General features: G+C 50.1%; 3 protein-coding genes and 1 long non-coding RNA gene across 7 annotated transcripts; 3 read left to right on the forward strand and 1 right to left on the reverse strand.

The window, feature by feature from the left end:
• Nucleotides 1-470: 470 nt before the first annotated feature.
• On the forward strand, nucleotides 471-12064 carry KANK3 (KN motif and ankyrin repeat domains 3). Of its 3 annotated transcripts, XM_004454678.4 has the most exons (11): nucleotides 471-545; nucleotides 4760-4821; nucleotides 5670-6983; nucleotides 7063-7165; nucleotides 7353-7544; nucleotides 7647-7731; nucleotides 8057-8273; nucleotides 10422-10564; nucleotides 10682-10882; nucleotides 10959-11057; nucleotides 11751-12064. In XM_004454678.4, the coding sequence occupies exons 2-11, from the start codon at nucleotides 4788-4790 to the stop codon at nucleotides 11820-11822; spliced, it is 2460 nt and encodes an 819-aa protein (XP_004454735.3). In that variant the 5' UTR covers nucleotides 471-545; nucleotides 4760-4787; the 3' UTR covers nucleotides 11823-12064. The 3 variants fall into 3 exon arrangements, with proteins under 3 accessions (XP_004454735.3, XP_058137881.1, XP_058137882.1); XM_058281898.1 differs by having other exon boundaries at nucleotides 10422-10882; XM_058281899.1 differs by lacking the exon at nucleotides 10959-11057 and having other exon boundaries at nucleotides 10422-10882.
• A 582-nt stretch (nucleotides 12065-12646) lies between these two features.
• On the reverse strand, nucleotides 12647-13769 carry LOC139436994 (uncharacterized). Its single transcript, XR_011646552.1, has 2 exons — nucleotides 13713-13769; nucleotides 12647-12694 (listed from the first exon to the last, which is right to left on the reverse strand). It is a non-coding gene; the product is annotated as an uncharacterized lncRNA (long non-coding RNA).
• A 60-nt stretch (nucleotides 13770-13829) lies between these two features.
• Nucleotides 13830-19818, forward strand: NDUFA7 (NADH:ubiquinone oxidoreductase subunit A7). Its single transcript, XM_004454677.4, has 4 exons — nucleotides 13830-13959; nucleotides 14404-14453; nucleotides 16437-16586; nucleotides 19605-19818. The coding sequence occupies exons 1-4, from the start codon at nucleotides 13909-13911 to the stop codon at nucleotides 19699-19701; spliced, it is 348 nt and encodes a 115-aa protein (XP_004454734.2). The 5' UTR covers nucleotides 13830-13908; the 3' UTR covers nucleotides 19702-19818.
• Nucleotides 19819-30396: 10578 nt separating this feature from the next.
• Nucleotides 30397-34660, forward strand: CD320 (CD320 molecule). Of its 2 annotated transcripts, none has more exons than XM_004454676.5 (5): nucleotides 30397-30719; nucleotides 33038-33163; nucleotides 33451-33666; nucleotides 33922-34071; nucleotides 34171-34660. In XM_004454676.5, the coding sequence occupies exons 1-5, from the start codon at nucleotides 30398-30400 to the stop codon at nucleotides 34200-34202; spliced, it is 846 nt and encodes a 281-aa protein (XP_004454733.2). In that variant the 5' UTR covers nucleotide 30397; the 3' UTR covers nucleotides 34203-34660. The 2 variants fall into 2 exon arrangements, with proteins under 2 accessions (XP_004454733.2, XP_004454732.2); XM_004454675.5 differs by having other exon boundaries at nucleotides 34194-34660.
• The last annotated feature ends 19605 nt before the right edge of the window (nucleotides 34661-54265 follow it).

Consider the following 54265-nt stretch of genomic DNA (forward strand, 5'->3'; position numbering starts at 1 on the left):
GGGGCCTCCGAAGACTTTTTGAACCGGTAAGGGTAGGTGGAGAGGGCCACGTGAATTTTTGCAGGGAAGAACGATTCAGGAAGGTGGAACAGCATGTACAAAAGGTCTTGCAGAGGGAAAGATCCCGGTTCCCGGTACCTGGTCCGGGACGCGGGGGAACAAGCGCCAGCCCTTCCAGCTCCCACCCAGGGGGTCTTCCAAACACTAATCCCACCGGATCACTCTCTCGCTCCCTAGCTCCCTGTGGCTCAGATGCAAGCCTCCTAGCCTCGCGCTAAGCAGGACTGGCTACTGACGGCGAGACTCTACTCCTCTCCAGCTGCCCGGGAGACCCCGGCGGAGACTCAGGCCCGCCCCCCCGCCGCGCCCACATCCCGGGCTGGGGAGCAGCGCGGCCCGCCCCGCCGCACCATTGGACAGCTCGGAGAGCCCCTGGCGCTGGCTGGCTGGCGCGGCAGTCCGTTAGGGCCAGGGCCTTGATAATCCGTCCCCGCGCTTCGAGGGGGCGGTCTCCGGCGCGGGCGCGGCGGGGGCTGCGGCTTCAGGTAAAGCGCTGCCTGGAGGGACTCGGACCGGGGAGCTGGGGGTTCAGGGGGCCCAGCGGGACGAGGCGCTGCGCCCCCAGGCCCTCTGCGGGCCCGGCGCGCTGCGACGGGGCGGGAGCCGTGTCCTGCGGCGGCGACCCCTCCCGCGCAGCGAGCGCCAAGGTGGCTAGCGGAGCCTTGGATTCGGGAGATCGCCCCCCTACCCCGCCCTACCGATGGGGAGGGGGCTAGTTCGCCCCCTAAGTGCCTCGCACCGACTCCAAGACCCTTCCCCAGTGTTGCTCACGGGCGGTTCGGGGACCTGGGTCCAGCCCCTTCGCGCTGGACTTGATGGAAGGAGGTGACGCGGAAACGGTGTTGGGGGTGGGGGGGGGGAGGTACGGACGGCCCCCGGGCCGGCAGACAATGGACAGCGGATGGAACCGCCCGGCGATGTTTCCTGTAGGAAACGGTTCTGTCCCTGCGAGGCCGTCCTGGGGGTGGGAGGTGCGGGAGGGGGGGGCTTATCTGAGCACCTCCCCCTCCTGCTCACATCAGCCTCTCCCCCCGACCTCCGGGGTGTGAGAGCCCCGCCCCAATAAACATCAGGGGATGCCACCAACGGGGTCGCAAGCTGGGAAGGCGCCGCTTCCCCAGGACGGGAACCGCACTGGCCGCCGCGCGCCCCACTCTCGGGCTTAGTGATCACAGTTCCGAGTCCCGAAATAGGCCCTGGCGCGGGAGTGGGGGCGTATGGCGTCAGCTCTGACGGCCTAATAAGGGGGTCTCAGGCAGAGCAGAGGAATCTAGCCTTGACAGGCCGGGCAGGCAGAGGAGAGGGGAAGGCAGCTCCGCGCCTCCCCTTGGGTGAAGCTGCACCCCTGGAGCCATGGAGCTTCAGGCCAGCCCTCGCGCCACTCAGAGACGCGCGCAGGGACAGACATTGATGAAGGCTGGCAAGGTTGACCCCCCCCCCCCCCCTTGGACTCTTTGCTCACCCCAGGAGGACTATTTCTAGAAGGCAGTCAAATGTAGTGGTCAAGGGCAGGGATGCTGGTCAGAGGCTGGGTTCAAATCCTGCCTCCGCCAATGTGTAACCTGGGGTAGGTCACTTAATCTCTCTGTGTACTTTTCTCCATTAGTGCAGAGATGGGATTATAACAATAAGAAAACCTACCTCGGAGGGTTTTGCTAGGATTAAATGTTAATACCAATGAATTATTTGGGATAGAAGCTGGCCCACAGTAAATGTCAAAAGCGTTAACTACTTCCCATTCCTGGGCATCTACCCATTTTCTAGGCAGGGCTTCTTTTTTTTTTTTTTTTTTAAGATTTATTTATTTATTTATTTCTCTCCCCTCCGCCCCCCCCCCCTTGTCTGTTCTCTGTGTCTATTTGCTGCGTCTTCTTTGTTGGCTTCTGTTGTTGTCAGCAGCACGGGAATGTGTGTTTCTTTTTGTTGCGTTACCTTGTGTGTCAGCTCTCCGTGTGTGCGGTACAATTCCTGGGCAGGTTGCGCTTTCTTTCGCGCTGGGCGGCTCTCCTTATGGGGCGCACTCCTTGCGTGTGGGGCTCCCCTATGCGGGGCACACCCCTGCGTGGGGTGGCACTCCTTGTGCGCATCAGCACTGTGCATGGGCCAGCTCCATACAGGTCAAGGAGTCCCGGGGTTTGAACCGCGGACCTCCCATGTGGTAGACGGACGCCCTAACCACTGGGCCAAGTCCACCACCTAGGGTAGGGGTTCTTAACCTCTTTTGTTCCACGGACTCCTTTGCCAGTCAGGTGAAAACTGCGGACCTCTTACTAAGTCCACACTATACTGTGTGTTATTTAATAAATGTATGGCACCTGCACCAAAGTGTCCCCACAAGAATGATTTTTTGAATTTCAGTTCAAGCTCATGGACCCCTTGTTAAGAATCCCTGCTCTAGCGGCTGTCTGCCTCAACCAGTTTGGATCTCAGGATGGCCCCCAGCTCTTTCCTGGGACTCCAGAGCTTGGGATTCGGGTGTGACCAGGTCACTGGAGGAGGGGGCTGACCCTGCTGACTCACACAGCCAGCTGTGTGAGAGGCAGGTCAGGACTCCTGTGTCCCAGCCCAGGCTTTTTCCACGGTCCGTTTCTTCCTTGGCAGTTTCCTGAAAACAAGCCTCAGAGGTGCAGGCTTTCCTCCGTGATTATCCTCTGCCCTGCTGCCCTGCCCCTCCCAGAGGGTGAGAGGAAAGAAACAGCTGCTTGAGGGCTGGAAGGAGTCCCATCTGGTCTTGGGGTTGGGGGGTATATCGGGGACCCAGGCTGGACAGAGGTGTGTGTGTGGGGAGTTGAAGGGTGCCCCCAGCAGCGGGGCAGGGCCATAAATCAGATAGGTTAGTAGGTGCAGGTGGGTGTCAGGCACATAGGCAGTCACCAGGATGGCAGGGGGCTGGAAGGGTGCCTGAGAGGCCCTGGGCTGGGTTACCAGATGGTTAGTACAGTTGGGCAGTGAGTTGGAGAGCCTGCCAGTGGAAGGCTGGGTAAAGGGGGGGGGCCGTAGGGATCTGTGGCTGGGCTCTGGGGGCCAGGGGTCCCTGAAAGGTAGGCAGAGTCCAATCCGAAGGTGTTTCCCACAGGCTCTGTGCCTCAATTTCCCCATCTGGGAAAAATGTGAAGGGCAGTATCTACCTCGTACGATTGTAATCAGGCACGTAGGCAGCAGGCACTTGCTCTAAACTGCCTTACCTCCCCTGAAGCTTTTTCCCATGGGATCTTCAAAACCCCATCTTTCCTTGGAAGGTTCGTGTTTTCAAGAGTGAAGGAATGATGTTTAATCACAAATTTTTTTTTTTTCATTCCCACAACAAACGTCTTCCCCAATCTGTGCTTTTGGAATCAAAGTTCTGGACTATTTGTTCTTATTAAATATCAGCTTTTTAGTTGTAGCCCAAACTCCCTCAGTCTCTTTGAGCCCCCATCATGTCACCCAAAGAGTCACATTCCCCCGCCAACCCCAAGGATAACCACAGCTCTGACAACCTGGATGCCTGTGTCTCCATTATAAGTGCTCACAAGTTCTGTGGCGCTCCCCTAGAGACCTCTCAGTGGAAGTCCAAATGACATCCATTATTTTATATCCTTGGTGTTTCCAGCCCACACTCTCCATCATTCTGACAAGAGTTCATGAGAGATGTAGGTAAAAATGAAGATGTACAATCAAGATGCACAATTCTACCTTGTTCGTATTTTTCTTTTCTTTTTTCCCCCAGATTTTCCTAAGGAGGGGGGAAATCAAGAGAGTCTATGTTTTTAAAAATATTTTTTAATTTTTATAAGTGACATCTGAACAGATGAGTTTTCTTAAAGTATTTATTGAGCTCTCTAAGTGCTTTACATATATTATTTCATTAAAAAAATTTTTTTTATTTGTCTCCCCTTCCCTGGCCCCCCTCATTTCCTGCTCTCTGAGTCCATTTGCTGCTGTGTGTTCTGTGTATGCTTGCACCCTCGGTGGCACTGGGAAGCTGCATCTCTTTTTTTGTTGTTGTGTCATCTTGCTGCATCAGCTCTCCATGTGTGCGGCACCACTCCTGGGTGGGCTGTGTTTTTTTTCACGCAAGGCAGCTCTCCTTGCAGGGCACACTCCTTGCGTGTGGGGCACCCCCACACGGGGGCGCCCCTGGGTGGCACAGCACTCCTTGCCCACGGCAGCACTACATGCGGGCCAGCTCACTACACAGGTCAGGAGGCCCTGAGTTTGAACCCTGGCTCTCCATATGGTAGGTGGACGCTCTACCAGATGAGCCACATCCGCTTCCCCAGATGAGTTTTTAATGAGCCCAAGAAGGGCTCCGACTCTTGCCTTCCTTTTCCAAAGACTTACACCCCACCCCTTTAAGCATGTTTCTAAATTCCCTCAGGGATTGATGGCAAAAGCCAGCAAGGTTTGGGATGCCAGCTCCTCTTGATCTCTTGATTATCACCTTCCCATCTCTTGGTGAACATCTTGCCTCTTCCTCTCCTCAAGGCCTTGCAGGCTGAGGTCTGGCACCTGGGGTTCCTGCATTCATTCAACCCTAAGTTGCAGGGTCTCTTGAAAGAAGAGGCAAGGGAGGGGGGAGAAGCTCTTGGATCTGTTTACCCACACGGATTCCCCAGCTGACCCCAGGGGCCTTCCCAAGTAGGACAGAGCCTGCTTGACATGTTGTAAGGGTGGGGCAGGGTGGCCCACTCTCACCCCCTTTGGGAACCTTTTACAGGGTCTACCTGGTGGCTCTTCCAGGAAATATGGCCAAGTTTGTCCTGAATCAGAACCTGCCTGGTGAGTGTGTAAGATGGATGCATGTGTGTGCACAGATTCACACTTGGTGCTCACATGTGGGGACATAGCCCTGCCATCTCCAACACTAGTCAGAGGGAATGTTATAAACGTCCATCAGGTAAATGCCCATCACGGTCCTATTTAAAACCCACCTATGGCACTCCAATCACGTTTGGAATAAAATCCCAGTTCCTCATGGTGGCTCACAGGCCCCAGTCTAGCTCCTGCCCACTTCCACGACTGGTTTCCCTCTTACTTTGCTTCTCTCTGTCCCACATGCTGGCCTCCTCTCAGCTGTTACTTCAGCTCAGCCCACCTAGCTCACTGCTACCCCAGGGACTTTGCACAGGCTGTTTTCTTCTGAAACCTCCCACCTGGGCTTGCTTCCTCTCCATCCATTCAGGGCTAAGTTTGTAAATCCCCTCCTCAGGAAACCTTTCCTGACATGCAGAGCCAAAGTCGAGCCTCCTCCAATTCTTCTATTTCATTGTGCTACTGTTATAATTGCCCCTAGTGCCATCTGAAATGATCCTGTTTATCTAGCTTAACCCTGTCCCCTACCACAGCAGTGCAGGAATGTTTGTCTTGCTCACTACTGTGTCCCCAGCTCTTAGAAATGTGCTTGGCACATAATATGCGCTCAATGGATGCGTGATTACGTGAATATTTGGGTGCAGCTAGGTGTACGAGCTTCTGGCACCGATATGTGCAGTGGCACGTGTGCAGGGTTGGATGTGGATGGAGGAGAGCAGGTGCATCTTGGGGCGGTGGGAGACGCACTCTGGTTTGTACAGTCTCTCCGGGGTCACCTCGGCCTGACGCTCCCCACCCTCACATCCTGCCCGCAGACCTGGGGGGCCCCCGCCTGTGCCCTGGCACTGCCGGGGGTGCCCGCAGCCCCAGCTCGCCCTACTCCGTGGAGACTCCCTATGGCTTCCACCTGGACCTGGACTTCCTTAAGTACGTGGAGGAGCTGGAGCATGGCTCCAGGGCCCGCCGCATCCCGGGGCCCCAGCCCGCACGCCGTCCCCGAGCCTCACGGCCCGGCCTTGCGGGAGCGCGCAGCCCGGGCGCTTGGACGTCCAGCGAGTCTCTAGCCAGTGATGACGGCGGTGTGCCCGGCGCGCTTTCCCCAGGAGCGCCCCCGGGATCCCTGCTGCCGCCACCGTCACCGTGCGCACTCGCGCGCAACCCGCGGGTCGAGCACACGCTCCTGGAGACAAGCCGGCGGCTGGAGTTGGCGCAGGCGCACGCGCACGCGCATGAGCGCGTGTCCAGTCCAGCCCGCGTGGCCCCGCGCAGTCCGCGCGGGTCCCGCGGTAGCAGCCCTGCTCCCAGCCCCGCCCCCCAGCCCGCCCCCTCCTCTCCCGGTCCCGCGCAACTTCAACTGGTGCGCGAGCAGATGGCCGCAGCGCTGCGGCGCCTACGGGAGCTCGAGGACCAGGCACGCGCGTTGCCGGAGCTGCAGGAGCAAGTGCGCGCGCTGCGCGCCGAGAAGGCGCTCTTGCTTGCCGGGCGCACGCAGCCCGACCCCGACGGCGAGGCCGAGGCGCGCGCGGACAAACTCGCGCAACTGCGGCGGCTCACCGAGCGCCTGGCTGCCTCCGAGCGCGGCGGTCGCGCCAGGGCCAGTCCCCGGGCTGAGGTCCCTTACGGGTCAGCCGCGAGGGACCTCGAGGGCGCGCCCCAGACCCTCGAGGGGGCGGCCGCGATCCCCGACAGGGCTCCCCAGACCCGGGAGGCCGGTGCGGAGGCCGTGCCGGAGACCCGGGAGGCCAGTGTGGAGGCCGTGCCCGAGACCCGGGAGGCGAGCGTGGAGGCGGCCCCCGAGACCGTCGAGGCGGATGCGTGGGTGACAGAGGCGCTTCTGGGACTGCCCGCGGCCGCCGAGCGCGAGCTGGAGCTGCTGCGCGCCAGCCTGGAGCATCAGCGCGGGGTGAGCGAGCTCCTGCGGGGCCGGCTGCGGGAGCTGGAGGAGGCCCGCGAGGCCGCCGAGGAGGAGGCGGCGGCGGCCCAGCCCGAGGCGTGCGAGGCTGCCACCCAGACCCTGTGGGGTTGCGCCGAGAAGGCCACACAGACAGAGCCTTTCGCGGAGTCCCCCTCCCTGACGCAGGAGAAGCAGCCCGGACCCGTGGAAGGGGACAGGGCCGTGGCCCCCGCAGGTGAGTCCCGACCCTTTGCTGCGTCCTGGCCTGTTGGCCTCCGGACTCAAACTCAGTGTCTTCATCTGCCTCCCTCCAGGCATCCTCAAATCCATCATGAAGAGAAGAGATGGGGAACCTAGCCCCACCCAGCCCCACCCGGGACCCAAGAGCCTGAAGTTTGTTGGAGTCCTCAACGGAGAGTGAGCATCCACACTCCTTTCCCGGTGGCAGCGCCTGCCGCTCTGTCCCCCTCTAATCCCGGCCCCGCCCCTCGTTGCAGTGCCTTGGCAAGCCTCAGTTTCCTCATTGTAAAATGCGGACAAACCACCCCTGCCTCGCAGGACTCCAGAAAGAGCCTTCAGCAGACACCCCTCACCCTGCCCCCAGGTATGAGAGCTCGTCCAGCGAGGACGACAGCGACAGCGACAGCGACGACGCAACTGCCGAACCTCCGCGGAGCAGCTCCTCGGGCTCAGGGGAGGACAGCGGCGGTGGATCGGACTCCGGCACGCTTGGCTCCCCCAGCGGCGGGGACGCCCCGGAGCCAGAACCCGAGGCTCAGCAGGGTGCACAGGGGAGGTGAGCGGCGCCAGGCGCCCAGAGTGGGGTCTGTTGTCTCCTTCCCGCCCCACGTCATCCCCGCCCCCGCGCACCCTCCTGAGCTTCTCCACGCCTCCACAGGTGTGAACTGAGCCCGCGCATGAGGGAGGCATGCACGGCGCTGCACCGGCAGCTGAGCGGTCCCCGCGGTGTCGCGCGCGACGGCGTGAGTGCTGGGAGCAGTGAGGGCCCTTCCCAGAGGAAGCTGCGGGTTCCACCAGGGACCTCCCCTGACTTCCTCTTGGCGATAGGCGCGCTAGGTTGCATAGAGGGTGGTCCCAAGTACGGTCACCTTTTGCTGGTGACTTCCGCTGGTCTCCAAAAGGTACCGCTCCCCAGGTTACCCGACTGATCTGTTCCTTAAAGGGCCTTTCCCCAGCCCCAAACACTGACTCACTCCCCATCGCCAAAGAGGTCTCCCCAGCCCTGCCCGACAGACACCTCACCCTGGACCACCGCTGACGCGCTTTCCCCCCACCATCCTCTCGCAGGGCGCGGCGCGCCTGGTGGCCCAGGAGTGGTTCCGCGTGTCGAGCCAGCGGCGCTCTCGGGCGGCACCCGTGGCTGCGGTGTTGGGCGCGGTGACAGGCCTGGGGCCCGAGCTGCTGGCGCACGTGGTGAACCTGGCAGACGGCAACGGCAACACGGCCCTGCACTACAGCGTGTCCCACGGGAACCTGGCCATTTCCTGCCTGCTGCTGGATACGGGTCAGCGCCCAGGAGGGGAGGGCCTGGGTGGTTCCGGGCTGCGTGAACCGGAGGGCAGAGAAAGGCAGGGCAGGCAGAGGTGGGCCTCGTGCTGCCATCCGGTTGCGCCATTACAGGATTCAGTGGCTGGATGGGTAGGTAGCCCAGGACCTTCCAGTCCCAGCTCTGCCCTGGCCCTCCTCCCACTTTTCAGGACAGGGAATAACGGGGCTTTGGAATCTGGTGTACCGCAGTTAATTTCCAAATTCTCAGCTTCCTCATTGCTGAAATAGTAATGGCAACGCCTCAGTGGCCGGGCACTTGGGGGAAGGGTGGAGGTCAGTAAAGGGCCACCAGTGGGCGTGTTCAGGGCCCTTCCCCGTCATGGCGCTGAGTCTCCCGTCCTTGCGCTGCTTCATTCCTGAGCCTCAGTGTGTGGCCACCACTTCCTTTCCAGCCTCACTGATCAGGATCGATTCCCTCCGGCCCGGGATGGCGCCCTGGGCCTGGTGGTCCTCTGCCCCCAGGTCCTGTACAGGCTACATTTCACCCATCTACCACCCGTCTCCTGCTTCCCATCCTTTGCATCCCTCCACTAGAAATGCCCACCCCCAGATGTGGCTGAGACCACAGGTATTGATGGAGAACCTACTGTGGGTGGCACAAGCGTAGGTGGGCCGATACAGCTGCCTTCCCCATGGGATTCCCAGCCCAGGGGGATGCCAGACCGTGAGCAACTCATTGCCCTCCAGGGACCTCCAGGAGCCCCCCTGGGTACCCGCCTTCAAGTCCAGTAAGCTGGGGGGGAGAGGAGTCTGTTCTAGGAGGCCTCTCTTGCCCCATATTGCAGGCTGGGATGGGTCTCCCCCAAATTCCTCCCATCTCTGCAGGTCTTGGTGAACTGGGGAAGGGCACGATGAATTACTTGGCAAGGAGACAATGAATGAGCTCAAAAGATTATTTCCTGGAAATCTCCTGCCTTCCAGGGGTGGGCGCTGCAGAAGTGGCAAGGCAGGCGCAGGGACCTTAGTCACCACAAAGGCCCCAGGCTCCTTGACCTCCCCCACAGGGTATGCAATTTTAGTATTAGCATAGTGGAACCTTCCAGGGAGAGCAGAGCAGCATGAGCAGGTCTCATGGCAAGAAGTGAAAGGGGGCTGGGGTTTTGGCTTTTTCCATTTTTATTGATAACATATACAAAGTAACATTTCCCATTTTAGCCACTTTCAAGTATACAATTCAGTTCTGTTCATTATGTTTATGTTGTGACATCCTCACCACCAGACATGACCAAAACTTTTCCATCACCCCAAAGAGAACACCATCGGTTACCCATGAAGCATTCCCCATTCCCCATTCCCTATTCCCCATCCAGCCCTGGGTACAGTTATCCTGTCTCTGTGAATATGCATACTCCTCACCCCATTTTAAATCACTCGATTTAACCCTTTTATCCATGACCTTGATCTAGCTCCTTTCTCCCAAACCTCTTATCCCCACACGTCCCCAAACTGTCCCTATCCTGGTGAGCTTTCAGAGTGGTGGGGTAGACAAGCATTGTAACAATTATTCCAAGGGAGCAAGTGTAGCTCAGTGGCTGAACATTTGCTCCCATGTATATGGTCCTGGGTTCAACCTCTGCTAACTCCTACAAAGAAAAAAAAAAAAAAAAAAAAAGACAAGAAGCATTAGCCAAACTTGGCAGGGAGAGTGTTTCCAAAGGAAAGGACACTGTACATTTTCCAATGGCTGCTTCTGGCTGCCGCATAAACGAGTGGACTCATAGACCAGAGTGGAGGTTGGCAGTTATCCAGGGAATGGTGGCTTGGAAGAGGGTGGTAGCCGTGAAAATAAGAATATCCACCCATTCACTCAACAAATGTTTATTGAGCACTTACTAGTGCCAGATAGTGCTCTAAGTGCCAGGACATACCACAGAGAACCAAACCAAGTCCCTGCCCAATAGGGCCAGGGAAGGCTTCACTGAGCCCAGATGGTGGAGCCATGTGGCTACTGGGGAAGTGTTAAGCAAAGGGACCAGTAGACGTGTGTTCAGCCAAGATGGATTGTCATGCCGATGATGAACTCAAGGTTTGGTGGGAGCCAAGCTGTCCAGAGATGGACCTGGGATTCCCATCTCTTAGTGACTGGCCCCTTCCTCCCACCCAGGGGTCTGTGAGGTTAACCGCCAGAATCGAGCTGGCTACTCAGCCCTCATGCTGGCTGCACTTACCTCTGTGGGGCAGGAGGAGGATATGGCTGTGATCCAGAGACTCTTCCGCATGGGTGATGTCAATGCCAAGGCCAGCCAGGTGCGTGCACACCTCCTCTTGAGATATCAATTCACCCAGGGAACCACCGTAGTCCCAGACCTCCCTTCTCCCAAAGACCAAGCCAGCCCTGTCCCCTTTTTTTCCTCCCCCCACCAGACAAAGCAGACGGCCCTCATGCTAGCCATCAGCCATGGCCGCCAGGATATGGTGGCAGCCCTGCTGGCATGTGGGGCTGATGTGAACGCACAGGACGCAGATGGAGCCACAGCGTTGATGTGTGCCAGCGAGTATGGGCGCCTGGACACTGTCCGGTTGTTGCTGGCCCAGCCTGGCTGTGACCCGGCCATCCTGGACAACGTAAGCCACCACGGGGCTGGTGTGGGGGGTGCCCATGCGTTGGCTCAGGGACCTGACCACCCCTAATGTCCCTCAGGAAGGTACCAGTGCCCTGGCCATTGCCCTGGAGGCAGAGCAGGATGAGGTGGCTGCCCTGTTACATGCCCACCTAAGCTCCAGCCAGGTTGGTCTCCTGGTGAGTACAGCCCCAGCCTGCAGGGGAGCACCAGGGGTATCTGGATGCTCCTACAAGGCCAGGATTTGATGTTTCCTCTGCAAAATGCCCATGAGGTAGACGAGGCCCACTTTACATGTTATCAAACTAAGGCCTTAAGGGAAAGATTCACACAGGGTGGGACTAGGGAAGACTTAGATCTGTCATGTCATGTCCCTGAGAGACTAGTTTCAAAGGAAAAGGCAGACCTATGGCATTAGGCAGGGTGGGGGAAGCCAATGCAGGTCCCTAGCAGGTCAGCTTCAGGATTGGAGGCCAGAGAATTTGGCAGCAGGAAGGAAGGGCAGGCCTGAGGGAACACACATGGGTTTGACCCCAACGGGGGTAAAGCCTTTACATTTAAACGCCAAGTGCCAGGCTCTGTTCTAAACACTTTCATAAACCAGACTCATTCTATCAGGATATACTGGGCTGTACGAGGCTCAGTTTAGAGATGCAGAAACTGAAAGTGACTTGGCTGAGTCAGTGGCAGTGAGAGGATTCAAACCCAGGCAGCCTGGCTCCACCATAAAAAAGGAAGGTTCCTCCTTAGAAGGACTGAGGTGGAAAAGAGCAAGCCCTCCAATATCAGAGGGGCTAGCCACTCTGAACCCCACCCCCCACCTCCTGCAGGAGTAAGACTAACAGGATCCCCTTCCATCTCTCCTGAACCAGCCGCCCCTTGACTCCAAGGCTATGCCCGAAGGAGAACGTGATGACAACCGAGAGGACCCCCAGCCCCAGTGAGCAGCCTGGCACGCTGGAATGGGGAAAGCCCTCACCCTCTCACCCTCAACCCAAGGAACAGGAACGGCCTGGCTCCTCCACCCAGATGCTAGTCTTGGCCCACGAGGAAGACTATTTTGCCTTAGATAGTTCAGTGCCCAGGAGAGACTCACCCTGGACTCACCAGAATGAAGCAGGGAGTAAGGAGTGACTGACCCTGGTTTACCTCTCCCCACCTTCCCTAAATAAAACATTCCTACTAAGCCTATGTCTTGTTTGGGGTACACAAACACAGGAATGCTCCTCCTCAGAAAGAAAACACCCTGTTGGAAAGACCCACCCCCAATGTTTTCTGATTACAGACCACCTGGGGGTGATACAACAAAGGGTCCAAATAGACCTCACAGGAAGCCTAGCTGTAACCCCAGCCAGATTACACATATAGGAACTGGGGTTTACATACAATTTAAATGGTTTATTTAACAGTCGCAAATCATCTCCACAGGCCAGGTGGTCCACCCGGACATCCAGGACCCTGAAACAAACCCAAGCATGAGATGCTAATAGATCACTGCCCCTCAGACCTCACTCTGGCCCCAGGGAAAACCCTGGTACCTGACAACCTCCCTCTCCTGTATTGCCAATCTAAGCAGACCTTTGCCTCCTCCCAAGATCTTCCCAACCATAGGCTTATTATAGAAGCCTCCCTAACACCAGCCAGGGGTCTAACAGCCCCCTACACCCCTCCAGTTCTGCACTCACCAGCAGGCTCAGCGCAGCCTCCGAGCCTCTCGTTCAGACTCCAATAGAGTCAGGACATCGCCCTCGCGCACAGGGCCTTTCACGTTGCGGATGATGGAGCGGCTTGTGTCGTCCATGAATTCCACACGAACCTAGAGACCAGCAGGAGGTGGGGGAAAAAGTCAGGGTGGGCACTACGAGTTGGAAAGCAGATGTGGACTTAAAAGGATGTGTGTTGGCGGCCATTCTAGGGTCCACAGGATGGAGGAATAGAGAATGGATGAGACTGGACTTACTGATATTCTATTCATGAACTATTGTGATCAGTAATCGAAAATGTGGCATTGGTGTGGAGAAAGTGGCCATGGTGGCTGCTGGGGGTAGGGAGTGGGAGGAAGAGATGAGATGTGGGGGAATTTTTGGGACTTGGCGTTGTCCCGGGTGGTGCTGCAGGCACAGTTACCGGACATTGTATGTTCCCCCATGGCCCAATGGGTAGACTGTGGGAGAGTGTGGGCTATGGTGTGGACCACTGACCATGAGGTCTAGCGGTGCTCAGAGATGGATTCACCAAATGCAATGAATGTCTCATGATGATGGAAGAGATTGTTGTTATGGGGGGAGGAGTGGGGTGATGGGGGTGGGGGGTATATGGGGACCTCATATTTTTTGAATGTAACATTAAAAAAAAAAATAGAAAAAAAAGGATGTGTGTGGGGGGCCAGGTCAAAGGGAGAACAAAGCTTCCGATACTCCCGAAGACAAAGTCCCCAGAGGAACAAACTGCAACTCTAGGATGGGGGGGCCCAGATCGGCAGAGACAAAGCAGTCGTGGGGGCAGGCTGCGCCTAGCTCAAGGGAACTCCGACCCCAAACCCCAGCTGGCAGGGCCTTGATAAGGGCTCGGACGCTCCCAGAGATTCGGGGCAAAGGAAGACTCCGTTCTCAGATTCCGGCTGGCCTGGGGCCTGGAAGGGATCATCAGAGTTCAGATCCCGGGGAGTCGTCGGGGCTCCCACCCGCTCACCTGCGTGCACTGTCCCTGCGAGCCAGTCCTGCCCAACACCTTGGTGACCTGGCGGAAAGAAACTGGTCAGATCTAACCCGTACGGCTCCCCTACATTCTCCTCCCGCCTCATTCCGACCCCCAGATTCGGATCCCCGACTCACCCGGGCCAGCTTGATAGGTTGCACGCGACTAGTATCCATGATGGCGGCAGTCAGCGGAAAGGAGTCACGTGCTCCGGGAAGAGCTTTTATATGCTTTCCAGGCTCCGCCCAGTCTCGCTCTCGCGAGACAGGCCGCGGCCCTCCCAGCAGGCCTCGCGGGAGGAACGTCACTGGTGCCCTTCAGCTGTTAAGAAAGATGGCGTCCGCCACCCGTTTCATCCAGCGGCTGCGGAACTGGGCGTCCGGGGTGCGCAGGGCGGACAGGGTCGCACTGGGGGGACTGTGGGATCCGTGCGCCCCGGACCGGGCCCGGCCATTCACCTTCATCCTCAAAGATGCTTGAGGTCTTTAAGGCCAGCGCCCCCCTCTGGTCCTGGACGTTTCCTGTGCCATGACCGTCGCTCATCCCGGGATCTCCCCGGGAGCCTCCAACTTGTGACCCCTTCACCTCCGGACACACTAGCCCACACTCTTAGCTCTTGATTCTCCCTTGGCCGGAGAATCACTCGGAGATGGCACCTTCCCAGTCCCGGACCGCTTTAGCTCTGGATCTCGTGGGCCCGGCCCCCTTGCTTTTCTTTTCACCTTTAGGGCACATATCCGTGTCCTCTTTTCAATCACCGGAACTTCTCTGCACCCTCTCCTTCCCAGGGGTGGCCTGCAGGCTGACCTTCCCTCTCTTCTCCCACAGCAAGATCTGCAGGCGAAGCTGCAGCTGCGCTACCATGAGATCTCCAAGCGGTGAGCATTCCCTGCTCCCTGCCTTGGGCCCTGTCTGGTCTTCCCTGGACCACATACAGAATCCATGTTTTTTTTTTGTTTTTTTTTTTTTAGCCCCTGGACCACTGGGCGGAGATTGCCTCTAGCCCCCTGGCAAGCTGTGGAGGCTGAAAAGATTTGCCTTTATCCTTGTTTGACTTTCTGTGGTGGAACAGCCAGGCTAGGATTGCATTCCGTGTGGAAATCATGATTAGTGGGACCCTTACCGTTAGTGTTATCATCTCCAAGGTACAGATGAAAAAAAGTTGAGAGTAGGAGGGACTAAGTCATTTGCCTAAAATCACCCAGAAACTAGAAAGTGGCAAAGCTGGGACTTAAACTTAGAAGTGTCTTGATTTCAAATTCATTTCTGTCCCAAATTACTTAACAATTATTAGGCCCTGGCCATGTCCTCGGCCTTGGCAATCATGGTGAATATGAAAAGTTAGCCTGCATTCCTTTCATGGAGCTCACATCCAAGGGAGAGAAAAACAGTGAAATAAACATATAGGCTAACATTGTTCTGGAATGCTTTGAAGAAAAAAAAAAATGAATGCCTAAACTGGAGGGTGGCTACCTGAGGTCTGGTGGTCATGAAAGTTTCTTCAGGTATTGACTTTGGAGTTGAGGCCAGGATGCCACTGTGGCTGAAGTACCCCAAGGAAGGGAAATAGTGGCACTATACGAGGTCATAGCGCTACCAGGGCTTTGTCAGCAGAGGTGGTCACTGAGGATTATCACGAAAGCAAGAAAAATAGCATTAAAGTATTCAAATTGATGTGCTTGTTTATATGTTGTAACTAATTCCAAATATTGTAGTACTGAAGAATTGCTTTTCTACCAGGATAGTTTGATGCATAATTCTTGTGCCTGTTGGGGAAATGGCTTTGTAAACATTTAAACTTTTTTAGGGCAGTGGTGCCCCCTAGTGCCGATCATTTGGGCATTCCCATTGGCACTGGTTCTTTTTCCCTTTACTGTGCTAGGACTGTAGAAAACTAGGGTCTTGCTTGCAGTGTCATTTCTGCATTTTAGGGTTTTAGAAACTTTGTCACAGAACATATTGCTTTGAATATTAGATTTGTTAATTTATAAATACAGTGAGTATCACTTGTTTTAGGGGAAAAAAGCCTAAATTCTGGCAAAACAGTTACTAGACAAAAAAGTCCTTTAAAAACATTGTTTAAATGAAAACCTGGCCCCTTGATGATCTCTGCCCTTCTCTCTCTGCTGCATTTTCCACAGAAGGTCCTTTTTGCCAATATTTTGTTTTGAGGTTAGCGTTTCCTTTTAAGGCTCCAGACTTCTTTGTGAATCAGTCCAGCGTTTAGCCCAAGTCAGAGCAGAGCTCCATTTACCTCCTGTCCAGCCACAGTGAGTTTTGGAGTCTGATCACCTGGGAGCAGGGAAATGCAGAGGACCTGGGTCCCCATAGCTCCAAGGCCGAGGTGCCAGCAGCTCTTTGAATAGTAAGCCTTGATCCCAGCGATGCTCTTTTGAGATAACAGAAAATGCCATGGTTCTGTAGCCTGACCTTTGGGGGAGAAGCCCCTCACAGTGGGCTAAATCTGGGGCTGTTGCCAAAGCATTTATTTCCTGACACCTGCAGGTGGGGGTTAGGCAAGTGCCAAGCTCTGGGCCATGGAGGGCTGGAAACAGGTCCTGGGAGGCCTCACAAAGGGTCCTCTACCCATCACACCTGGGGCAGGTGGGGGACCTGTGGTGGGGCAGGCCCTTGCCTCCCAGTTCCTTTGCATCCAGAGCGGGGGCTTCCATTGGCTTCTGAGCCCTGGACCCCCTTCCTAGGCATATGTTCCTGATGCAGTGCACCAAGGGGATGTCCCGTCCCAGTGACTGCAGGCCCTGACTCCTGGGATTGCAGCTACTTTGGGTCCCTGCTCCAGCCTGATGGGGCAGTGAGGGAGACGGTGGGTTTGCTTCAACGCTGGTGTTCTTTCTCCTCAGGACTCAGCCTCCTCCCAAGCTCCCTGTGGGCCCCAGCCACAAGCTCTCCAACAACTACTACTGTACTCGCGATGGTCGCCGTGAAGCCGTTCCCCCTTCAGTCATCATGTCCTCACAGAAGGCACTAGGGTCAGGCAAGCCAGCAGAGAGGTGAGGGCCTCTGGCATGGCTCACCCAGAGCCCCCCAAGATACCCTCCATTCCCCCCACAGCTTGTCCTTTTTCCTGGACTTCGAAAGGGTGCTTTTCAAGATCTGGTTTTTTTTAAACTATGAACTATGTCAGAAACCCCGTGCTGAACACTTTTTGTCTGAGAGCTCTTTTTTTTTTTTTTAAAGATTTGTTTTATTTATTTCTCTCCCCTTCCTGTCCCCCCCATTGTCTCCTCTCTTGTATCCATTCACTGTGTGTTCCTCTGTGTCCGCTTGCATTCTCGGCAGCACCGGGAATCTGTGTCTCTTTTTTGTTGTGTCATCTTGCTGTGTCAGCTCTCCGTGTGTGCGGTGCCACTCCTGGGCAGGCTGTGCTTTTTTTGTGCAGGGTGGCTCTCCTTGTGGGGTGCACTCCTTGCACATGGGGCTCCCCTGCGTGGCATGGCACTCCTTGCGCGCAGCAGCACTGCACATGGGCTAGCTCATCACACGGGCCAGGAGGCCCTGGGTTCGAACCCTGGACCTCCTATATGGTAGGCGGATGCTCTATCAGCTTCCCTGAGAGCTCAATTTAATCCTGACCCAGTCCAGCCTGGAGCTGAGAGCAAGTGAAGCTTCAGGATCCCTTCAAGGCTTTGGGGGAATTCTAAGCATTATTATTATTATTATTATTATTATTATTATTTTGCAGGCAGGAAGTTTATTGAGAAGCTATCCCTATGGAAGGGGTCTGAAGAATAGACTTCAGCCTGCCCCTAGAAGGTGGTAGATATGACTTTATACAGTATATCAATAGGCGGGAAAACTAAGTACAGCCTGGGGCCAAAGGCTAGGGGGTAGTGGGCTAGGACATAGGGTATTCTTGTAATCTGGAGGGATTGGTGGGGCCTGGCCCGGGAGCTGGTGAAGGCCCTTACCTGCTTCACTGCTATATGGCTCCTTTGTTCATTCTCAGGAGGGGATGGGCTATGGAGGTCATGGCTGGACGCTGTTCAGGCATTCTTGTAGTGGTAATTTTATATTTTTCTTATGGAAAGAATTGTATAAATAAAGAATTGTATAAAGTGCTTCAAAACTTTTTTGGTCCCCAGCCTCAGGTGCCTTGTAAGACTTAAATGGGGTCAGTAATAGAATTACCCTCAGGGAGTCACTACAAGGATTAGTTCTCACAGTGAGTGTGTATAAGTTCCCAGAATGGATTCTGGCACAGAGTCAGTGCCAAGCCTCCCTCCTAGTAACTCCATGGGTTAAGTGGCAATGGCCTCTGTTGCCATCAAGGCCTAGCGAGGCTAAGTGACTTTTTTGCATCACACAGCCAGCAGGGGGCAGTAGCAGGATTTCACATGCACAGTGGTATCTTGGCTCTCTGGCTGATGCACCCTGTGGCCTTGGGCCAGGCCTTCCATGTACCTTGGTTGGTGCATCCTGTAAAAGGAGGGTGGGAAGAGTGCAGCATGATGAAGCTTGTCAGACAGGCCAGGGCCTGGTGTGCAGGTAGAAGTCGGTGAATGACTGCTGTAGTGGTCCTTGTTACCCTCCGATTCTTGCCCACCTTTCCCAGGGAGGCGGCCTGCTGCCTCTGACATGAGAGCCCACCTACCTGCCTCCTTTCTATTCTTTCTTGGGTATGTGTGAGCCTCTCCAGCTCTAGGCCCAGGGATTCAGATGGGCCTGGGGGGCAAGGGGAGAGAGGCTTGCCCTGGATTTGCTGGCAGTGAACTTCTTGGGGCTCACTGTTGGCCAGCCAGTGAACCAAAGGGCATATATATATGTTTTTTTAAAGATTTATTTATTTACTTTATTTATCCCCCTCTTCCCCAGATGGTTCTCTCGTCTGTCTGCTCATTGTTTGCTCTCCTTCTCCGGGAGGTACGGGAACCAAACCCGGGACCTGTCACATGAGAGGCGAGGGCCCAATGGCCTGAGCCACATCTGCTCCCCATAGGCTCCCACATCTGCTGGCTTGCAGTATCTGCTCATTGTAGCGGGGGCAGCGTTAGCTCATCTTCTTCTGGGAGGCACCAGGACATGAACCCGGCACTTCCCATGTGGTAGGCAGGCGCCCAATGGGTTGAGCCACAGCCATTTCCCCAAAGAGTATAATTTTATTTATTTATTTTTTTAAGATTTATTTTTTTAAATTTATTTTTCTCTTCTTCCCCCCCCGCCCCAGTTGTCTGCTTTCTGTGTCCATTTGCTGTTCTTCTTTGTCTGTTTGTATTCTTGTCAGTGGCACCAGAATCTGTGTTTCTTTTTGTTGCGTCATCTTACTATGTCAGCTCTCTGTGTGTGCGGTGCCATTCCTGGGCAAGCTGCACTTTTGTTTTTTTACGCTGGGCGGCTCTCCTTACAGGGTGCACTCCTTGTGCGTGGGGTTCCCCTATGCGAGGGACACCCCTGTGTGGCACGGCACTCCTTGCACACCTCAGCACTGTGCTTGGGCCAGCTCATCACATGGGTTAAGGAGGCCCAGGGTTTGAACACTGGACCTCCAATGTGGTAGGCGGATGCCCTATCCATTGGGTCAAATCCACTTCCCAGGGTGTACTTTTAAATTGCTCTCAGCCCCATTAGCCTAAATGCTTCATGAGGGTGGCCTCACTGTGTCCAGATATATCCAGTGCAAGGCACAGTATCTGGCTGCTGTGCAGTAAGCATGCAGCACATGAAGGAAGGAAGAACAGTTGGATGTGTGTCACCTGATACTTGACCCTACTGCCAGTATCTTATTCTGAGGCAGCAGGGGTTGCTTATCTACCCTGGAGGCTGCAAGTTGGAAGGGGAGCTGGAGGAGGAGCTCAGCCCTTGGCCCAGGAGCCAGGGCTGGCCGAATGGGGTTCCCACCAGCTTGGGCAGAAAGCAGGGTGGTGGCTGATCTGAATCAGGGACCCTGTTGGTGGGGCGCTGGGAGAGTTTAGATGTCTGAAACATCAGGGGGAAGATGCGGCCTTGCTCAGATCCTTCCACAGTGTTCTCTGGAGACCTGGCCCTCATCACAGTCTGTTTCCTTCCTCCAGCTCACACTCCCCTCTGGCCACCTCTGAGAAGAAGGCAGTGACTCCGGCCCCACCTGTAAAGAGGTGGGAACTGTCCAAGGACCAGCCTTACCTGTGACTCAGTGAACTGGAGCACCTGGCCGTGCCCTCAGGACACCTGAGCGCTTCACTTCCTTGGATTCCCTGTGGGAAAACGTGACCTAATTTATGACAAATACATCATGTTTGACTCTCACGTTGGCTTTTATTTTATATTTTTATTTTATTCTATTTTTTTAAGATTTATTTTTATTTCTCTCCCCCTCCCCCTTTCCCCCGTTGTCTCCTCTCTGTGTCCATTTGCTGTGTGTTCTGTGTCCACTTGTATTCTTGTCAGTGGCCCTGGAAATCTGTGTCTCTTTTTGATGCATCATCTTGCTGCATCAGCTCTCTGTGTGTGCGGCACCACTCCTAGGCAGGCTGCGCTTTTTTCGTGCAGGGTGTCTCTCCTTGCAGAGCGCACTCCTTGTGAGTGGGGCTTCTCTACGCGGGGGACACCCCTGCGTGGCAGGGTACTTCTTGTGCGAGTCATCACTGCGCATGGGCCACCTCACCACATGGGTCAGGAGGCCCTGGGTTTGAACCTGGACCTCCCATATGGTAGGCAGACGCTCTATCAATTGAGCCAAATCCGCTTCCCTGTTTCCATGGGAATCTTTCTTTTTTTTGCGTCATCTTGTTGTGTCAGCTCTCCTTGTGTTTGGCACCATTCCTGGGCAGGTGGCACTTTCTTTCGCGCTGGGCGGCTCTCCTTATGGGGTACAGCCTTGCACATGGGGCTCCCCTATGCGGGGGACACCCCTGCGTGGCAGGGCACTCCTTGTGTGCATCAGCACTGCACATGGGCCAGCTCCACACAGGTCGAGGAGGCCCGGGGTTTGAACCGCAGACCTCCCATGTGGTAGATGGACGCCCTAACTACTGGGCCAAGTCCACTGCTGACTGGGCCAAGTCCGCCACCTTCCCTATTTCTATTTATTTTTCTTTATTTATTCCCACCTCCCCCTAAGATGGTTCTCTCATCTGTCTGCTCATTGTTTGCTCGCCTTCTCTAGGAGGGACTGGGAACTGAACCTGGGACCTCCCACATGGGAAGCAAGTGCCCATTAGCCTGAGCCACATCTGGTCCCTGCAGGCTATGATGTCTGCTGGCTTGTGGCATCTGCTCATCTTTTAGGAGGCACCAGGACCTGAACATGGGCCCTCCCGTGTGGTAGGCGAGCACCCAACTGGTTGAGCCACATCTCCTTCCTGGCTTTTATTTTTTAATCTTCACATGAGTTTCTTGGATTTTGGGGTGAAGTTGGTGTGGTGTCTGCTAACTCTGTCAGTCTTCCAAAGGTGGGAGGGCGACAGTGATTCTCGAGCTCAGGGTGGCACGCTCTCCCTGGTGCAGAGAGAAGACCTGTGCAGAGATGTCACTATCCTTTCCCCAAGGAGAGGGTCGGAATGTATGACCTCTCCCAGGAGCTGGTTCGAAGACCTCTTGGTGTTTGAGGAACTTTGGCTGTAAGGCCAGGATGGGGCGGTGGTGGGGGTGGAGTGTTGAGGCAGTGGAGTGCAAGGCAGGCCGCTCACTTCCCTTGCTTTGATTGCTACCCTGGCCTTTGCTCAGATGCATCGACATTTGGCTCACATTTTAAGCACCTTAGCACCACAGGCCACACCACCTGGCTGCTTAGTAGGGGAGGCAGCCAGGTGGTAGGTGAGGACAGTGAGGGTGGCCCAGTGGTGAGGCTTACCTAGGGCAGGCAGGAAAGGCCTTTATGCTAGGGGCAAGGAGGAGGTAGCCAAGGGAAGGAAGGCAGCATGTCCTTGCAGAAGGAAGGTGAAAAGGGCTGGGTGCAGGAGCAGTGGGGAGCCATGCCTGGAGCTTACCTGAGGGAGCATTGTGGTTACCTCATGAAAGAACCCCTAACCCTTCAGCAGGGGAAGATCAGGGATGTACCAAGAGGTGGGTAAGGCCCTCTGGGGGATTAGAGTGTGAGACCACCCTGCGCTCTGAAAGCTTAGAGCAAGGCAGGAAAAGCGAGCCTTACAAATGCTAAAAGCCAGGTCATTGGGGAGAAGGCCCTGTGGGCTGAAACACCTTGAAGGTTTCCTGAAGGAGGTGGGATTCTGGTTGGGGCAGAAGCAGTGTCGGATTCAGGAAGAAGATGGGGGGGGGGGCGGTTCATGTTCTGGGGACAGGGTGTGCAGAGGCTAGGCTCAAGGAGAAGAGCAATTCCGGGGGACTTCCAGAGACCCCAGGCATTCGGGGTTTCAGCCCTTGCAAGGTGTGATGCCATGGAAGGTTTCTCAAGAGACTTATGACCCAGATATGAAAACTGCCATGAAGGAGCAGGAAGGGAGACTGAAACCTGCTGAGCAGGGCCCATGTGCCAGGTACTGCCCCGAACACTCTGTCCTTGATCTTATCTAATTCCTGGAGCAGTGCTGTGGGGTCACAGCTGTTGTGACACCCCTTGATGGAGGAAGAGCTGAGGAACAGAGAGACCAGCACTTGCTCTGCGCACCCAGAGCCGGACCTGACCCTGGGAGCTGATGGCTTTGCACCCAACCACTGCATGTCCACAAACCTCCTGCTTCAGCCTCCTCCCTTTCCTCCATCCCCAGCCTCAGAGGGGCCCCTCCCCTCCCCACCTCCCCTCCTATCTGTCACTCATTCCAATGCCCATGGAGACCTTTGCCTTTTACCTCCTTTCCCCTAGGAACGGGGAAGATTATTGTGGGAAAAATACCTATACTCCCAAAATAGCTGTAACCTCACACATTTTCAAATAGCGAAGCACACCCTCAATGTGCAAACTGAGCTCCTCCTGGGGAAATCTGGACACTTTAGAGCAGTTTCATGGGAAACTTGAAGAGTGGGAAGCCTTTGCACATGTGTCTCGGCTGGATGGAAGTGCCTGGTCTAGGGTCCCACCCTTGGGTCCAGCTGGCTATGTTCCTCCTAAGGCGGATCTGTAGAGGAGATACTTGTTTTCAAGGAAACACCGCCACCAGATTGGCTAGAAACGCTGCAGAAGGTGTGTATTTCATGAACCAAAACTGAGCAGCTGTGAAAAGAGAAAATCCAAGGGCTGCTACCATCCCCTGCCTTGTTCCTGAAAGAGGACGGTGGAGGACACGTGGGTAAGAATGGCATTCACCTCCCCGTTGGCCATGAGTGCTGAGACCAGCTCAGCAATAAGTTTGCACGAAGGGATGGCGATGCAGAACTGAAGAAATAAAAGGACAGAAAGAAAGGTACAAGAGAGAAATGAAAGATGGGACCAGGGGGCTCAACAGCTTCTGGAACTGAGAGCCTCAACCCTCGTTTCCACATAGTATTTATTAGAAATTACAAAGCAGTAGTCATCTATGTTTATTTTCAAGGCTGCTTGTTATTAAAGCTGTAGCACCTGCAATGCTAGGGAACAGGCCATAACAAAGTTCGAATGTCTCCACGTGCAAACAATTTTCGTGCTGACCAGACAGCGTTCTGTCTAGTCAAGGCTGGTGTTCCTAAGCCTACACTTCTTATCTGCGTTATGGAAATGTTTCAACTTCAAGCAAGGTTCCCACATTCAAATTCAAGCTATTTCCCCATATCCCCCCCTTTTTTGTTTTTGCAAAGCAGTGAAGGCAGCTTTGGCAATTTCCTTTTTTTTTTTTTTTTAGGATTTATTTATTTAATTCCGTCCCCTCCCCTGGTTGTCTGTTCTCTGTGTCCATTTGCTGCATCTTGATTCTTTGTCCGCTTCTGTTGTCAGCTGCACGGGAAGTGTGGGCAGCACCATTCCTGGGCAGGCTGCACTTTCCTTCACGCTGAGCGGCTCTCCTTATGGGTGCACTCCTTGCGCGTGGGGCTCCCCTATGCGGGGGACACCCCTGCGTGGCAGGGCACTCCTTGCGCGCATCAGCACTGCGCATGGGCCAGCTCCACACGGGACAAGGAGGCCCGAGGTTTGAACTGCGGACCTCCCATGTGGTAGACGGACGCCCTAACCACTGGGCCAAGTCCGTTTCCCAGATTTGGCAATTTCTTACTCTTCATGTAGTGTGCATCTGAGGACTGAATACTCACAAAACAGACAGGAACAGATAATTAAGGGCCTAGACGACCCTCTCCCCAACTCAATCCATATCAGGGTTCAGGGATCTTAATCCACCCACAATTCCTGTCATAGTTTGTGAGGCAGGAAGCAATTGCAAATGAGCACATTGAATTCTTGTTATTTGGGCTTGTAATTGAGAAATATCTAAGCTTAAATTGTTTTTATGACCATGCAAATGACGTTTCACTGATTTCTAAAGAATATCACTGCTATTATGTACATAAGGTGTCACACAAAAACCAGATACATTTCAATCACATTGTAGGCGTAAGCACATATTTACAGTTTGCAATTCTTCTCCCAAGATCAAAACTGCATTTTATACATAATCTATAACTGCAGATTATACAACAATGAACAATAAGACTTCCAACTAGCAGAGATTTAATGAAGAGATTTTCATTTTTCATGGGCTTAAGATTCCTAACCAGCAAAGGTATATAGGCCAGTACTCGATCAAAAATGACCTCGGTTTTCCCCATTTTGTATAGTTTGAGGCATAGGCAGCAATAGATTATTATTACTTCCCCATTTTGGGCTGTGCGGCACCAGGAACCTTAACTCATAATTTCAATGCCTTCGTTGGTCTCGCTGTTAGCATCTTTACTGGACCTGGTACTACAACTCAGTGGTGAATTTAAACTCAGTCCATTGTTGTGAGGATTCATTTTCTAGTCAGAAAATAGTAGAGTCCCAATGCAGTATCTGTAGCAGTGAAAGCATACCCCCCCAAGAGCAGGAGGGTTCCAATATCACAGTCATTGGAGTGAGCAGGAAGGACACTCATGGTGAAGCCCATGGAGCTGTTGGCGAGTAACAGGCAGCTGGAACTGCTGGGCTAGGCACCACAAGATTTGTTACTCAAGACGTTCACCTTTCTGGTGAAGCCACTCCGCTGCTTCTCAGGTCTCAATGGTATGGCTCTGGATGTTCACGAAGGCATCTGCCTCAACAGTCCTGAGAGAGATGTTAGAGGAGTGGGCAGGGACGTGATAGTTAACTTTCACTGCTGGCAGGCGTCCCAGATGTTCCACATCTCTCTCCACCAGAGGGCGAGTCACAACAGTCCATTGTTTCTGTCGCGTTTTTAGTATTTGCAATCCACCCCTAGATAGGGATGGCAGCCTTCAGAGTGACCAGATACTATTGGGTTTAGTCTTTCACTTTCAGCAGAGCTTCCTATGCTGCACCCAATTACTTTTTTATGATGTACTTTTGGCCCCTTCCCAGAATTGTGACTAAAACCCAAGGGGTACTTGTTTAGAATGCTGCCTTTGCCACAAACCCCACCCAAAGCCAGTATTGGGGCTGGCCACATCCAATTCACAGGCTAACTCAATGTCCACTTTCTTCCTCTTTTAAAATATTTTTTAAAGCAGCCTGCTGGAGGTCCTCCTACTCCCATGAAGGACCTATCCTAATTAACACATACAGTGGTTTTAATATAGGAGCTAAGTGAGGGATGTAAGATTTTTAGTATTCCAACAATATTACAAACTACATTAACATGAGAAAACATTGTACTTTATCAATTACAGCAGAGGGTATAGTTTGTCTTACCCAACCAAATAACATTTAAGAATTTGATAGAGCAGCAGGGACCCTGCAGCCTGTCCCAATTGTTTGCCTATTTTAGGCTCTTTTTTTTTTTTAATTGACTTTGTAATAATTATTTTAGGCTCTTAAGATGCTATTGTCTCTGATGTTTCTTTTAATTCTGAAAAAAGGATTACTGGTTAACGGAATGTCATCTACACAGCCAGATTCTTTGCACCAGGCTAGGGCAAGTGGTTGGTTGGGCTATGTACACAGCCTTGGGGAAGCTCTGCAAAAGTCCATTGTTGACTTTTCTACAGGTAGGAGAATGTAGGCTGTTTTTACTTGCCTAAGGAAATACTAAAGAAAGTCTTAGCAAGTTTTAAAACAAAGTGATAGTGACACAATTGGATATTAATTTCTTGCAACAAACTAGCAATATTTGGGACTGCTGCATACAGCAGTGGTATTACTTTAATTTACGATAAGAGGGTGTTTCTGTGACACATACTATTTTTAATAATAATTAAAACCATGATTAACCACATTGTACTTTTATCTAATATTATGCTGAAACATTGGTAAATTTCCAGGAATTTTATATACTCTTTTAAGTATTCATATGAATTTTTTTTACTCATACAACTTTAATTAACAGAGGGTTAAAGAATCCTTTTAATTTTGTAACACTTTAAACACTTTCCATTCAACTTATAACATATTAAAGGAACAACTATTTTATTTAATTTTTTCAAGGCAAAAGAACAAATCTTTTGCAATAGTTTGAAATAAAAAGATAGTTTTCAGGATTTGACTTTGAGAAAGTAGGTTTGAACATTATGTTCTTTAAAAAGTGATGAGACTTGCTTCTTAAAAAACCAAGAAAACCATAATGTTAAAGTACAAGAAGCTATTTTGATAAAACAGACTTTCTTTGTATATTATTCAGGAGAAAAACTCTTCATAAACTTTTACTGAAACAGACTAATAACTTGAGAAACTTTGAGAAAGAACAAAATTTTAACTTTGCGTCAATATATTATTTGATACTAAAGCTTTTAAAACTTTATAGATAGACCCATCAAATCTTACTCAACATTAACCATAAAAATTCCTTTTCCACGAACCTTCTGCACTTTCAGTATTCATTCAGGTTTTGCCCCACATTTTACTCTTTCTTAATAACCAATCATTGTATTTTAGGACAAAATTATTTTCTGTTTCTTTAATGATAAAAACACATTCTATATACCCTACATACATAAGTTACCAAAATGATTTTGCAAACTATCTCCAAGAGAACTTCTTACAGCATACAATTACCATCAACTCTAAACAAACTTGTTCAAATAATGATTCAGTTTGGTTATATGCAAATATAACTATTTTAAATACCTAGTGGCATGCAATACTAGAAGCAGTGTTTTAGAATGACTTACTGGAATTAGCCATTTAAACACTGTAATTCAAACAATGCTTCCATAAACTTCTTATAATTATTTATAACCATATCGACTATAATGATTTTATTTTAAGACAAATTTCACCTTCACAGAACACATTCCCTTACTTAATGTTACCACAGTACCTTTTACAACTTGCCACATGCATTCAAGTCCTGTCCTGCATATGTTTATTCTGATTTTATGAAAACCAGCCATTTTATTTTAGGACAAAACACACCTTTTTGAACAAACTTATTAAATTTCAGTCAGCACTCCCACAAACTTTTTACCTTCTTTAATATTCATTTAAGTTTTACATCCTTCATTTTTTCCTGTGAAGAAAAATAAACTATTCATTTCAATTTAGGCAAGAACTATTCTTTATGAAGAGACATAGTAATTTTGTTAATCAAGACTTAGAATTTTTATCATTGTAGAGATCTTATTAACATTTAAACTTATGTATTAATATAAGCACTTATTTAATTTCAGGCCATTTGAATAGAGCTCTTTTAGACATTTTTATTTATTAATTTATATCACCATCTGGAGATATCAAAATATACACTGACAATGAACAAACAGACAAACACAAAACAATTACAACACACCAACAGAAATATAAAGTTTACAATTTGACTCATAATTCTTACTTTTCTGGTATAGCTGTTTTTAAATTCTCCATTATTTCACATCTTAGATTTTACTGCTTTTAAGATTTCTTTTGGCATCCATGTTGCCTGTAACATGCAAACTCGTTCATGGAAACACTTTTATTAGTAATCAGCAACCAGTTAGGATAACTTGAGCAGAATAAATGCAGTTAAGCTTTTATTTAGCAATTTAGACAGTTAACACACATTTTTTGGGTTACTACTCTTTAAGACTACGCTAAGACTTGAAGTTCAGGAACATGCTATTGACTCAAAACCAAAAATTCCTTTTAACACCTTGATAAAAATTTTATACTAATTTTATTAATTTGGCTAAATAGACACATCAGAATTAGCATGGAAACAAAACAGAACACTAATGTTGCCATATTTTCCTCCTCTTCCAGAGGTTTAATTTCTATTAGCCCCCACTAGCCCACAGCCACATTATCATGTAGGCAGCGGGGGTTTGTACAGTTGCTGCCAGAATGTTTTCTTTATTTTAGTCAACACTGTAACAGAGAGTTTTCTTACAAAGGTGATTTTACTAATAAGGGTCTTATTTAGCACCCTTGCCTGCACAGGACATTTTATTTGTGACCTAACCTCTCCTTGCACAAGCAGCTCAACATGATTTCTCTCTGTTCAGGCCTTCAAGATGCCCTGTTATAAAGCTGACAACTTTGGCTGAGAATCTTCAGGTATGGGAGGAGGAGGAGGAGTCAGCAGAGGGGAAAGTGGTTTTCTAAAGTCAATTAATGAAGGAGCTGAAGGCAAAACTTTAGATTTAGTATCAAAACAGATTTAGTAATAGTCCAAGTGGGTCAAATTGTAAGAGGAAGCAAAACACCTTGTACATGTAATTTTTAAACTCTTTTTTTCTGCTCTTTCCTAATCTCCTAATTCTAAACTTCCTATTGCTGGGAACTATGAGCCATATTTTACTACAGTCTGTAAGAGTTCTAAAATATGAGACTCACTGGCCTCAGCTCCTCTTGCCTTGAGGAGTTGCTTCAGGAGATAGACATATGGGTGAACTGTCTCTGTTTCCCATCATAACCCTGCTAGAATACCCGAGAGTGTCCTTACTCACCGAGGACTTGGAAGGCCTTCTAAACCACTCGGGGCTCTGTGCCGTGACAACACCTTTAGTTTTGCTCGAAGCGATTCTTCTTCCCCTTGAGTTCCTGTTTGGGCGCCAGTTGCTGAGACCAGATCAGCAAAAGGTTCGCACGAAGAGAAGGTGATGCAGAACTGAAGAAATAAAAGCACAGAAAGACCCAAGAGAGAAATTAAGGATTGGACCAGGGGACTCAACAGCTTCTGGAACTGAGAGCCTCGACCCTCATTTCCACATCATATTTATTAGAAATTACAAAGCAGTAGTCATCTATGTTTATTTTCAAGGTTGCTTGTTATTAAAGCTGCAGCACCTGCACTGCTAGGGAGCAGGCCATAACAAAGTTCAAAAGTCTCCTCACACAAACAGTTTTTGTGCTGACCAGACAGTGTTCCATCTAGTCAAGGCTGGTGTTCCTATGCCCACCCTTCTTATCTGCATTATGGAAACGTTTCAACCTTGAGCCAGGTTCCCACATTCAAATTCAAGCTATTTTCCCACACATGAGGACTAAAGAAACCAGTCACAAAAGGACAAATAGTGTATGGTCCCCCTTCTATGAACTATCTAGAAAACGCAAATTCATCAAGACAAAGTATACCAGAGGTTACCAGGGGCTGGGTGAATGGGGATTTATTGCTGAACGGGTGAGAGTTTTGGTAATGGATGTTGCTGATGGTAGCACGATACTGTAAATGAAAAGTCACTTAGGGAAGCGGACTTGGCCCAATGGACAGGGCATCCGCCTACCATATGGGAGGTCCAGGAATCAAACCCAGAGCCTCCTTTACCTGTGTGGAGCTGGCCCATGCGCAGTGCTGATGCGCACAAGGAGTGCCGTGCCACTCAGGGGTGTTCCCGGTGTAGGGAAGCCCCACGTGCCGTGTAGGGGAGCCCCACGTGCAAGGAGTGCGCCCTATAAGGAGAGCCGCCCAGCGCAAAAGAAAGTGCAGCCTGCCCAGGAATGGCGCTGCATACACGGAGAGCTGACACATTTCAACAAAAAGAAACACAGATACCAGGTGCCACTGATAAAAATAGAAGCGGTCACAGAAGAACACACAGCGAATGGACACAGAGAGCAGACAACTGGGGGGGGCGGTTTGAGGGGAAGGGGAGAGAAACAAATCTTAAAAAAAAGTCACTTAGTTGCACACTTAAAAATGGTTAAAAGGGAAAATTTTATGTTATGTGTTACCACCATTTAAAACTAAATAAATAAGGGAAGTGGACTTGGTCCAGTGGTTAGGCAGTCCGTCCACCGCATGGGAGGTCCGCGGTTCAAACCCCAGGTCTCCTTGACCCGTGTGCAGCTGGCCCATGCGCAGTGCTGATGCGTGCAAGGAGTGCCGTGCCACGCAGGGGTGTCCCCCCTGCATAGGGGAGCCCCACAGACAAGGAGAGTCACCCAGCACAAAAGAAAGTGCAGCCTGCCCAGGAATGGTGCCACACACATGGAGAGCTGACACAACAAGATGACGCAACAACAACAACAACAAAAAGAAACACAGAGTCCTGTGCTGCTGACAACAACAGGGTGGGTCAAAGAATAAGCAGCAAATGGACATAGAGAACAGACAAGGGGGGGGGGGCGGGGTAGGGGAAAAAATAAAACGAAATAAGCTGAAACACTCTGTGACAGGCATTGTGCCAGGCACTAAGTTCGGGTGAGCAATCCAGCAGCCCTGCCCTCCAGGAGTTAATGTTCTCATGGGGAATCTGACAATAAACCCAAATAAGTAAAATAAATAGTGTGTGGGTGCAGAATGAAGACGCAGGAGGGGACGGGAAGTACCTAAAATAGTGAAATTAGGAAGGGATTTGTTGAGACAGTGATATTCCCGACAGTGTGGGTGTGGAACGTTAAACATTGTAAGCAGACAACCAATTGTTTCCCATTCCCCAAAGGATCTATCTTCAAATGGGCAAGATCCCTTTTCCAGACCTCGTCACTGGGAAAAAGCGAAGAAGCTCAAATCCTGGGGCTCCTCGGATTCGGACATTTACGGCCCGCCCAGCCGCAGGCCCCGCCCCCGCCCTGCGCACGCGCAGTCCAGGACGGCGTGCACGGAGGTCAAAGCCGCCCGGTGAGCAGCCCGAGGGCGGCGCGGGGAACAGCAGGATGGCACGGGGAGGAGCGCGGCGGACCGCGACCCTGGCCCTGGCGCTGCGGCTGCTGCTGGGCCTCGGGCTGGGGCCAGAGGCCGCCCCGAGCTCGACCCGGCCGTCCCACCCGGCCCCAGGTGAGCGAGCCCCACGGAACCCGGCCAGTCCGCGGCCCACGTCCCGCCCCCGCGCGCTGGCGGCGCCTCACGGTTGGCTGCGCCGCCTGTCCGTCCGGGACACTTCCCCCCCCCCCCCCCCCACGTGTCTCTGGACTCGGCGGCTTGCGCGCTTCGGGAACCCCGCGCACCTGTCGACCTGAGCTGCCGCACCGGCCCTGCTTAGCACTCCCCACTGGTCCAGCTTTGTCGCGCCCGCTGTCACCTCCAAGCCGCCCTTCGGCCCAGCGAGGTCGGGACCCGCCCTCGAAGCGCGCAGGGCGGGTCCCCGGGCGGCCCCATCCAAACCCCTGTGCCCTGACCGAGGCCATGTGGCTGGTTTCCTCGACCGCCATCTCCCCCCTCCCGACTCAGTTTCTTCGCCCCGGTCCTTAGAGAACGGAAGGTCTCACCCTTCCTGTGAGCCCGGACTCTCGTGGGCACTTTCACCCTGGCCCAGGTGACATCGGTGGTTGGGGGACGTGTCCTGCCTGAGTCCCAGGGCCCCCGGCCATTCTCCCCTTCCTGGCAGTTGGGAAGATTAGAGGGGTGCTATAGATGTCCCTGACTTTAAGCTGAGCGCCCAGATTCACACCACTTTCCCATTTTAAGCACATCTGGTCTCCCGTGCCACCCAAAAGTCCGTGCTTTTTTTAGACTATTGTTTCTGCTTCCTTCACAAAGACAGACTCCCATTAACTGTGTACCCATAAGCTGTCCCCACTCCTCAGGACACCCTGAGGTAGGGATACCTAGCACGCCCCTTTTACGAATGAGAAACTGAGGCTGGGAGGTGGAGTTTCTGATTTGTCAACTGCTGTCTGACCCACCACCCCATGAGACTGCACAGAGGGCCGTTCAGGCCTGCCGGCCAGCAGGACAAACCCAAAGGGTCAAGGTCTGGGATGTCTGTGTTTGTGCAGGAAGCCAGACCCCAGTGGGCTGGGAAGGAAGTAGGCTCCTGGTGGTGTAAGGGTTTTCCGGGCTGCACAAAGCTCAGGAACTGTGTGGCCCGGGGAGGGGCTGGCTGTGGGGGCAGGAAGCTCAGGGTTGGGGTCTGAGGGAGGCAGGAAACCAGGGAGAGGCAGTGGAGGGTCTTTGGCACCTTCCTGATGCCCCAGGAGGGAGCCCACACAAGGCCACACTCCCTCCTGCTGGGCCAGGTTCCAGGCTGCCCTGGCCCTCTCCACATCCTTATTCCCCTTAGGCTTTGGGCTCTGCCCAAGACTGGCTGCCCTGAACCCCCGAAGGCCCAGATCTCCCCCAGTCAGCCTCGACCTCCACAGCCTTGTGTCAGCTACCGCTCTGGGTGTGGGGTCCAGGGTTACAGTCCCTGTCCACTGAGTGTCCAGCCCACAGGCACAGGCATTCCCAGTTTCATGACCATGGTTATTGAAGTGGGAGGGGGAGCTTCACAGGCCTCAGAGGGGCAGGCACCTCTCCCACGGAGTGAACTGAGATGTGAGGACTGAGGGGAATTCACGAGGGAAGGGTGTTCTGGGCCATGGGACGGCACGGGCAAAGGCCCTGGGGTGGGGCTGGACCAGGCCTCTTAGAGGAGCAGAAAGGAGGCCAAGGAGAGGAAGCTGGGTGGCAGAGGACAAGTGTGGGAGGAGAGGAGGTGGGGAGGTGGGCGCCAGGGGAGGCCTTGCTGCTGCACGGAGGAGGTGGGATTTGGTTTGTAGAGGTCGGGGAGGCAGGGACTGGTTTTGAGCCCAGGGGGGGTGAGGGTGGGGTGATGGAATGATGGGCTCTGAGGGTCTCTGGGTCTGTGTGGAGATGGGGTTGGGGACACGTCTGGGCCAGGGAAACTTGGTCAGGTGCTGCAGGAATTTTAGGACATGAGTTGACAGGGCTTGATGACCGAGAGGGTCCTCCACCAGGGGCCTCAGTTTCCCCCTTGATGATAGGTGGGATAAAATAGGCCCTGCTGGGCTTGACCTAAGGCAGATTTGGAGATGGGACCTGGGAAGGGCCCTTCCTGCAATTATTTTCAGGACACAGCTTGGAGAGTGGCCCACGGGGAGACCACTGGCCTATGGAGAACCTCTGGATCAGTTGGGCCTGGGTTTGAACTCCGACTCAGCCACCTACTCAGTGGCTTTTGGCCTTTCTTCTCTAGTACCCCCCATCAAGGCCCTTGGTGAGGCTGTGAACTGCGCGGCTCCCAGCTGCACACTCAGCAGCTGTTCAGCTCTGCCCTGGGTCCTGGTGGCCTCCTGAGTAGGGGCAGCTGGTGATCACTGTGTCCTCCTGAGCAGAGTGCCCTGACTCCCAGGCCTTACTGCTGCCTCTTGCAGGCCCCAGTGCAGGCTCGTGCCCACCCTCCAATTTCCAGTGCCGCACCAGTGGCCTCTGTGTGCCCCTCCCCTGGCGCTGCGACAGTGACCTGGACTGCCCAGATGGCAGCGATGAGGACGAGTGCGGTGAGTGCCATGCCCCGGGTCAGGGCTAGCAGGGAGGGACGGGCCTGAGGATGCGGGAGCTGGTCGCTTTGGGGTCGGGGCTTGCGTTACAAGTGGGCCACTGGGAGGCCTGGTGCCTGTGGAAGGGCTATGGCTTGTAGCCAGGTGGTTCTTTGGAAGCTGGGGCTAACAAGCAGGGGGCGGGGCCTTCAGGAACACAGGGCTTCTGGGGGCAATGCCTTGGGGAGTCCTGGCCCTCTCGCGTGGGCGTTTGGGACCTGACTGACCCTGGACCTCCAACCATCCAGGGATCGAGCCGTGTGTCCAGGAGGGGCAGTGCCCGCCCCCCACCAGTAGCCCCTGTTCCTGCGACAGCGATGGTGAATGCCCGGGCCGCATCTGCAGCCCCCAGCCATGCCCGGAAGGGCAGCTGCGCTGCAGGCTGGACGGTGCCTGCATCCCGCACACGTGGCACTGCGACGGCCACCCGGACTGCAGCGACGGCAGCGACGAGCAAGGCTGTGGTACGTGCCCCGTATCTTGGCTTGGGGGCGCAGGGTGGAGGGCGACTGGGGCAGGGGTGCGGAGGGGTTGCCTGGTTTATAGACACAGACATGCGCCTAGAGGCAGCAAGACATTACTCGGGGTGGTACTTCTCATACCCTCCAGAGGGTCTGGGATGGGGGTGAGCTCTGAGGGTCCCCGGGCCTGAGTGCATCCCCATCCCTGGCCGGCCTCAGTGCCCTTTCCTCAGCTGCTGATATGTGAGCTTATTGCAGGAACCCCCAAGGTCCTCCAGGGAGGGGTCACTGTGTGGACCCCTGTGACCCAGGAGAATGTCAGGCGTCTCGGGAATGCCACAACTCCCTCTGTCGGTGACAAGGACTCAGTCCAGTCCGGAAGCATCTATGGGGTTATGGCAGCAGCTGGTAAGACCAACAGGCCCTCCTGCCCTGGGGACAGGGTGGAGACAGGCTGCAGACCCCCGCTCCCACATGCTGGGAGCCAACCTCTCACCCCCTCCTCAGTCTGTCTGTCTGTTGCCCTGCAGTGGTGCTGAGTGCAGGCCTGGCTGCTGCCACCCTCCTGGTGCTGTGCCGCCTCCGCTCCCTGGGGTGCCTGTCCCAGCCGAAGCTGCCAGCTGCCGTGAAGGAGTCGCTGCTGCTGTTGGAGCGGAAGTCCTCCCAGGTCTAGGACGGGGGCCCTCGCCATTGGTGGGGGGAGTGGCGAGAGAGTGCCCCCAGGTGGCTGCGGGCTCACCAGCCCCCAGAGACTTCGGGACGCTTCTGGTGCTGTAGCAGCTTGACCCTGAACTCATGCCAGTGTGGCCCTGGAGCCTGGGGGGTCCCCAGATGTCTGTCCTGGATGTGAGGAGACTGGATGGGGAAACACACCACAGCTGGGAGAGAGGGACGGCCCCATGGGCTACATGTAGACACTCCTGCTGCCCACCGCCTCCCGTGTGTCTGCGGGTGGCAATGGCAATTAAAGGCGTTCACAGCTCCTGCTTGCCTCGGAGCCTGGGTCTCCTTCCATCTGAACAGCTTTGTGTCTCGGCTGCAGCCCCTAGCCCCTCTGCTGTGGGTGACCCAGAGCAGAGAGGGGGCCTCTGGGACCCTGTCCTGGGTACCTCCTCGGCTGCTCTGCCTCTTGTGTTCTGCAACCCAGAGCAGAGATTGGCGGGTCCAGGGTGGTCTGCATTGCCAGAAGGGTTCTGCGAAGGGGAGGCAGAGCTGGGGCAGTGCTCCCCCCTCTCGCGGTGTCTGGTCTGGAGAGACTCCACCCCCACCCTGCCATCGTGGCATCTTTCTCTGCGAGATGGAAGCTGGGTGTCCACGGGTTGATCTCAGCTCTACCCTGCCTGCCTTGTGACCAGGCTCTTCTCTGATCCTCCGTCTCCTCATCTATGCATGGGTTTGTACAGGGGAGCGACTTCGCTGATGTCTTTTTGAGCTAGCCTGGCCCTGTGTGTTTCAGTGCTGGAAGCATCCAGGACCAAGACTCAGTTCCCACTGAGGGTCTTGGGGCTCTGATGTCTGGCAGGCAGTGAGCTCGCCCCCCAAAACGAGGTGCTAGGTGGGGGTAGAGGGAGTGGGTGCATCAGGAGGACTTCCTGTGGAGGGTCGAATTTGGTTTGGGGCCCCCCTCTTCCACCACAATGGGGCGAGGTAGTTGAAGCAGGCTTTGGAGTCCGGGCGGCTTACTGGGGGCAGCAAGAGCTGAGGCAGCCTGCAGCACGTGGGGCCTCCAGTGGTGGAGGTAAAGAGGATGTCCTGCTTCCTGGGCTCCAGGCCTTCCTCCTGACTCCCTGGGGAGCTGAGCCTGGCAGCGACTCCAACCACAGAAATGGAATCCAGTTGGCATAAAGGAGTTGCAACAGAGAGAAGGATTTTAGGTTTTACCGCCTTGGCTTGCTCAGGCATGGTCAGCTATGGCGGGCCAGGTGGTACATAGGTTAAGGGTGAGACCTTAGTGGAGGTCTGCATTCTGGAGCGTTCCGACTCGTGTCAGTGGGACCAGCCACCCTGGGCTCAGTGGTTTCCACCGTTGCCATCATGGTCCTTATGGTTCTGTGGGTTGACTGGGCTCATCGCTGACGCTTCTGCACCACATGGCAGTGGCCGTGGTCAGCTGTGGCTGGCTGGACACCTCGTTCCTGGATGCCCCTTACATGCCTGGATCCTGGAATGGTCCTCAGCCGGGACAGCTGGCCTCTCCCCCTGTGGCCTTCCAATGTGGCGTCTCCCCATGACCTCCCTGGCAGGAGAACTGGACGCCTTGATGGGCTTCACAAAGCACAAGAGCAGGAGCCACTGGACCTTCCCAACGCCTGGCCCCAGCACTGGCACAGCATCACTTCTGCTGCATTCCCTTGGTTAAATCAAGTCCCCGGCTGGCTTGGTGTGCATGTGTGTGCACATGTGTGTGGGGGAGCCGGGGTGGGGGACCTCACAAGGGCATGGTCCCCAAGAGCCTTCAGTCATCTGGGCCATCCTTGGAGACCAGAGATGGGGCAGTGTTTTAGCCAAAAGGAGTGCTGATGCAAAATACCAGAAATCTGTTGGCTTTTGTAAAGGGTATTTATTTGGGGTAGAAGCTTAGTTATAAGGCCCTAAAGAGTGCAACTCAAGGTACCGTAAGACGTACTTTCTCACCCAAAGTCATGGGCCACGTGTTAAAGCAAAATGGTGGACAGTGTCTGCAAGGGTTCAGTCTTCCTTTTCTCTCTTCAGGCTCTGTGGTCCCAGCTTCTTCCGATCTCATCTGTAGCCTGGCATAAGGCTTGTCTCTCTCCCCAGGGCTCATTTCTCTCCAGGTTCAGCTGGTCTGGTCCCTTCAGAAGGTCGGCCATAGACTGTCAGGCTCATCTCTCTTGCCAGGGCCTCTGCCGTGTCTGTCGAGCTGTCCCTCTTCCTCTGCTGTGTCTTTTTCTGTGTTCATTTCCAAGGGGATTGGGACTCAACACTGAGTCACACTAATGACAGAGTGGAATCAAAGCCCTAATCTTAACATGATTTAATCAAAGGCATCTCAGCTGAGTCTAATACAATCAAAAGGTATCATGTCCAGAGGAACAGACCAGTTTATAAACGTAATATCTCTTTTTTTGAATTCATAAATAATGTCATACTGCCACAGGCAGAAAGCACATGCTGGGAATTGGGGAAGCTGGGGAGAGGGTCCCCATCCACTCAAACCAACTGACTAACCACAGGTAGGTGGTTTTTGCTTTCTTGGAGCTGCAGCTTGGTCATTGTGTGCTGCAGGAGTCCATGGGACCATTACCTGGCGTGTGAGAGTGTGCTGGAGTTTAAACTCTTTTTGCTTCCTAAGGCAGGGCTCACTTTGCACCATCTGCCTCCTTCCTTGTAAAAAGCCCAGGGGGTCCCTTCCAGGAAATTCCAGGAAGGGCCGAGGCCTGAAAGACTGGGGCAGCCAAGAATGCTAACTAGTGGGAGAAAGTTAAGGAGAAACAGGATATTTGCATCATCTGAAGTATTTTCCCCCAATACTTATGCATCACAAAGGTGAAAATAGTAACTCGACAGTGGTGAAGACAGGCACACAGCACCAGGTGATCAAAGTTAAGGTCACAAGTAATAAGACAGCTCAACTCCATCCTCAATCTAAGCATGAGAAAACGTCGGGTAAAATAAAATTTCGGGACATTCTAAAAGTACGAATACAAAATACTTCAAGTGTCAAGGTCATGAAAGAAGACTCAGCCAAGAAACAGAACTAACAGGATATTATACATGAGTAAATATTGAGTTTATTACAGGAACTGGTTCATGTAACTCTGGGGATTGGCAAGTCCAAATTCCTTAGGACAGGCTGCAAAGTTGGAAACTTGGATGAAAGTTTCTGTGAATTCTCCAGAAGCTGTCTGGCTGGCTGAAGTAGAGCTGGAAATACTTTCTGGCTGCTGAAATCATCAGTTCTTCCTTTAAAGACTGAAAGGCACTCTCTTTTGGTTGTAGATGCAATCAGAAGTAGGTGAAATAAACTGATGATTTAAATCCAGGAAATACCCTCACAGTAACAACTGGGTCAGTGCTTGCTTGACCAAAAAAAAAAAAGACACAGTCACCTGGCCAAATTAACCATTATATTAGGAAAAACTGATGAACTTCAAGTAAGGTCTGCAGTTTGTAAACAGCATTGTACCAATGAAAATTTCTTAATTTTGGTGGTTGTACTAGGGTTATGCAGAAAAAAATGGGTAAAGAGTATAGGGCATTGTCTGTACTATTTTTACAACCCCCTATGAGTAAAAAATTTCAAAATAAAAATGAAAAACAAAAGAGTGGGGGATGGGAGGGGGCAGCTAAACCTTCACCCCCCCAGCCTGTACACTGAGCTCTAACTCCCTGTGCCTCCCTCACCCTCCCAGCACTGAGGGCAGGAGAAACTGCACCTGTTTACCCACATCTATGGGGCTGAGCTAGACAGAAGTGAGTGTGCCTTTTTCTTCTTCCCCCCCCATTTTGATCACTCCCTCCCCCCACCCCCCCAAAGGGGAGGGTGACTCCTTCTCAGCCCAAACAAGATAGCCTCCTGGGTGCAGCCTCTGAGGGAGGTGGTGCTTGGGGGTTCCACAAGGAAGAGGATGGCTTGCTCCTGGTACCTGGTGAGGGCTGGGTAAATTCTGACTGGGGGTGGGGTGGGGAAGGGCAGGCCTGAAGTGGCCAGGACAGGGTGGACTGGGCTGTGTCAGGGAAGAGGGGGCATGGACCTGTGTGTCCAATTCTCACTGTTCTCACTGTATTAGCCAAAGGGGTGCTGATGCAAAATACCAGAAGTGGGTTGGTTTTTATAAAGGGTATTTATTTGGGGTAGGAGCTTACAGATACCAGGCCATAAAGCATAAATTACTTCCCTTGCCAAAGTCTATCTCCACGTGTTGGAGCAAGATGGCTGCCGACGTTTGCCAGGGTTCAGGCTTCCTGGTTCCTCCCTTCTAGGGTCTTGCTTCTCTCTGGGTTCAGGGTTCCTTTCTTCCCAGGGGTTGCTTCTTCCTGGGCTCAGTGTTTCTCTCTTCCTGGGACTTGCTTCTCTTTCCTCTGTGTGCTTACTTCCTGGGGCTGCAGCTTAAGACTTCAGCATTAAACTCCAACATCAAAACTCCAACATCAAATCCCTCCAACTCTGTCCTTTGCCATGCCTTTTATCTGTGAGTCCCCACCCACCAAGGGGTGGGACCTCAACACCATAATGATGTGGCCCAATCAAAGCCCTAATAATAACTCAATCATGCCCAGGTACAGACCAGCTTACAAACATAATCCAATATCTATTTTTGGAATTCATAGCCATATCAAACTGCTACACTCACCCCCACTTTTTTCCATTGTTTTAAATTGAAGTAACAGGGAGTAGATATAGCTCAAGTGGTTGAGTGCCTGCTTCCCATATATGAGGTCCCAGTTTCCATCCCTGGTATTTCCTAAAAACAAAAAACAAATATTTCATTGATGAGGCTATTGATGATGTATTTCTGACATGGTTATTATTAAAGAATTAGTTGCAGCATTGAGGAAGTTACTATTTAAAGTGGCTTATGGGAAGCAGATATGGTTCAAGCGATTGAGCTCCCACCTACCAGATGGGAGGTCCCGGGTTCGGTTACCAGTGTCTCCTAAAGAGACTTACCAACAAGAGAGCGAGCTGATGCAACAAGATGACACAAGAGACACAAGGAGGAAAACATAATGAGACAACAAAGCAGGGAGTGGAGGTGGCTCAAGCAATTTGGTGCCTCCCTCCCACCCAGGGGTTCCCGGATTCGGTTTCAGGTGCCTCCTACAAGGAAAATGAGCACACAATGAACATACACAGCAAATGCAAACAACAAGGGGATGGGGAGAAATAAATCTTATTTTTAAAAGATGTTTCTATAAAAAAGGTAGGTTTTAATTTATGTTTGACTTGGGTATTGTGTGAGATGAATTTTTCTGTGCTTTACCAGAGGTCCTAGAATTAGTCCTTTAGTATACTGTTTAGCTGTGAACATTAAGGTCTATATGTATGAGCCCGTAAGTGATCCCTTAGAATGTTGTAATTCTAAATTAAATATGCAGCCTTGTTTCAATATCTAGGTCATTGCTTATCCAAATATACAAATTATCCTCAGAAATATGAACATCAACTTTGAAAGATAGTGTAAATAGGCAGTATATGAAAGGACTGAAGGGACATCTTATCTGTAAAACATTCTGTCCAAATACATTAGTATGGTAACCTGATAAATGAGAAGCTATGAATTATCTCTACTACTGCTAGGTTGCTTATGAAAAAGCTGAAATGGGCAAATATTATTGAGCTGGTGAAATAAATTATCTGTCTTTCAGTAACCCTGGGAAAAAAAAAAGCCAGCTCTCATTGGGGAGTGGATGTTGCTCAGTGGTTGAGCACCTGCCTCCCACCCACAAGGTCCTGTGTTCAACGTCTGGTCTCTCCTAAAAATAAATAGATAAGTGTAAAATTCACGTAACATAAAATTGACCTTTAAATTTTCAAGTGTGCAATTCAGTGGCATTTCATCCATTCACAGCGTCATGCAACCACCACCTCCATCTAGTTCCAAGACATTTGCATCATCCCAGAAGGAAACCCTGTACCCATTAGTATCACTCCCCATTCTACCCTACTCCCAGTCCCTGGCAACCACTAATCTGCTTTTGGTTAGGGATTTACCTATTCCAGATGTTTCATATAAATGGAAGCAGATAATACATGACTTTTTGTGTCTGGCTTCATTTGCTTAGCAAAAAGTTTCCCAAGGTTTACTCATGATACAAGGCATCTCAATGGCTTAAACGACAGTTTTAATGTCCCACGGTTCTGGAACCTAAAAGTCTGAATCAAGGTGTGGGCAGGGCCCATGCTCCCTCAGAATTCTGCAGGGTTTGTCTGAAGTCTGTGAAGTTCCTTGGTTTGTGGCTTGACTCAATCTCTGCTTCTGTCACGTGGCCACCTTGCTTTGTCTCTCTCTCTGTTCAAATTTCCTCCTTATGAGGACACCAGTCATATCATGTTAGGGCTCACCCTTATTCTGTTTCTCCTTGCCTTAACTAACAACAACTTCAAATATCCTGTTCACAAAGAAGCTCCCTTTCACAGGACCAGGACTTAGGATTTAAACGTGTCTTTTCTGGGGGGAGACAGTTCACTCCATAACAGCATTCATCAGTTGATGGACATTCGGCTTTCCTTTCATTTCCGTTTTACAGGTGTTTTAGTTTCCTAGGCTGCTCCAGCAAATACCATGAAATGGCCGGCTGAAAAAATGGCAGTTTATCTGCTCCTGGCTTGAGCTGGGGAAAAGCCCAGATCAAGGTATCATCAAGGTGATGTTTTCTTCCTAATGGCCAGCATGCTCAGGCGATCCTTGGCTCCTCTGTCGCGTGGCAAGGCATATGGCTACATCTCCTTGTCTCCTGGGTTCCTTTTAAACTTCTTGGCCTTCTGTGGCTTGCTCTCTATCATGCCTGATTCATTCCTTTATAAAGGACCCCAGAAATAGGATGAAGACCCATCCTGATTGAAGTGGGTCACACCTTAAGTGAAATAGCCTCATGAAAAGGTCCTCCTTACCAGGGGTTCACACACACAGGAATGGATTACATGTCAGAACATGGCTTTTCTGGGGGTACAAACAGCTTCAAACCACCACAACGGGGGAGAAGACTGAGACTCGGAGAGGCTACGTGGTCTCAAGATCACTGAAGCAGTCTGCTTCAGATGGTCTTGACCTCTGTGCCCGGTTGCCTCCGTAGGGCAAAAGCACAGGCTGGATAGAGCCCTACAAACCCACAGTCCTAATCAGCCACTTGGTCCCAGAGCCTGCTTCCTGGGTGTAGCAGTTTGATGTGGTTATGATTCCAAAAATAGATGTTGGATTTTGTTTGTAACCTGATCTGTACCTGGGTGTGATTAAGTTATGATTAGGGCTTTGATTGGGCCACGTCATTAGGGTGTGGAGTCCCCGCTCCTTGGTGGGTGGGGACTCAGATAAAAGGGGTGGTGAAGAACAGGGTTGAGGGATTTTGGTGTTGGAGTTTGATGCTGAAGTCTTAAGCTGGAATCCCAGGGAAAGAGACAGACTTGTTTGCCTGATAGTCTCCAGCTGACCTTGTGGAGAGAGGCAAAGCCCAGAGAGCCTCATAGCCTACAGCTGACCTTGTGGAGCAAACAAAGGAGCTGAGCCCAGAGGAACCCAGGAAACCTGAACCCTCGCAGCTGTCTGCAGCCATTTGCTCCAACACGTGAAAATAAACTTTGGTGAGGGAAGTAACTTATGCTTTATGGCCTGGTATCTGAAAGCTCCTACCCCAAATAAATACCCTTTATAAAAAGCAACCAATTTCTGGTACTTTGCATCAGCACCCCTTTGGCTGACTAAAACACCCTGTCACCATCACTGCCCCCATACCCCCATCACTGGGATTACTTCCTGTCTCAGTCACACCTCCTTCCCAGCGTCAAGGCTCTCCTCTCTGCCCCTACTTGCATCCCTCTCTCCCCACTTCACTCACACCCCTCTAAAATTACACTTTCATGAACCAATGCCTTATGGGTCAGCACTTTTCACTTGTTATTTTTAACCAAGATTCTGGTATTGGCTGCTGGTTCAGGACTTCCTAGTTATAAGTTAGATGTTGCAAAGCATTGGAAAAACATTTTATCTAGTAGAACATTTATTGGATTTATCTAGTTTTTACGTGACCCCCTATATGCAAAAACAAAATGGGGGAAATGTGGGAAAAATAATTTAGTTTGTTTTGAGCTTTGTATGACCTGTTCCTTATTGTAGATGTTGCAGTTTTTCCCTATTATTGTAGATGATGTTGCAGTTCTGATAGCAAACAGCTGCTTGGTGGTTTCCAATAAATAGATGTGGAAGCTAGGGTTGAGGCTCTCAGTTTCAGAAGCTGTGAGTTCCCTGGTCCCATCTTTATCTCCCCCCCCAAAAATAATAAATAATAAAATAAAATTACACTTTCATCACATAAGTAATTAAGTGCAATCTTATAAAAATTACAGATGCTGCTACCTGCTCTTCCTGCTCACCATCAGCCACCCTTTTTCTTGTTACCACCCCCTCCTCGTAATGGAGTTCGGTGCATCTCTCTCCAGACCTAGTGCTGCGTTTTTGCATCCACACAAACATATTCATAGAAAACTTAAATTTGTCATATGAGAATCTTTCCTAGAATGAATGGGCTGTTAATGCCTGCAGTCACCCTTTTTTTGGTCACTAAGCAGGATTCCTTTGAGCTCAGTCTGTGTTATTGCATTGCAGTCTAATTCTGCCCTCTGAAGTGCTGCACAGCACTCTGTGGGAAAATAGCTTGAATTTGAATGTGGGAACCTGGCTTGAGGTTGAAACGTTTCCATAATGCAGATAAAAAGTGTGGGCTTAAGAACACTGGCCTTGACTAGAAGGAACGCTGTCTGGTCAGCACGAAAATTGTTTGTGTGAGGAAGCATTTGAACTTTGCATGATCTGTTCCCTGGTATTGCAGGTGTTGCAGCTTTAATAATAAGCAGCCTCGAAAGTAAACACAGATAACTACTGCTTTTTAATTGCTAATAAATATGATGTGGAAACTAGGGTCGAGGCTCTCAGTTCTAGAAGCTGTTGAGTTCCCTGGTCCCATCTTTATTTTCTCTCTTATGTCTTTCTTTCTTGCCTTTTATTTCTTACGTTCTGCATCGCCTTGCCTTCATGCAAACCTATTGCTGCGCTGGTCTCAGCAGCACTCCATAAGATGGTATTCTGTGGTTTATGAAGTAAATCTCCTGATCACGAGTGTGTCGGGGGCTCCTGCTTTTAGCTTTGTTGGAGCTTTTAGGAAATGAAGCACAGAGACATTTACCTGTCATTTGCATTTTAATTTTGCATATGGAGTACATCGTCATCCAGAGTGTTTCATTCTCTAAAACTTTCTATTTTGAAGTACTTTCAAATATGCAAACCCCATACAGAGAATTCCAACAGGCTCTGATTCCCCAAAATACCCAGATCCACCAATTTTGACATTTTGCATATTTACCATACAATTCTAGCGATCTGTCCATCATTATATCAGCCCATCTATCCAACTGTGTATTTTTCTGTCTGTTTAGCGATCCATTTTCGGAACTCTCGGCAGTAGGTTGTAGACATCATGCCCTTGAACACTTCATACTGCCATGTATGCTTCCTAAGAACAAGGATGCTGGGAGCAGATGTGGCTCAAACGATTGAGTGCCCACTTCCCACATGGATGGTCCTGGGTTTGGTTCCCGGTGCCTCCTGAATAAAACAACAAAAACAAACAAGCAAAACAAATGAAAAAACCAATGCAGGGACACTGATATGGCTCCATGGTTGAGCACCGGCTTCCCACACACAAGGCCCTAGGTTCAATCCCTGGTCCCTCGTACCTAAAAAGAAAAAGTTAAACATAGAACTGCTATATGACCTAACATTTCCACTCTTAGATATATACCCAAAAGAACTGGAAACAGGTACTTACACAAATTCTTAAAAATGAAGGTCCAGGCAGCATTATTCACAATAACAAAGGGTAGACACAACCCAAATATCCATCAATGGAAGACTGTATAATCAAAAAGTGGTAAATACATAGAATATTATTCAGCCACTAAAAAGGAATGAAGTACTGATACTGGCTACGAGGTGGATGAACTTCACACACAGTCGTCTAAATTAAAGAAGCAAGACACAAAGGATCACCTATTGTCTGATTCATTTATACAAAGCATCTGGAATCAGTGAATCCATAGATGCAGAAAGCAGGTTGGTGGTGGCCGGGGGCTGAGGCAGTGGGGAGCCACTGCTTTCTGTGGGGCTTGCCCAAGTTCAGCCATAGAAGCGGGAAGGAAGGCGAGAGTGTGGGTGTGTGGCGATGGGGGGTAGCGCAGAAGTTCTCCGCTGCTTTCTATTTTCCCAATGATGCCGTCTGTTCAGCCACAAAGATTGCTAAGCAGGGGGACTATACCAGTAAATTGAGGAAACAGTGTGGCTCCTACGTAGGTTTTTTCAGTCCCTTAAAGTTGGGGCGGGGGGGGGGTCGAAGGGGAGAGAAATAAATAAAATAAATCTTAAAAAAAAAAGTTTTGCACCAAGTTAACAGCAGAAAGTAAAGTTCAGGGGGTTGCAGAAAGCAGTAGCCGCCGGTAGGTGGTGCTCTCTCCCCTTAGCTGAGGCCCCCACCCCTCCCCAAGCCCCCACCCCCGTACCGGACATGCTTTGGGCCCCATACAACCAAGTTCTTATTTGGGATTATTTCGCAGTTCTTCCTTGTCTTTAATGAATTTGCAGGCTCCATTCTTCCTCATGCCATTTTCCATCAAATGTCTTTCACTTAAACATTTTATATACTTTTATTTTAAAAGAAGCTTTAAATTACTTAAACATTACATCAAGAATATAGGGGATTCCCATATACCCCGCCCCTCCCTTTCCCACATTAACCACATCTTTCATTAGTATGGTACATTTTTTACAATTGATGAATTTTCACTTTTGTATTTTTTTTTTTAAATGACGAATTATTACATGTATTTCTTTACATTTACTAGGAATCTAACATGTCTTTCAAACTAATGTTCTGGTCACAAACTTGCAAGGGCGTTGAGTGGTCCCCCCCAGCCCTGTTTCTGCAGGAATCTTGTCATTTTCTAGGTGTGATTTCATGATGTTGTGGCACAAAGCAGCGATGGGCAGAGATAAAGAACTCTGATTTTGTAAGGTTGACTCACTTGTGTGTTTCTGGCTTAACTCTACTGCGACATAATGTAATCCCCCCTGCTAGATTTGGGTAGCAGTATTTTACTTAGGATTTTTGCTTCGATGAACGTAAGTGAAATTGGTTGGGATTTTCCTGTACTGTCCTCCTCTGGTTTTGGTTTCTAGGTTATACAGATGTGGGCTATGGGGGCGGGGGGGGGGGGGGGCGCTGTTCATCTCCTCGTAGATATCCTGAGCTGTGTGTTTGGGACAGTGAGAACTGCAGTCCTGCCCTTGGTGACCATGACAACAACTCCAGTCCCGGAAAAACAGTTTAGCAATGTAAACTCTATAAACTTTAAGTATTCAGGGAAAATGCAAACCAAATGTGCTAAAAGCTTATCCAGAATGTATGAAGTCCATGCTAAAAGCTTATCTACGATGTGGAAGATATATGCTAATCCAAGCCTGTTGAGCAGTGAAACAAAGAAACCATTTGGCCGTTCCTCTGTATAAAAGAAACTCAAAAATCTTGTTTGGGTTTCAGATTTTGAATGAGAAGCTCTGAGCCAGGCCAGTCATAAATAAATCCTTTTTCCTTCCCAAAACTATTCCCTGAGTCCTGACCTTTTTATATGCAAATAATTGAACCTCTTTCGACTTCTACAATACTATTCTCCCAAATGAAATTGGGTATTTTCCCCATTTTTTTTCCTATTTCTTTGTATCAACCATATTAATATGAGATTATCTGTTACTTGAAATGCTAATAAAATTTGACTGTAAAGTCCTCTGGGATTTGTCTTTCTGGGGAGGTCATCCCTCCGTCCCCTCTCCCATTATTCCCATCTTGTTAACATAAATTGGTCTGGTCAAATTTTCTGCTTCTTTTTTTGGTACAAGTTATTCATATCCGCCCCCCCCAATACATGTATTCATTTCATTTAGATCTTCAAATTTGCTGGCATATAGTTTTTCTTAACCTCATGTGATTTAAAAAAAAAAAAACTCCCCAGGATGATGACGGGTTAGAAAAATACGGGACCCTCTTCTCTGCCAGAAAAATAGCTAGAGGACAGGAGAAACAGCCTGGAAAAAGATCTTCTAGAGTTTAGGACACCAGGGGAAGGACTGACCCACCCAGAGGAGAGGGGCTCAAAGGAGGGGAAGCACAATGACAGAACTGTGAGTTGAAACCAGCGGCAGCTGCTGCTGCAGGCACCCTCCCCACACTAAAGACTTTAGAATACTCAGGCTCTGGGCCTGCAGCTACAGACAAGGGGGCTCCAGGGATCCACCACCCCAGGAAAGGGGAGAGAGAGGGACACAGCCTAAGGTTGACTCAGCTTCCGACCCAGAGATCGGGTCTGCTGTGTCCCACCAGCCCTTCCAGGCCAGGTGGGGCCGACCATTGTTTGCCTTGGGAGCCTGCAAGGGGCTAAAGAGAGAGGACCCTCCCAATCTCCTTCTCTGTTAACCAGGACTGATTGTTGAGGGTGCAAAGGGAGTGGAATTATTTCCTTTCCAAGAAAAGGGAGGGGGCTGCCAGAGAAGGCTGGAGAACTGTCACTGAGAACGTTTGAATTACAAGGCTCATAGCCTCCAGGCAGGAAGCTCTATCCCATTGATCCAGCCAGTGTTGCAACAAATACACTCCCACCAGGCACTGAACTGAGGGCTGCCAAAGAGCGCCATCTGCTGGTAGATCAAGGAAGTGCATGGGAGAAAATGGAAAATGAGAGGCATTCTTCTGGACTTTAGACCTAGGGTCTCCAAGACCCTAGGAAGTGGGTCTGTAACCCATTATTGGGTCCAGAGTCCAATTTTGAGCAACTGACTGGGACAATCCTAACGATCCTGGTCAAACCAGGAATCAAAGAGCAGTGGTAACAGAGCCTCCCGCCACTAAATTCCTATGAAAGAGACAGAAATTGAGCATCTGAGTAAACTACCATCTGAATCATATGCCTAGACATCAGCAAAAAAATTTACAAGCCATCCTAAGAAAATGGAAGACATGGCCCATGAAAAGGAATATATCAAAGCCTCAGAAGAGATGCAGGATTTGAGACAACTAATGAGATGCACACAAATTTCTAAATTAATGAGTTGAAAGACAATATAGTTTAAGGCATAAAGAACACCAAGAAAACATTGAGCAAGCACAAAGAAGAATTTGAAATCTTGAATAGAAAAGTATCAGAGCTCCTGGGAGTGAAAGACACAATATGTGAGACAAAAAAAAACACATTGGAAAACAACATCAACAAAAAACACATTAGAGGCATAAACAGCAGACTTGAAATGATAGAAGAAAGAATAACTGATACCAAAGACAGAACAGTTGAAATTGAAGAGAGAAAAGAACAGAGTGAGAAAAGAATGGAAAAAATTGAGCAGGGGCTCAGGGAGTTGAATGACAACATGAAACACAACAACATATGTATTATGGGGTTCAAGAAAGAGAAGAGAAGGGAAAAGGGGGACAGAAAGAGTATTTGAGGAAATAATAGCTGAAAAATTTCCAACTCTCATGACAGATATGAACTTACATGTCCAAGAAGCATAGCATACCCCAATCAGAAAAAATGTGAATATACTTACTCCAAGACATATACTACTCAATATCAAGTGTCAAAGATAAAGAGAAAATTCTGAGAGCAGCAAGGAAGAAGCAAACTATCACACACAAGGGATGTCTAGTATATTAGTCAACCAAAGGGGTGCTGATGCAAAATACCAGAAGTGTTTTTATAAAGGGTATTTATTTGGGGTAGCAGCTTACAGATACCAGGCCATAAAGCTTAAGTTACTTCCCTCACCAAAGTCTATTTTCACGTGTTGGAGCAAGAAGGCTGCCGACATCTGCCAGGGTGCAGGCTTCCTGGGGTCCTCCCTTCCAGGGCCTTCTTCTCTCTGGGTTCAGGGTTCCTCTTTTCCCAAGGCTTGCCTCTTCCTGGGGCTTGCTTCTTTTTTCTCTGTGCTTACTGCCCAGGGCTTCAGCTTAAGGTTTCTGCATCAAACTCCAACATCAAAACTCCAACATCAAAAATCCCCAGCATCAAAAAGCTTCAACTCTGTCTTTGCCATGCCTTTTATCTCAACACCCTAATGATGTGGCCCAATCAAAGCCCTAATCATAACTTAATCATTCCCAGGTACAGACCAGATTACAAACATAATCCAATATCTATTTTTGGAATTCATAACTATATCAAACTGCTATACCCAGTAAAACTTAGTGTGGATTCCTCATCAGAAACCATGGAGGTGAGAAGAGAATGGTATGATACAGTTAGGATACTGAAAGAGAAAAACTGCCACCCAAGAATTCTTTATCTAGCAAAATTGTCCTTCAAGTATGAAGGTGAGTATAAAATACTCACAAACAGAAACTAAGAGTTCATAAAAAAGAATCCATCTTTGCAGGAAATACTAAAGGAAGACTTAAAGCCTGAAAGAAAAAGACAGGAGAGGTTTGGAGGAGAGTACAGAAGAGAGAATAGCAGAAAGGATAACCAAAAGAGTAAAAAGACAGACAAAAACATGATATGACATATGAAAACCAAAGAATAAAATGGTGGAAGTAAATAATACATTTATAATAATATCATTGAATGTGAATGGATTAAACTCCCCAATTCAAAGATATAGGCTGACAGAGTGGATTAAAAAATGTGTCATCCATATGCTGCTTAGAAGAGACTTACTTGAGACCCAGGGATACAAACTGACTGAAAGTGAAAGGTTGGAAAAAGATACTCCATGCAAATAGTAACCAAAGTAGAACAGGCATAGTGTAACAGTTTGATATTTATGAATTCCAAAAAGAGATATTGGATTATATTTGTAAACTTTTCCTCTGGACATATTTTATTATTTTTAAATATTTTATTATTTATTTATTTCTCTCCCCTTCCCCACCCCCCCAGTTGTTTGCTCTCTGTGTCTATTCACTGTGTGTTCTTCTGTGTCCACTTGTATTCTTGTCAGCAGCACCAGAAATCTGTGTCTCTTTCTGTTGCATTATCTTGCTGCATCAGTTCTCCATGTGTGCAGTGCCATTCCTGGGAAGGCTGCACTTTTTTCGTGCTGGGTGGCTCTCCTTATGGGGTGCACTCCTTGTGCATGGGGCTCCCCTATACGGGGGACACCCCTGTGTGGCACAGCACTCTATGCGTGCATTAGCACTGCATGTGAGCCAGCTCATCACATGGGTCAGGAGGCCCTGGGTTTGAACCTTGGACCTCCCATGTGGTAGGCAGACGCCCAATCCGTTGAGCCAAATCTGCTTCCCTGGGTATATTATTTATTTATTTTTAAAGATTTATTTTATTTATTTTTCTGCCTCCCTCCCCCCCCCCCCCCCCCCCGTTATCTGCTCTCTGTGTCCATTTGCTGCGTATTCTTCTGTGTCTGCTTGTATTCTCATTAGGTGGCTCTGGGAACCGATCTTGGGACCTTCTGGAGTGGGAAAGAGGCGATTACTCTCTTGTACCACCTCAACTCCCTGTTCTGCTCTGTCTTCTTATTTTCTCTCCTCTGTGTTTCTTGTTGCATCATCTTGCTGTGCCAGCTCTCAGTGTCGGCAAGCACTCCTGGACAGGGTGGCTTTTCCTGTGCAAGGCAGCATTCCCACGCAGAGTGGCTCTCCTGTGTGTGGTTGCATTCCCACGTGGGCCATCTCACCATGTGGGCCAGTTTTGCTCTCACCAGGAGTCCCTGAGCATAAAACCTGGACCTCCTATATGGTAGACGGGAGCCCAATTGGTTGAGCCACATCCATTTCCCTCCATTGGCTTTTTAAACAATAGGGATTGCAACAAACCTGTACATTACATTGGAAAGCACTGACATTAAAAAAAATCAGACTCAGGTCATCTTGTCCATAAACATGGTATGCCTGTGAATTAATCCAAGTTGCTTTAGTTTCTTATGCTTGCTCAAGCAAATACCATGCAATGAGTTTACTTAAACAATGAGAATTTATTAGTGCATGGTTTTGAGGCTAAGAGAAAGTCCAAATGAAGTCTTTATCAAGGCAATGCTTTCTCCCTGAACTCTGTGGCATTTTGGGGCTGGCTGTGAGTGATCCTTGGTCCTTAGCTTGTCACATGACAAGGCACTGGTGAGTTCTTCTGGCCTTTCTCTTCTCTTCCAACTTCTGTTTATTTCACCTTCCGGAGGCTCCTCTGTGACTTTATGTCTAAATTTCATTGTGTTTATAGAGGACTCCAATAATATGATTAAGACCCATCCTGATTGGGTTTGGCCTCACCTTAACTGAAGTAACCTCACCAAAAGGTCCTACATGGAAAGTGGATGTAGCTCAAGCAGTTGGGCACCTGCCTACCACATGGGAGGTCCCAAGTTTGGTTCCCAGTGTCTCCTAAAGAAGATGAGGGTCAGGTTTGTGCAGCGAGCTGCTGCAACAAAATGACACAACAAGATTATGGGAACAAGGAGACAATGAGGAAACACAATGAAAGACACGACAAGCAAGGAGTGGATGTGGCTTAACCAGGGGTTCTTCTGTGTCTGCTTGCATTATCCAGCAGCACTGGAAAAGTGCGTCTCTTTTTTGTTGTGTCATCTTGCTGCATCAGCTCTCTGTGTGTGTGGCGCCACCCCTGGGTGGGCTGTGCTTTTTCATGTGGGGCAGCTCTCCTTGTGGGGCACACTCCTTGCATGTGGGGCACCCCTATGCAGGGGCGTGCCTGCGTGGCACAGCATTCCTTGCGCGTCGCAGCACTGCATGTGGGCCAGCACACCACATGGGTCAGGAGGTCCTGGGTATCGAACCCTGGACCCTCCATTTGGTAGGTGGACGCTCTATCAGTTGAGCCACGTCCGCTTCCCCTCTGGGCATATTAGATTGTATTAACTTCAGAAGTTTCACTTTTACTTGATTAAATAATGATTATGAATTTGGTTGGGCCACATCAGAGAAAATGACATGGCAGAGGTCAAAGTTGGACTTTTGAGCTGGAGTCTTGGGAAGTAAACATGCAGGAGAAGGACAAAGAGGAATAGAGACAGCTCCATAGACATGGCAGAGGTCCCAGGAAGAGGGGGAGCCTGATAGTCTATAGCTGACCTTGTGGAGAGGACAGACCAGTTGAGCCCAGAGAGAAATGAGCCCTGGGAGAGACACAAGACTTATCCCAGCCTACAGCTGATATTGGAAGAAGCTGGGACCATGGAGCCTTAAGAGGAAGAGGAAGGCTGAACATTTACAGATGTTGGCAGCCATCTTGCTCCGACACGTGGCAAGAAACTTTGGTGAGGGAAGTAATTTATGCTTTATGGCCTTGTGACTGTAAGCGTCTACCTCAAAAAAATACCCTTTATAAAAGCCAGCAGATTTCTGGTATTTTGCATGAGCACCCCTTTGGCAGACTAATACACATAGCTATATTAATATCAGACAAAACAGGTTTTAAATGCAAAAAAGTTATAAGAGAAAATGGGCCATTATATATTAATAAAAGGGACAATCCACCAGGAAGATATTACAGTCATAAATATCTATGCACCTAACTAGGGTGCCACAAAATACATGAGACAAACTCTGGCAAAACTGAATGGAGAAATAGACATCTCTATAATAATTGTTGGAGACTTCAACACATCACTCATGTCATTAGATGGAACAACTGGACAGAAGATCAACAAGGAAACAGAACTTGAACAATATGATAAATGACTTAGAACTAACAAACATATACAGAACACAGCATCCAAACCCAGTGGGTTATACATTCTTCTCAAGTGCCCGTGGATCTTTCTCCAGGACAGACCACATGTTAGGTCACAAGGCAGCTCTCAATAAATATAAAAAGAATGAAATTATACAAAGCACCTTCTCAGATCATACTGGAATGAAACTGGAAATCAATAATAGACAAGCAAAAGGGAAATTCACAAATATGTGGAAGCTAAAAACACACTCCTAAATAATCAGTGGGCCGAAGAAGAATTTGCAAGTGAAATCAGTAAATATATTGAGACAAATGAAAGTGAGAACACAACTTATCAAAACTTATGGAATACACGAAGGCAGTCTTGTGAGGGAAATGTATAGCCGTAAATGCCTGTATTAAAAAAGAAGAAAGAGCTAAACTCAAAGACTTAACGGAAAAACCACAGAAACTAGGGAAAGAACAGCAAGTCAATCCTAAAGCAAGCAGAAGGAAAGAAAGAATAAATAAAGATTAGAGCAGAAATAAATGAAATTGAGAATTTAAAAAAATAGGAAAAAATCAACAAAACCAAAAGCTGGTTTTTTGAGAAGATCAATAAAATGGACAAACCCCTAGCTAGACTAACAAAGAAAAAAAAGAGAGAAGATGTAAACAAATACAATCAGAAATGAAAGGGGAGAAGTTCCTACTGACCCCACAGAAACAAAAAGGATCATAAGAGGATATTATGAGAAACTATGCCAACAAACCAGACAACTTAGATGAAATGGACAAATTCCTAGACATGCACAACCTACAGTAATGCTACAAGAAATATAAGAACTTAACACACCAATCACACTTAAAGAGATTGAATCCATCACCAAAAACCTTCCAACAGGCAACTGGAGTGGGAAAATGGTGATGGACTAAAAGGCAGAGCTGAATGCTCTCACAAAAACAATGGAGAAAGATCCAAAAGCTGTCTGAGGGACCTGCTTTTGGGGTCAGCAGACTAGGACAGTTCTACACAACTCCCAGGAGGTGAGAGACAGAGAGACAAAGAAGCCGAAAGGAACAAACATGAGTTACCGAGCCCCATTGACTGTTGGCAAAGGCTTCCCTCTCCCATCCCCAAGATATTAAGCTGGGGAAGCAGATGTGCTCAACAGATAGAGCACCCGCCTACCATATGGGAGGTCCAGGGTTCAAACCCAGGGCCTCCTAACCTGTGTGGTCAGCTGGCCCATGTGCAGTGCTGTGGTACACAAGGAGTGCCGTGTCATGCAGGGGCGTATGTAGGGGAGCCCCATGCTCCAGGAGTGCAACCCTCAAGGAGAGCCACCCTGTGCAAAAAAGGCATGCCTGCCCAGGAGTGGTGCCGCACACACGGAGAGCTGACACAGCAAGATGACGCAACAAAAAGAGACACAGATTCCTGGTGTCGTGGACAATGCAAGCAGACACAGAAGAACACTCAGCGAATGGACACAAGAGAGCAGACAATGCGGGGCGGGGGGGGAGGAGAGAGAAATAAATAAAATAAAATCTTTTAAAAAATGATATTAAGCTGGGGTACAACCCCTGGTTCACTGCAGCAGACTGAGAGGGGAGCAGACATCTCTCTCCCTGTCAGCTATTTCAAGGGAAAAGAGAGGCGAGGTTCGGGTGCTGTCCTTCAGTGAATTTGGCCAGCAGAGCCCACTTTGAATCTCTGATCTGGGGATTCAACACAGGAACACAGGAAAGCCAAGACTGACACACCTCTGTGGAAAGGTGCGCTGACTAATGCCATCTGCTGGCTGGTCTGGAAGTTGCATGGACAAAATCTGTTCATGCTCTCTGTATCCAGCTGCTGGAAGAAAATCTGCATGTTCACTAGTGAGTCCCTGGCCTGATTTTGAAAACTTAAGTTAGGCAATTTTAAAGACTGACAATAATTTGATCAAAATATCAAAGAAGAGCTGTGGGGAAAAAAAACAAAAACAATGGCCAAGAGAAATTGGCCATTAGAGTAAATTCACCAACATATTCAGATGACCAGACATCAGCAGAAAATTACAAGCCAACTAGGAAACAGGAAGAGATGGCCCAGTCAAAGGAACTAACCAAATATTCTGAGGAGATTTATTTTTTAAGAAAACTAATCAGTGATAAAAACAACTCTCCTGAATCACTTCAAAGAATTTAAAGAAAATA

Source organism: Dasypus novemcinctus, chromosome 19 (assembly GCF_030445035.2).
Source record: "Dasypus novemcinctus isolate mDasNov1 chromosome 19, mDasNov1.1.hap2, whole genome shotgun sequence".
Lineage (NCBI taxonomy): Eukaryota > Metazoa > Chordata > Mammalia > Cingulata > Dasypodidae > Dasypus > Dasypus novemcinctus.

Coding starts and splice junctions, on each gene's coding strand:
- CD320 (XM_004454675.5), top strand. CDS start 30,398: ATGGGCAAGATCCCTTTTCCAGACCTCGTCACTGGGAAAAAGCGAAGA. Junction 33,164..33,450: donor CAGCGATGAGGACGAGTGCG/GTGAGTGCCATG, acceptor CCAACCATCCAG/GGATCGAGCCGTGTGTCCAG. Junction 33,667..33,921: donor CAGCGACGAGCAAGGCTGTG/GTACGTGCCCCG, acceptor AGCTTATTGCAG/GAACCCCCAAGGTCCTCCAG.
- KANK3 (XM_058281898.1), top strand. CDS start 4,788: ATGGCCAAGTTTGTCCTGAATCAGAACCTGCCTG. Junction 7,545..7,646: donor CAGCAGGGTGCACAGGGGAG/GTGAGCGGCGCC, acceptor ACGCCTCCACAG/GTGTGAACTGAGCCCGCGCA. Junction 7,732..8,056: donor GCGGTGTCGCGCGCGACGGC/GTGAGTGCTGGG, acceptor ATCCTCTCGCAG/GGCGCGGCGCGCCTGGTGGC.
- NDUFA7 (XM_004454677.4), top strand. CDS start 13,909: ATGGCGTCCGCCACCCGTTTCATCCAGCGGCTGCGGAACTGGGCGTCC. Junction 14,454..16,436: donor TACCATGAGATCTCCAAGCG/GTGAGCATTCCC, acceptor CTTTCTCCTCAG/GACTCAGCCTCCTCCCAAGC. Junction 16,587..19,604: donor TCAGGCAAGCCAGCAGAGAG/GTGAGGGCCTCT, acceptor TCCTTCCTCCAG/CTCACACTCCCCTCTGGCCA.